The following is a 72,089-nucleotide window of genomic DNA, read 5'->3' as shown; positions in this document are numbered from 1 at the left end:
TTCATAAAGACCAGTGTTTGAGTGTTTACTTTTCATGGATTGGCGAGGCATTCCATTGGCCAGAGGAGGATCCATGGAGGAATTTCTACACTACCTCTAGACTCTATGAGTCGGTCAGTCTAGCATGGACTTCACATGCTGCTAAATAGTAGCAGAAGGCAACAATCCTATCCAAGATGAGGGAAAGAGGAAGATTGTTGACAATCTAGAGGGAGAAAAAATATACAAGATGAAAGCAGATCATATTCTCATGAAAGCATCCTTTACATCAGAAATGAAGAGGAAGCAGAGGATACAGAGAATAGAGTGGAGGAAGAGAGAAAAGTAGAGGATGCAAGAAGCAGAACTGAAGCTACAAGAGACAGAGAAGAAGCTGAAGGAAGAATAATATTTTAAGAGGAGAGAACAAGAAGAGAAGTGGAAGCAGGAGGAAGAAGAAAGGGAAGGCACAATGACAGAACAGTGAAATTGAACTATTTTCCCTGGGACAATGATTAAGACTTTTTCTTTAAGGTGAATAAATAAATTGTAGGTTAAAATATTTCACCCGGTGACTCTACAAGACCAAGCTGGCTCCTCCAAAACATACCCGATGTCACTATGATTATAAAATTATTTCTCCTTTATCTGATCTAGAGTGACTGATGAGAGAAGCCTCATTTAGAAGGAGACTTGAAGCTTCTGCTTCTTCTTCTGTACCATTACAGCCTAAAGATATTTCAGCTTCTGATCCCTTTAGCTCTGTTCCATCCCAATTAGATTTGGCTAATCTAACACCTAGGGTTTTAGAACTATTATCTAAAGGAGTTGATCTGCAGTCATCTCTCTTAGTCCAATATTTGGAATCATACAATCTCCCTGAAATTATTTTAGATTCACCCAAGTCAGAGGAAGAAGAGAAGTACATTTACTGGAGCTAAAACTTACTGATTTTATCTCACCCACTCATTATACATTTCCATCTACTTCTGCCCAACCTGAAGAAACCTTCTCTGTATATTCAAACCCTTTGTTTGAAAATAAAGAACAGGTTGAAACAGAGGTTTAGAAGTTAGTTATTAAAACACCTTTTAAAACTTTTAGGGATCCTCCACTTTCCCATTCTCCTCCTCCTACTTTTACACCTCCATCTTCTCCAACAGGTTCACCATCTTCCTCTTCATCCCCCACTACATCATCTCCTACCTATTCTACTGAATCATATTCATCTTCATTTTCAAATATGTCCTTTCAACCTATTATTCAAGCTAGGTATGTTGTCGTGCATCTTCCCAACCAGATCAACAATTTTCCTGATGGGCATTTGAAACACCTACCCAGGTTTAATGGGGAAACTATTTTTTCGCAGAAGATCATTTAGTTGCCATTTTAGAGTTTGTGGATAATCTGAACATAGAGCATGAGGATGTATATATGCGATTATTTGTTCAATCTTATAGGGGAACGTTAGGATTTGGTTTAGACAACTGAGAGCTAATTCAATTCTTTCTTGGAATGAATTAACTACCATATTCAAGAACCACTGGGGTCTTAAAAAGGATCGACCTTACTATCTTACAGAATTTGAAGAGCTTAAATGAAACCATGGTGAACCAGTGGCATATTTCATTAAACGATTCAACAAAATTTACCATAAGATGCCTCTTGATTATAAACCTCCAGTTACAACAACAAAAGTTAGGTTTTCCAAAGACTTTGATGATGACTTTGCATTCATGCTTAGGGAAAGGACATCCCCTACCTTACAGGACATGCAAAATAACGATATAGAAGTTGAGGCTATATATCGGCTTCATATAAACTCAAATCCAAGGCTGAGAAGGCTGAAATAAAAATGAAAGCTAAGGAAGAAGGATCTTCCTCAAAAACCAAAAACGATGATCAAAAGATAGATGCGATAAAATCATTACTTAGAAACCTTTCAAATATGATTTATAAGATAGAAACTTAGCCTAGAATGATACAAAAACTATTGTAGACCACAAACTCAGTTTAGAAGAGTCCCTCAAACTCAAATTTTGCAGAGACCGAACACTGATCAACAGATCCAACCCCCATTGATGATTGATGACCAACAACCAGATGACATTGGATGTTTAATTTCTAAAAATATAAATAATCTAGATCATTCATCTGTACATAATGTTATTGTTTCTCACCCTTTAAATCCGTCTTCTCAAGATCAATAAGACCATCGAATTTCTAAATATCAGGCCTTTTTTGAATTTTTAATTGCAGAATTGAATAGGAGATACGATATAAGACCTAGGTTAGGGCCTGGTAGACCTCCAAAAAGTCCCACTGTAAATCAACCTCAGATCAAATCTACTAAAACCAAGACAACAATCATTCAACCATTGAATCAAATAGCTAAAACAAGCCAAATTGATAAAATTGTTTTGACAACTTTCAATGTTGAAAGAGAACTTGAAAGAGTTAAGATGCCAATTGCCCTAGCTGAATTGTTAAAAAACCCAGGGTATAAAAACCAAGTTTCTAAATGGATTCAGTCATCCAATGTGGATGTTGAAGGGGATGTGATAAGCCTGTAAGTAGAAAAACCCTCAGTAGTTTTTGGTCCTATCTCTGACATGATAGATGAGAATGTACCACCTTTTTATGTGACTCTGAAAATTCATATTTTCCTGTTATATAAATTTATGTTAGATTCTGGGGCTTCCCAAAATCTAATGCCTAAAGTAATCGTGGACCAATTGCAATTAGAAGTCACTAGAACTTACCATGATCTTTACACTTTTCACTCTAAGAAAGTACCTTGTCTTGGACTTATTAAAGATTTGGTGGTTACCTTAGCTCAGATCCTTGTCAAAAGTGTGGTTTTAGACATTGTAGTCATTGATATCCCTCCCAAATTTGGCATGCAGTTATCAAGATCTTGATGTGCTAACTTAGGAGGAAGCCTACAAATGGATATGTCTTATGCCACTATTGCAGTATATGGGGCCGAGCATCTCAGATTATACAAAGAAGTTATATTTATGAATACTATTTGTGAATCTGATCAAGCTAGGAATCATCCTATTTATGCGTTTGACCAAGACTTTGGTTGTTTTGAATTATAACCTAATAATTCACAAAATACCCAACTTACCATTGAAAACATTGTTGACAAACCTAAAACCATTGAAACTGATATTTTGAAATTGTACTTTGATGGTTCTTGCTCAAAGGAAGGAGCTACAACTGGAATTACATTAATTTCACCAGAAAAAGAAAACATTACCCAATCATATAAACTTGAATTCGATGTAAATAATAATGTAGCAAAGTATGAACCTTTTCTACTAGGATTGGAATTAACAAGAAGTCTTAAGGTGCAAAATTTAAGTGTATACAATGATTCTGAACTTATTGTCAAACAAGTTAGGAATTAGTGTCAAACTGAGCACCCAAAACTAGGATCTTATAGGAATGAGATTTTGGATTCAATTGAAAATTTCTTTTTAGCATTCAATATCATTGCTATTCCTAGAGATAAAAACATGCATGCAGATTCCTTGGCTGTCTTTGCTATCTCTTTTAAAGTTCTTGATAAAATTCTTATCCAGTATCAAATTCAAGTCAAGTATAGACCATCTATTCCTGACCATCTTAAGAATTGACAAATATTTGATGATGACGAGAAGCTAAAATCCTTTTTGCAAGTAATTGATGAATTCTCAAACCTAGAAGTTGAGGAAGAACAACTTGATAATCTTGAAGTTGACAATGAAAATCAAACATCACAATTTGACTCTAAAAATTATGATCATAGCATTATTCAATTATCTAACAATTTTATTCGAAAAGGGCTAATCCCTCTTGAGAAGCTCTTTGATCATAATGATGTCCCCAAAAATCCATTATTAGATGCACATGAGGAAAATATTGAAATTCTTAACATTGGAAGTTCTGAAGAGATCAGAAATGTTAAAAAAAATTTATCCCTGCCAATGGAAGCCAAAGACAAATATTTATCCCTCCTTAAAGCCTACAAAGATGTTTTTTCCTGGTCTTATAATGAATTAAAAACATATGATACATCTCTTATTGAACATAAAATTCCATTAAAACCAGAGGCAAAACCTTTCAAACAAAAATTGAGGAGAATTAATCCTGTCCTTCTTCATGTTATTGAAAAATAACTTAAGAAGCTACTTGATGCTAAAATAATACTTCCATTGAGATATTCTGATTGGGTAGCCAATCTAGTTCCAGTGAGAAAAAAGAATGGTGAAATTAGATTATGTGTGGATTTTAGGAATTTGAATAAATCTTCTCTGAAAGATAATTATCCATTACCAAAATGGACCAATTACTTCAGAAAGTTTTAGGAGCCCATAGAATTTCCATGTTAGATGGTTTTTCTGGATATAATCAGATTATGGTTAGTCCAGAGGATAGAGAAAAAACTGCATTCACAACTCCTTGGGGCACATTCATGTATGCCCGGATGCCTTTTGGGTTAACTAACGCTGGAGCTACATTTCAACGTGCTATGGACCTAGCATTTGTAGGTAAGACCAACAAATTTGTTGTTATTTGTTTAGATGTTTTAACTGTTATTTCCAATTATGATGAAAAGCAGTTAAATCATTTGAGAAAGGTTTTTGACAGGTGCAGAAAATATGGGATTTCTATTAATCCAAAGAAGTCTTTGTTTTCACTCCAAGAAGGAAAACTGCTTGGCCACATCATTTCTAAAGAAGGAGTGGTCATTGATCCTAAAAGAGTCTCAACAATTCATGCACTCATATTACCAAGGAAGAAGAAGGATGTTCAAGCTTTCCTTGGGAAAATCATTTTTTTAAGAAGGTTTATCCCTAATTATGCTGAAATAATTAAGGAAATAACTGATATGCTGAAAAAGAACCATGAATTTAAATGGACTATTCCTTCAAGGTATGCATTTGATCAAATTAAAAAGGCCATTTCAAAAGCCCCATCTTAGCTAGTCTAGATTACTCTGAACCTTTTAGTGTCTTTTCTTTTGCTTCTAAAATTACCTTAGCTGTCGTTCTTTTGCAAAAGAATAAAGATGGAGATGACCAACCCATTGCCTTTTTTAGCAAATTAATGAGAGATGTTGAACTAAAGTATGACATCATTGAAAAACATGCATATTCTTTAGTTCAATCTATGAAATCCTTTAGAATCTATTTCCTCCACTCTTTTATTATTACCTATGTACCCAATAGTGTTATCAAAGCTGTTTTAACTCAACATGGTACTGATGGAAGGAGGGGGAGATGGATAACTAAGATTTTAGAGTATGATATCATCATCAAGACTACCAAGTTGGTAAACGGTCAAGACTTGGCTAAGCTCCGTGCTGAGTCCAATTGTAAGATCTTAGGAATAAATTCTGTTTTTGAAATGCCAACCAAGAAGAATCCACAAGAACCTTCTGGAACCCCCACACGGAGAATCCACAAGAACTTTCTAAGAGCCCTACTGAGAAGAATCCACAAGAACCTTATGAAATCCCAACATAGGAGAATCCACAAGAACCTTCTGCCTCAAGTCAGACAATTCTGATTCACATTGATGAATTTTTTTTATTATCAGATTGGTACTCCGATATTGTGAATTTTCTTAGAGAGTTTGAATGTCCACCTGAATTCAACAAAAATCAATGTAAAACACTAAAGTTGAAGGCTATAAAGTATTTTATTGTTAATGCAAATCTTTATTGGAAGGATCCTCCTAACATCCTTTTACTTTGCTTAATAGAAAATGAGACAGAAGGGATCATTGATCAATTTCATGCAGGAATTTGTGGAGGGCATGTTACACAACATTTTGTCACTGTCCCTATACTCCCAGTTCCTTGATACTGGAGGACCTCTACAGTGAACCCCGCATGCTTTTACTTCACGAAAAAACTCCCATTGTGTCCCTCTTCATGAGCATATAAATTCCCTTTTGCACCATTTCCTCTGAAACTTCTGTTTTGCGAAGTTTACAAAACCGGCACTAATGAACTTTGTCTTGCCCGGGACGATGTGTAGAGATTAGCATTATCCCTCACGCCAACCAGAGAAACTAAGCTGTGTTCTAGTTGTGCTAGTCCTGTTATGTAAAGTTTTTTAAATTAGGAGTCGAAGCTTCCAGCTCTAGAAGCTTCGTAACGAAAGTCTGGTAAATGGTTTGGCCGGATGGGGTCGAGGATGACAGTTTGAGCTCCTTTCCCCTAGAATAATGGAACTACTTCAAGGGATAAGACCTTCTCCCATGAGAAGAAGATGCATCTCCTATCCATTTTTCCTATATAAACCTCCCTTCTTGCCAAGCACAAGCTAGTTTTTGGCTGAGTGTTGATATTGGTGTGCTAATGCTATTTTGGTTTGGAGTAGACAACAAGCTATTAATAGTTGTAGCTATCTAGTTGTGTGAGGGAGAAGTGTGATTTGGTTTAGAGTGAAGCCTAAAGGGAAGATCCTTAAAACTATTGTTGATTGAGGCCATCATTGAATGCTAGCAGAAGTGTGTGGGAACTTGGTCTTATCAAAGGAGGACTGCAACGTTAAGATGAATGCTTGTAATCTCTCTTTGATATTAATATATGCAACTATCGATTGATTTCCTACATGTTTTTTCATCTTACACATTCATGGCTTAACGTTTCTTGACTTGTTAAGTAGGCTGAATCAAATTTTTTCTATTATTGTGTTTGTCGTCTGTTGTTGTTTACTTATTTCAGGTACTTGAAGAAGGAAGCGAGAGATAGCTGGAGAAAACAAGCAAGGACATCATCAAGCAGGATAAGTAGACCAAGAGGTAGGCCCTATTGATTGATTCTAATCTAAGGAAATATTCCATAGAATATATTTGTTGTGGCTAGACCCATCATCGGGCTAGAGGTATTTGTTTGTGTCCACACTTATAATTTTACTTCACCACAAATTGGCGACTCCGCTGGGGATCCCAATCCTCTTGTTTGTCTTAGATTTCATGATTTCGTGAGAACTTTTATAGTTCCACGTTTTCCCTTTGGTTCTGTTTCCCTTCTCCTGCTTACTCGTCTGAGTCTAAAATTCCTAGTAGCAGATCTGGTCCCTGTTTCAACTTTTTTTTTTCCTTAGCTTTCTCGATTAGTGCGCTTAATTCACTGACAGTCCTGTCGATCAGCGCGAGTTGCTGAGGAACAGTCATGCCGACCAGCCTCTGATGCTTGTTGTCAGTTAGGCAGTCGCGTCGATGCTTGTAAGTGAAGATTAGGGCCTGACCCCAATCTTGGCCAGTGTGTTCTGCTCTTGTGGTTTTGACCCCGTAAGCCTCTTAGACCATTTTTTCCTTGATTAGAAAGCTACTTTTCATTTGGTTTTGTTTGCTTGGATTATCATCTTTCTGCTTGATTGATTGAGTCATTGAGTGGCCAGCGTCACTAGGGCATCTAGTTGGTCGTCCATTCAGTAGTTTGTGAACTCAGTAAGTCAAGTTGTCGACGTGATTACTCTTCGCATTTTGTTTTTGATCCTTTTTACGACTTTGACCTCTTTTGCACAAGTTCGAAAAGTTTTCGTTTGCTTGCCTAAACGTTTCTTTGCCGACATGAATTACGTTGCTTGTCTTGTGATTGATAAATTCGATGTTTCATTGAACTTATTTTTTCATGTTTTAATCTGCTTGAAGAGCTTATTGTCCTGAAAACTTTTTTACTGAAAGATTATATGCGAAAAGTTTGTTTCGTTGTTTCATGAAAAAGTATGAAATTCTAGCTTGTTGCATCATTGTGCTATGATAATTTGCATCATTAAAAGACTAGAATTGCATCAGTATTTGAAAAAGGAAGAGATTTTTTTGTTTTTTTTGAAAGGACTAATAGATAAGTGCTTGTCAGGAAATTAGGAATTGGAATTCATTTTTCGTTAGTTTATTTTTTTGAAAAAGTAAGGTAGTGAAAGATCATTTCATTTTCAGTTGCTTGATTATTTGCATTTGATTGAGTAGTTTCTACCCTCTCTAGTGTAGTCATTTCATCGAATTGAAAGGGTCTTGTCTCATCTAGTTGCATTTAAGGTTTTTCAAGTCGCATCGCTAAGACTTGAAAACTAAAACATAACTCAAGATAAACTTTAAAATGAATTCAATTAACCTAAGACACATTTTACATTAACGATCATATCTAGAAGGTCTAGGCTAGAGACGTGTTCTGGCGTCTTTAAACCTATCAGTTGTTGTTAGCTTCAACATTAGACAACGCTAGTATGGATTTATGCTCCCCGTACTATCGAGTATATAATGAGAGACCCCACTAGGCTGCAATCCTTTTATCCTTAGGAAGCCGAGTCAGCCACCTTGCAAACGTGATACACAGAACACAACATTCAGGGAGATTGCTTGCTCATACTTCTTGGTTCGTCAGGAGGTATTCTACAGTTCACGATTGCCTGGTAATCCTGTTTACCTAGATCATTCAAAGTAGTCATTTGATATTTTTGAATCATTAAACTTAAAATATCATTCAAGCACTTGTCCTTTCGAGCTTGTTTCCAATCGAAAGTGATAGATTCATCTTTGTTTCTTTCTTGACTCTTAAAAAATGAAAGAGCACCAGTCTTTTATGCATCTTAATAATTGATTTCCCACGATCCAAAACACCCTGTTAGTATTTTTCTAAGACCAAATCGTGAGTTTCCCTTAAAAGAACATTTTAAAGCCTTGAAGTTAATTGTTCTGTCGACTAAGACAAGGTCATCATGGTTGAACCACTTAGTTCACCCAATTCCTCTTCCTCTCCTTCGTCTAAAAGATTATCTAAGGACCCGTGTCCTGAGTTACCAAAGTCACTCGAGGACCAAGATTTTGAACTCGCAATTGTTTTGAGTATTCAACCGTTGTCATATCGTCCTCCGCCTACTTTCGATACTGGGTCATCTACTGATTTTGGCCTAGAATCTCCGAACAATCCCGTTCAAACTCCAGAGAACTCGTCAACCACCGACGGTTAGCTTGGACTGGTTATCTACCCTCCAAACCCTCTGTTTGACCATGTTGTGATATGATTGCAGCATCCTTACAGTCCGTACGACTAGCGGGGTGTTCCTTTGGAACTATCCCCGTGTACTCATTCGGCCATTCGTCGTCATTTGTTTTCAGACATGGAACCTGAAGGCAATGCTCCAGTCACATCTCTGGATGAGTTCGAAGTTTCTACTCCACTCATTTTTGAGGGGGAAGAATTGCCTTTTCCTCCCGAGGGTTTCCCCTTTTCAGGGGTTATTCCCACCAGTTTTTCGCCCAACTATGTGTCTTTGGTGCAATTGGTTTCAAGTACACCTAACACCTCATCACTTTACCATAGCCCATTTTGGGCATCAAGTGCCATGCCTACTTCAGGTCCATTCATTACGAACGCGACTTCCCAACAGGATGTTACCTCAATTCTGGTGCAACCCACTATTTCGAATATCCTTGTATCGTTAATCCTAGTTACCTGTCAGGCAAAACCGACAGTTTCAAAGAATGTCTTTGTCAGTTCCTCTGTCCCTCTAGTCAGTGGCCAGGTTGTGCCATTGCCTGGGGTGTAGAACCTAAATGTTTCTATGGTGTCAGGTGCCACTAATGTGAGCGGCTCACAAGCTCACATGCTTGGTATAAACCAACGTTCTGGTATTATTCATACCCCTGCTGATCCTACTAGATCAAGCAATGTCCAGTACTGAAAGGTTCCGAATCCTGTTGGTCCGTCTGGATTGAGCAATGTTCAGTATCAGTAGCCCTATGGAGCTTAGGTCCAATACCAAAATCCTTATGTTCCATATGGTTCTCAAGGAATGGTTAATCAACCTTACACCCTCCAATCTGGGTAGCACATCCATCCTGGCTATGGCCAGATTTAGTTCGGAAATTTCCCAGGCACTGTTCAAGTACCCTTGCAGTAGCAAGGATAGCCTCTACAACAACAAAGGAAACCTTTTTTACCGCAAGGGCAACCTTTTTTGCAACAAGGGCTCTCTGCACAACAGCAAGGGAAAATGATCCCACGGCAAGGTCAATTACAACAACCGCATGGTCAACCCTTACAATAGTTGTAGAAAGCCGCACAACAACAAATGAAATATGCTCCACACACAACTCAACCCATGTCCTCATAGGGCCAACTTATGCAACCCCAAGGACAAATTTTGCAACCACAAGGTCAACCCTTGCAATAGCAAAACCAACCAGGGCAGCAACAACCCTTGTATACATATCAACAAGGTCAACCCCTGTAGGGGCAGGGTCAAGGTCAAGTCCTATAGCAGCAGGCTCAAAATCCTCATGTCCTAGGTCAATAGGTCCAGAATCCCTATGTCCAAGGGCAACAAGTGTATCAACCTTGTGCCCAAGGACAACAAGTCCAAAACCCTCTTGTTCAGGGACAACAGGTTCATCACCTGTATGTTCAAGGACAATAGGTCCCATACCCATATGTCCAAGGTCAACAAGCTCAATAGCCTTTTAACCTGTACGTTGCTTATCAGCAACCTATGGCCAAACAATTCCAAGGTATTCAAGGTCAAAATCCTCCCTACGGTCAAGGTAATCCGCAATGGAGGCAACCTCAGATGCCATATGGCCAAAATCCCCCACTATGGGGCCAAAATCCTTACCAGCAGGGCTGGGCTCCTCCCTATGGGCCCGCTTATCGACCTCCCATGCCTTTTAACACCCAATTTCCTTTCTTGGCTACACTCGAGCTACCAGATGTATCTTGTCTTACGAATGATCTGATCCTTCAATTGCCGTATTGGCCTCCGGTGCCATCCAAGATACCAAGTGATTGCCCAAATTTTGATGGGAAGGCTAAAGAAGATCCTCAGGCCCATGTGATGACATATCACCTTTGGTGCTCGTCGAACTCATACGTGGACGATTCCATTCGTCTCCGTCTTTTCCAACGAACCCTCATGGGTGTTGCATCAAGCTACCTCAAAGTACTTACCATGACTTTAACTCTTTAGCCATGGCTTTCCTCATGCATTTTCAGTTGTTGGTTCTCTATGAAACTGATACCTATTTTCTCACATCGCTTAAGCAAGATACCGTGACACACATCTCTGATCACATCCATGAATGGAGACGTAGACTTTGCCTGATCAAATTCGAGATTGGTGATCAGTTGCTCATTGAATGGTTCACCAAATCATTCATGGTCCCAATTGCTTGCGATATAGCTATGGGTGGATACGTCACTGAAGAGCAGGCCATCGCTCGTGCCCATTACTTGGATCTAGTTTACTCTCAGTCTAGAACTTTATACGAGTTATTACCCAATGCTCTGTGGCCATCATTCGATCTGTAGCATCAAAGTCACCAGCTCTACCTCCTGTTGATGGAGTTATTGGTTCAGTATCCCAGACCCATGCTAAAACTTCTTCCAAATAGAAGTTGGTCTCAAATGTTGTCCCTAATAATTCATCCCAGAATCCACCTGGCCTTGGTAAAGCCTCAAAGGTCCACATTGTCTAGTCTACCACAGCAGAAAAATCCTCAAAAGGAAAGAAGAAAGGCAAAGGCAAAGCTAAAGCCGATGCCCCGAAATAGGGTCCTCCTAAATCGTCTGCTAGCGAATCTTCGCAATGGAAACCTAAGTATCCCTACCTCATTTGTGAGGAATACCACTACACTAAGGATTGTCCCTGACGATCTGAAGTTAGTCGCCTACTGAAAGGGACCCCTGCTGTCCTCAAAGAGCCGTTTCAGTATCAGCAGACCCAAATGGTAGACCAACCCAAATCTGATTCCTCTGGATCTCAAGTGTTCATGATGAGTACGCCTATTAATGTGGCTACTAGATCAAAAGACTACCAAACTCCTACTTCAGAAGCTGCGAAAGAGAAAGAAGCCACACCTCCTTCTTCTACCTCAAGTTCTAGCCCTCTTCATATTGAGCGCCCTAACCTTGATTCCGCTATGAGGCCACTCTCTCGAGGTGTGCTGCGGAAATCCTCGTATAATACCAACGCCCAAGCTACTTATCACTATATTATTGTTGATGATCTAGCTCAGCTGCCATCAGCCATGTTGGCTCTCGAGGTGCTCCAAAGCTACCCATCGCAATGGAAATCTTTGCTATCAGCTATTGGGTGCATCGATCCCACCGATTCCAATTTGATATGTTTTGATCTAGAGAACCATGTTCCACGGCTCCCTCATCAGATTGCCTTTCTTATTTAGGTAATCATTAATGAGAAGACCATCCACTAGACTGTCATCGATGAAGGTACTTCCACTTGCATCTGTGGAAGAGAACTGGATCTGTCTATTGTATAATAGAGAAAGCTATTAGGCACGGGAGGATTAATCATTTTTTGCAACTCTATCACGTATGATGGATGCTTTAAATACTTGATGAGTTCAAATTATCTCTTTATATTGATAAAGGTGAAAGAAATAACTTTAAAATATTGAAGAATAGAATACCCAAGAACAAAAAAAGGGATAAGAATCCCATATTTATACCCCCGTGTCGACCGCATTTTGGAAGGCTATTGGTTCTCCTGCACTGAACCAAACTCTAAACACTTTGGAAGCTTTTGATGGGCATGATTTGGGTCCCTTCGGTGTCTTACCTAACCTTGCCATCACCTTGGAAGGCAAGACAGTGCAAGTCGAAGTAGAAATTGTTGACGCCAATCTCAATTATAATCTTCTACTCGAACGAAGTTGGACCCATTCCATGCATGCCGTAGCCTCCTCTTTATTTCGCATGATTCATTTTCCCCATCAAGGGAAGATTATCACTATCGACCAGCTGTCTTTCTTTGCCTCTTCCTCTTCGTTTGGCAATGTTTCGTACGTCAAGTACGCTGGTGCTTTCTATGATAGTGTGGGGGCAGGTCTCTTCAAAGGTTCTTCATTAATGGGAATTTTTCCACTCCCACCTCCTCATGTTTCCTCTGTCAGCATGATCTCAGTTAAATCTAATCCTTGGGTCATACCTGCACCATATCTTGTTGATACTTGGGGAGAGGTTATGCCACTTAGTCTCGCCGAAGTCAATTACGTGGAAATTATTTTGACTTTGAACTCTGCATCCTCTGATTCTCATATGTCGAAGATCTCTCTCGATACGTACTCTCAATCCCCTTGGCTTGGCACTTTGGAATCGCCTGATCCATTAACCGAGACCTTCCTTTCTGATGAAGGTATCATGGAAGTCATGTCTCTCAAGGAACCACCATGGATCAATACTCATCATCGCTCTTTGTTCCTTCCTCACTTGGCCGTCATGTCTACCGCATTCGAAGAGTCCTCTTCTCCGTTTCCCCCACCGATTGTTGCTCATGAAGTATGGTTGGAGGGAAATTTGGGTAATATTACCAAACGATGCCGATTAACATCTCTATCAAACCCGATATCTTTGAACACATTCATATTGGGGTAACTTGTTCTCCGGATGAGATCAAGACATATGATCATCTATTTTAGGAATTATGTGATGTGTTTGCGTGGTCCTACGAAGAAATGACCATCATTGATCCTAGCATTGTAGTGCACGAAATACCAACATATCCGCACGTGAAGCCCGTTCGCCAATGGATTCACCCGGTGCACCCTGGGAAGGTCGCCGCTATTAAGGGTGAAGTTGAAAAGATTCTCAAAGTTGGGTTTGTTAGCCTCCTATACCAATAGGGTTTCATATTTCATGATTGACAGTGGAAATGCCAAAAATGTTCATCTTTGATGATACAAAGGTTCCATTTTTTGTGAATAAAGCAAAAAGTTAAAACATGTAAAGAGGGTATGCCTTAAAAGAATAATCAAAGGGCAAGAAAATGAATTGGTCAGAAAAAATAATTGAAATGAACCCCAAAGAAAGACCAGGAAAGTGGCCAATCCAAATGCCACTGCTATCTTGATGGATGGCTCAACAGTTCAAACTGGGCCATGCCATGTTTTAAATTGCCTGTTTTAGACTAGGGAATGAGTACCTGTTCAAACAGTTCAAGCTTGACAGATGACTAGATGGATAGAGAAGGGAAGGAGCCCAACAGCTTAATCTGGGCCCTTGGAAGATATAAGGGTAGATTTAGATAGGAGGGCAACAAAAAGAAAAGAGCATATGAGGGTTTGCAAGTTTAAGTGCACCCTCCCTGAAGTAACGAAAAATGCTAGGTACTAAGTTGGGTAGGTAGCCAGAGGTTGCAGAAGCCTGATCCTATTCAGTTTTGGCCTTGATCAGGAAGGCACATGTTAGCAGTTGCAGAGGTATCTATGCAACATTTTGAGGACAAAATATAGGAGCATGTCTAACTCCCCCTGTTTTCCCCCAAAGACTCTCTTTCTAACATCCCCTAGAGGACTTTAGGACCTCCCTAAATAGTCCTCCTTGTATTTCTCCTTGGAAAAATTCATGACAAGTTTTCACCTTCTTCTCCAAAAAATAAGCCACATTTCTTGTGTAAAATCATTCCCCATCTACTTCTAAATCTAGGTTTACTCACTAAACTTAGTTTTCTATTCCTCACTTTCAATCTTTCACATCCCCAATTCACACTGACTTCTAACCTTATTATCTAACTCCCTAAGTGCCCTTTTCCCCTTACTACTATAGCACTATTGTGAAAAAAGCCCAAAAAATATGTAAATACCCCCCCTTTGGGCATTATAGCCATATATTCAAAGTTCGGCAAACGTTACAGAATCAAAGGTTTCTTGCATTTGGTTCATTCTATAGTTGGGGATTAAATTAACACTTGGTTAGTTTAATAACCGTTACCTACCCTATAAACCACAATATGGCATTATCCCCGCTCATTGTATAAATTTTGGAAAAAACCCACTTTTATTCGCTTTCCCAAAGTTTGTTTTCTGGCGCGCCCCACCAAAAGACAAAAAAGATTAAAAAGTCCCCGCCGGGTCCCGCCGTATCGCGTTCGCACGTCCGCAGCCCGTCGTCCGTTGGATCCAAGCCCTCCCATCCGACGGCCCACAACGATTTCGGACCACCCCCTCCGTCCGTCCTTTACCGCCTGAAATCTGTCAGAGGGTGACGTAGGGCCAGGGACGCGTGCCCATCTGTTATTGAAGCGGGCGGCCTCTGACCATTACCGGGCCCGTACACTAAGCAGTCCGATAATACCGCTAACCACTTTTCATTACCACTGTCCCGCTCCCGCCCCACGTCATCTCCGCATCAGCATTACTTCACCCCACCCCCCACCATTCCTCCGACCTGTCCGCCACATCGCCCGTCCACGTCACTCCCAATCACCAGTCGCCACGTCACTCCTCCGTACCCGACCGGACCAATGACGTCATGCTGACGTCATCCGCTAAAAAGGCGCCAAATACCAAATTTTCTATATTATTGCGCAAAAGTTGTTTTTTCCCATTTTTTCACCATATACGCCCTGTATTCCTGCATGACCATTTACGTCGCCTATCCGCCAACTCCGAAGTTTGCTCCCCAGCTGCCGGCACCGTGTGTTCACCCGACCTTCAACATCGTCGTCATACTGTTCCCAGGTACTTATCAAATTCCCTCTGCATACCTTGGTCCTTGCAAAATTCACTAAATCAAACGAGAAAAGAGGGAAAACATAAGAATTGCTAGAAATCCTGAGTCGCTAGAGCTTCAGTCCCCCACTGTAATCCCCAAATTCACCTGCAGAGGACCCCCATTGTGCAAAATGATCACAATTTCACAGCTTATTGCGCATTTGCGACTCTAAGCCATTGCTAGACAAATCGACTGAAAAAGCAATTCTCAGTCCCAGCATTTTCTCTTTAAAATCTCTCCCAAGATCATTTCAACTCTGTTTTACCCCAATTTACCTGCTTCCCCTCTGCAAATTGCCCTGCTCATTGAAATTCACTGCTCTGTGTTACATTTTCCAGAAAGTCAAGTTCAAATACAACTCCAAGTAACAGTTGAACAATGGAGACCCCTGTGGCATGAATATTGCACCTTTGAATGCCCCACATAAGGACCTAGAATGGTTGGCCCTTGCTGACAGAGATTATCAGATGAGAGAAACTGTAGAGCTGTGTAACAAATACCACATAGAAGCCGTTTGTGAATTTAAGAAAAAGCATAGAGATGGTACTGATCTCTTGGGAATCTGGAAATCCCACTTTCCAATCTATTACCTCCCTCAGGTCAATGAGTTCCCTGATTTGATTCACCAATGCTGCACAAATTATGACCCCAATCAAAGGGCTGTTCTGAGTCCTTCAGGATCTGTCTTATTCCATATCACTCCTGAAGCCATCAACCAAATGCTACAGTTTCAACCTACAAAGCCACTGGCTCCTCTTACTATGCAACTTTTACTAGAGCAAGGTGCCAAGCTCTCCAACTCACAAATTACAAGAATTGGCCAATTGTTTATGCTTCCGAAATTCCAGCCCCGACAGCCTCCCCCTTATCTACATGTCTGGTTCAATGACATAGGGAGACTGCTAGTAGACATGATATCTTCCATCTTAGGGTTCAAAACCAGTGAGTTTGTGGATGAGACAACTTTGGTAATGCTATCCATGTTCACCCCAGGACAGCCCCCTGCTGCCCAGTATGACTATGCTACATTTATAGCCAATAAGATTCATGAACAATTCATGAACTTGGAGAGAGAGAGGGTATTCAAATACACTTCCTATATATATCATCTCCTATTATACAATCAGCCTGATAGTTTTCCTGTTGTCCTCAAGAAATTAGATGCAAAGGGAAACAGAAGATCTGTAATGTTCTGGACATCAGTCTGCCATCATATTCATTATTCACCATACAACTACTGCGAATTTATTGACCTCTTCATTCACCCAGCATTGTCCCTGCTGCAGAGTTCTCCTCCTCCTAGACTCACTAATGATATGTAGAAAATCCTCCAACTTTCTAAGAACTATAGCATTGGAGATTGGTACTTCTACCAAGACCACACAATGATCAGAATATATCGCTGTGAGCTAGCCCCATACAGGCTACCAAAGTATGTTCCCATGAGACTCTTTGCATTAGAATACTTCAGGCAGTTCGGAAATGCAGATATGATTCACTTTCATAGCAGAAACAAGAAAGCACAGCTGAAAATTAAGCATCAATTGGGTCCATTTATCTTTAACAAGAGGGAAGAAGCTTGGGAAGAGGTAGACAAAATGCTAAAAGGCCTCCTCCTCAAGACCAGCTTCTATTGGGCACCCTATGACCCTAACCATTTCATAAGCCTCAGAAGAATCAAGTATAGGCTTGCCACCTATGATCACTTTAGCATTCCAGAAATTGAAAAACATGCTAACCAACTAGAGTGGAGGGAAGGCACCTTAGTGGAGGATTATTCTGAAGAAGAATTAGCAGAAAGAGCCATTACAACTTTAGAAAAGGCTGTTGACTTGGAATATTTTGGACAGGTTTGGTCTTCGGCCCCTCGGCACCTTGGAGAAGCTGCCTCTTCGTCCACCATTCCCCAGCAGTCTACCAAAACAACTGATCAAGCAGCAAACATGGCTAAAGGCAAAACAGTGCAACAAGGGGAGTCACCTTCTAATGTGGAACAACAAGTAGAACAACAAGAAGGCATAGCTAAGGCACCTGCCTCCACATAACAACAAACAAAAGAGCAAATCCCTCCAAGGCAGGAGGTAACACTTGAATCCTCAGTTTTACAAACACCAGCTAATGAGGAAAGAACAAGGAAAAGGGATAGGCAAGGGGAGACTCCTCCTACTACTTCAACAGACCAGCAAGGCGAGAAAAGACAGAGGCTAAATCCCTTTTCAGAGGAGGAATTGCCAGAGAGACCAACCGATACTATGTTCCCTCCTAGCATTGAAACATCGGCCAGCTCCCTGCAGCAAGGACAAGACATGCCACATGGGGCAGAGGTGAGTTCTTCAAGGCAGCGATCCAAGGCGGACTCTAGCATCAAGCAGCAGTTCATAGATATCAAGAAAAGAAATGAGCCTCTCAAATACCAAATCTACAATCAACTCTTGAAAATGGCACCAACTAATCAGCAGAGGCTAATGTCTGCTTATGATATTCAAGAACAAAAAATGACTCTTAGTCATTTTAGGCCTACTATGCAGCAACCTCAAACAGCTGCTGATTATATCAGAACTAATTTGGAGATTTTCGCCAAAGACATCCACCCCATGGACCAAATCGAGCTACACCGGCAAACAGGGGAGATGCTCTATTCCACATTAGCTGATAAAACCTTACTGGCACACCAATTACAAAATTCCTTACACAATACTACTGCTCAGCTTGAATTAGAAAAGGCATCATCTCAAGCCAAGGACAACAGAATCAAGTCCTTGGAAGAGATCATTATAGAGCTGGGACATGATCCAAAAGACCCTAGGGGTGTACAGGCACTATTGAAGAAAAGAGATGAAGACATAACAGCTATGAGAAAGCATATCAAGCTGCCAGCTACCCTTCACCCTCAGACTGGAGAGGTTGCAGAGCAAAAGAAAGATCAGGATGTGGTCGCTTTACTCCTGAGTTTATACAAGAGATTGATGGAAACAGAGAGTGCATTGGAGGTAGCATTGCAAACAAGACAAGGTGAAGTATCGATGCAGCCAGCACAGACATCTGCAGCAGGTCCTCCCACTGGAGAAACATCAGAGGCAGGCCCTTCTGGCTCAACACCAGCTACAGGAGTATCAGCACCAACAACAACATCAAAACAGGGACCCAGCCTCAGCATGCAGAATATGATGAAGGAGCTTGAAGCTTTAGAAGCACAGATGGCTGAACTAAAAGAGACCAAGGATAAATTGACTGCCATTGAAGAAAAGTATGATAAATCAAAGCAGAGCATAGCTGAAAAAACAAGAGAGGTAAGGGCTCTTGAAAAAAGAATAAAGGAACTGGAAAAAGAGCTTTCTCTTGATAAGGTTATAGTTTAAATTAAGAAAATCCTATGGGCCAACATTGGTCAATCTATTACAGACCAGTAGCAATATATTGAAACTATCCATGAGCATATGGATCTCATAGGCAGGGCCCAATTAGAAAATCAGAGAGCAAGGGCATCTCTAGGCAATATGCCTGAAATAGCCAACAGGATGATCAATGTCCTTAACAATCGCACTGGCCCCCAGCTGGCAGCAATGGGTATCACTAGCAGAACTGATACCATTTTACTGGTAAAGAGGGTGCTTACTTTGAGAAATCATGTACAGACATTGGACAGAAGGTGTCAAGAAATGCAGGCAAATGCGAACAAATTTATTGAAAAAATTACAGCATTACATAACAGAGGTCTTCCCAGCTTGGTAACCAGTGCAGGAAGATTACTATCTCATGAAAACTATGCCAAAAGGTTCAATACATATGCCACAAACCAGATCACTGCATCAGCAAGTGCCCCAGAGGAAACAAGACCTCCATCTGGGCAGAGTCTCTATGACAAACTGAAGAATTTATTCTTTATTGTGAATGAGATTAGACATCTTTTTGAAGTGCCTACAAACTATTACAAATATACTGAGGCAGATGAGACTTTAGGCAAAATCCTAAGACACCAATTGCCTACACAGGAATGGTGGATGGGCATGATACAAACGTTGCTGTAAAGAAACAGGTTTTTTTTTCACCAAATTTTTGGGTATCGATCACAGGTCAGCATTTTCAGAATATTAATATTTTTGCTCTGACTGGGAAAGGAGTGGAAAAGGCCAAGTCAGCAATCAAATTTGGCAACCAAAGCAGGACATACAGATGCAGATGACCGGGCTAAGGTAGCCGCACCATGACAAGGCAGTAAAGGGAAGATTTCTCAAAATCAATGCAAAGCACTCAACCAACCCGGTTGCCTCCAAAAGTCAAAAGATTTCTGACAGAAGTGAACAGTCATTCATTGTTCATTTAAAGTAGCAATAACTATTGCATCTGCTATTTTTGAGAGTTGGTAAAGACAGTTATTGAGAAAATGACTCATCGTTAAGATATTTTTGTAAAACGGTTGTATATATATCCCCACGCATAAACTTGTTGGGGTTGTTGATTTTTCTTCTGAAGAGCTATACTGTAATTTCAGACTTTTAATACAAGAAGCTGATGGAATTTCTAAAGTTCTGAGTTGTTTGAAGTGTTGTGATGAGCTTGCTTGCTGCTGCAGGATTCCTGCGTTATTTCATGTCACAATAAGTTTTCTGAACCGTGTTATTATGTTTTCCTCTCTTTCATAATCCGCTTATGCTGTATGTTTCGTAGGCTTAGCATTAGAGAAAAAGAATAGTTCAGGATTTGTTCATTGAACACCCTAAACTCAATCTCTGTTGTTATTTATGTCTTCTTCAGAATTAGTTATGAATGTGAAATTCTTAATTGCTCACATTTACACTAAAACTTTCACAGTAAATACTGTTCAGGAATTCTAATTTGCTCCTGAGTAATATTTCCTTTCTCCATATCACCAACATAGTGAAAGATTCTTAATTGCCTCTCACTGACTGGTAGCAATCCATATTCCCAAATTTGAAGATTGTTTCATGAGTGCCCATCTGGCTCTGCAGTATCACCATTCTCACTAAACACCTCAAGCTACACATAATTACAGACTCCAATGCCCAATGGACTAAAACCCCTGAACATTGCATTTTAGCTGTTAGAAGATATCATTCAACCAAAACTTTAAACAAAATTCAGTGCATCATAACTAGCCTAAAACATTAAAAAACAAAGCTAAATTCTAAAGAGAGAGCCCTCTCTGATTGCAGGTGGGCTAGAACCTGTGATCCAAAGATTGGTTTGTGGTTACCTCGGCCGTATTCCCTTACGAGGCAAAGGGAACAACCTGACTGTTAACAGGGTTCATCTATCCCATCCCCCTTATAGACTGGGTGTCCAATATTGTCCCGCTGACCAAAAAAACAAGGCACGATCCGCATTTGCGTGGATTATCGAGATCTCAATCTTGCCTGTCCTAAAGACAATGGTCCTACTCCCTTCATTGATCAAATCATTGATGATTGTGCCGAGAGTGAGATCTTTTCCTTTATGGATGGTTTTTCTGGTTACAACCAGATCACCATCGCACTGGACGATCAAGAAAAGACAACCTTTATCTATCCGTGGGGTACGTTCACGTACAAGAAGCCCCCTTTCGGCCTAAAAAATGCTAGAGCCACGTTTCAAAGCGTAATGTCCTACATGTTTCATGATACTCACAACATTGTCTAGCCTTACTTGGGTGACCTTCTTGTCCATTCTCGTAAGCGCCAAGATCACCCAGACCATCTATGGCAAATGTTTCTGCGCTGCAGACACTATAACATTTGGTTAAACCCGCACAAATGTGTTTTCTGCATAGAATCAAGACAACTCCTCGGCTTCATCATTTCCAAGGATGGTATTTGCCTGGATCCACTCAAATTCAAGGCCATTGTAAATTTACCCCCATCATCCTCGCTGCACCAACTCCAGAGCCTGCAAGGAAAGGCCAACTTTCTCCGTCGTTTTATACCCAACTATGTCGGGCTAGCTACAAGATTTACTTGATTGCTCAAACAAGGAACGTCCTTTGTATTTGACGAGGTGGCCCAAAAATATTTTGATGATCTCAAGACCATCCTTGTAAATGCTCCTCTCTTGCATCCGCCAACCTATTATTGAGATTACTTCCTTTACCTAGCCGTGACCCCTGGCACCATTATTATGGTCTTGGTCCAAGACAATGACGAAGGAAACACACATGTGATCTACTACCTTAGTCGGAATCTCCTCGACACTGAAACGAGCTATGCACATGTCGAGAAGTTGGCTTTGGATGTCGTTCAGGCTTTTCAACGCTTTCGACACTATATCCTTTTGCACACGACTACAATGATGTCTAAATGTCACCCCATGACCTATATTCTGACTCGTCCGTTGCGGGGGGGAAATATTCTAAATGGATCGTGATATTGTAAGAGTTTGATTTGGTCTTCACTATAGCCAAATATAAGAAGTCACTTGTTTTCGCCGAATTGATTTGTTCCCTTCCCTCCAAGTCTATCCCTGCTGGTGCAGATGAACTACTTCCAGATTAGACCCTTTTCCTGATTAACACCCTTGATCCGTGGTATGGTGATATCATTGTGTATCTCCAAACGTCCATGTTTTGGTCCACGTTGACCAAGGATGATCGTCATAGGATTCAACATCACTCCCAACCCTACTATATTATTGGCGATACTTTATACCGTGTTGGTGTCGATTCAGTTCTTTACCGATGCCTTACGATCGAGGAAGCTGAAAGAGTTATCAATGATTGCCACTCTAGGGCATGTGGTGGTCATATGTCTAGTTATGCTACAACTCAAAAAACCATTTTGTTGGTTATTTCTGGCTGTCTATCTTCAAAGACTGCATTCTTGCTGTTTGCAAGTGCCACAAATGCCAAATTTACCAATGCAAGATGCATGCCCCACCCGCTAACCTACACCCCGTCATTAACATTGGTCCTTTTGCCAAATGGGGCATTGATTATATGACATGTAACCCTTGTTTGTCCAGGGGACATGGCTATATTATCGTCACTGTGGATTATTTCACCAAATGGACCGAAGCGATGCCTACATACTCTGCAGATGGTAAGATGGTGGCTCAATTCCTTTTCAACCATATTATTTCCAAGTTCGGCATACCCCAATCCATTGTCACAAACCATGGCTCCCATTTCAGAGATTACATGATGGCTGAGTTGACATCTGCATTGGGCTTGCGCCACGATGGCTCAACCCCATATTACCCTCAGGCCAATGGCCAAGTTGAAGCCGTGAACAAAGTCTTGGTTACAATGCTTCAACGTACTATTGGGATGCACAAGTCAAATTGGCATCTCATGTTCTTTTCAGCTTTGTGGGCCTACCAAACCTCAACCAAAGACGCAACTGGTTTCACACCATTCCAACTGGTCTATGGTCTAAAAGCAACATTGCCGATTGAATGCAATATTCCTTCACTCAAGTTAGTTGTTGAACTCCTCCTTGAAATGTCACCTCAAGAGGAAAGCCTCTTATATTTAGGACAACTGGACGAGACTCGTCGTCTCACAACCTTGGTCATCGAAGCACAAAAGAAACAGGTCAAATCCCATTTCGATTAGTTGGTCTCCCCTCGTGCATTCTCTGAGGGTGATTTGGTCTTACTATATGACCAAGCTAACGATAAGATGGGGGCAGGCAAGTTTGAACCTATGTGGCATGGGCCCTACATCGTGAAACACGTTTTGCAGAAAGGAGCCTATGAGCTTATTGATTATGAAGGAAATCCTCTCAATAAGCCCCGAAACGGGCTTTACCTCAAGAAGTAATATGCTTAGGTCATCTTGCATGGTTACTTGTGTACATTAGTGTGTCATTCATTTTTGTACAACATGATTTTGTGTGATAGTTTTCAAATGACTTTCCTATTTACTATGCTTTTCTTGCTTTGCAGATGTCTGCAACTCCCCACATTAGTTTCGCTGATAGTGCTTGCCGTAGTACCTGGAACTATCATTCGCGGCATGGGCTATTTATGACCCTAATGGTGATTTGATTGACCTTCAAGGTATCTGTTTAGTCTGCACAACCAACAACATTGTTGAATATAGTGCAGTCATCAAACTGTTGTCAGAAGCCATCGCTCTGGGCATTAGAGAATTGGTTGTCAACGTGGATTCACAGCTTGTCATCCTTCAACTCAATGGACAATATTCCGTCAGGAACCCTCAAATATTGAGAATGTATCTCCATATCCGTCTATTGGAAAGGCATTTTGATTACATTACATATCATCATATTCCTAGACGCATGACAGATGCATTAGCTAATTATGTGTTGGATAGAAATTTACGAAACATGTAAAAGATAAAACAAACCATTTATACCATAGTAGATATGAAAATAAAACATATACATATATATATGGTGATAATGTTTGATACATCAAAACCCCAAAAAATAATATGCATGTCTAAAATAACATCGGTGGCTCGCAAACCTCATATATTCGTGGCACGCAGGCCTCAAAAAATATGTAAGTGATGGACCTAGGAACTAATCAACATGGTGATCATGGTAGCACGATATGAATCATGCAACATGAGTCAACAATTGACGAATCTGATCCGAGACTCCCACCGTGTGTCTCTAGTACTGACGCGGAATGTCTCCTACCCGAGCATACTCCGGGATACCATGAGTTAACCCCTCAAGGTTCCTTGTGATCTCCTCCTCGTTGTCACTCCCTTCCTGATAAGGGGCAACAAAATTGATAGGGTAGGGGATGTGCCTGGCTATTGGGGACATCCCAGAAGGCTACTCCGGTCCAACGTCTGCATTAACAAGAGAAATGTTATAAGCACATATATACCAAAAACAATTAAAAAATCTCAAAATTAAAATTTGATTGTTTACCTTCATCATCGAAGTCCTCTCCATTTGGTAAGGGAATATTTGGATCTCCACAGAAATCAGTGACACTATATGGCTAGTCCACCAGGACATTTTTTGTCGTCGTAGCCATGAAAATAATGCAGGTCGGTATGACATGTGCTGACCCCTAGTGATCCTGGGCATCAAACGGCTCCAATGGGCCATCCGCGGATTGTGTGGCATAGGAGGATCTACCTCAGTAAGATGATACTGGAACAGTGGTACTCATTCCAGGAAGAAGGTCACAAGTATAGATCCAAAGAAAAATTGCTTTAGATTCCCCGCCTTAGCTTTGGACATCTGGCGCTTGATGTTCATTTTCATGGCCTCTTTCCAGTTGAATATCGTAGGTTCTGTGCAATCAATAGCATAAAGGAACTTCGACTTGTTAGTCTCATGTTCCGCCTATGACCTCGCCACTCTATTGATAGTCAATAGAAGCACCTTCAGTGTCAGATCCCGAACACTGGAAATCTCTATCTTCCCACCCTTGGACTTCAGGGCCTCGGGGCAGTGTTCAGCAAGTAAGGAAGATATACTTGCCACAATTGGTCGTGACACATACAAGTTCATTGGTTCCCTTCTATGGGAAAATCTAGTGATGAAGTATATATCTGAAGTTTCCAACTCTAGCTCCTGGTCGCCAATGACAAAAATATCCTGATTAATGTCCCAAAGACTAATCAGGTACCGAAGCAACTTGGGTTGGGCTCACATCCCTAGCGTAAGAAAGAATTTGAGGAGCTCGTAAGCCCTCAAAGCTTCTAGGAAATTTGGGTCATTCATTACATGGGTATCAACTTCCTCATGTTCCTTTTCTTTCCAGTCCACCATTTTCAGCAATTCCCCCCTGCAAAATCCATTAATTTGAGTCAATAATCATCCTTGGCCCATAAAATTTAAGTTTAAATGATTAGTTTTTGAGAAAATAGCGTTATTCCCTATCCACGGTGCCAACATGCCTGTTTTAAAAATAGTTGTGCCAATCGGCACAGATGGCTATGTTAATCACCCTTGGCCAGTGCGATTCCGTGCCCAGAAACCGCGTCGACCGAGGGCGAAAACATTTTTCAAGAACCTCCTCAAAAAACTAAAAAAATTGGTTAAAAGAAGAAATAAAGAACATGTAAATGGAGATTAGGGCTTTGGCTATTACTTGGAACTAGCAGCTCGTTGATTGACCTCTCGGATCTCCCGCAATATTCTCCAGAAAAATTACGACAAAAGTGAGTAAAAGTCTTCACAGCAAAGGTAAAATGGTAAATGGTAAAAATATATTTACTTTTCCCCTTTTTATTCATTTTTCCATGAAAGTATTAGGTTTTTGTAAATATGTTGACCTATTTTGCCTCAAGGACTCGATAATGCACTTTACCTAACTTGTGCAGCGACAAGTGACGGATGTTCGACAATGACAACGAATCACGTTTTAGCTCTTTTCTTGACTCGTTAAACTCATATGAAAATATTCCCAGGTGTTTTTCCCTTTTGACTCGTAAAAGAAAATAAAAAGGGGGTCTGCTTTTAGCTCTTTTCTGACCCTTTAAAAGTGAAAATATAGTCGAGCCCTTGTCGTTTCGAACTCGTTAACAGATGCGAAACATTGTGTGCCCAATACAAGTTTACCCCTTTTTTCGGACTAGGAGGCACTATTTACGAAAAATGTACTCCTTGACTAAAATGGTCAAGCGGTTCTCTCAAGTATCATTTTCTACCTTTTCGGGCTCGAGAGACACAAATGTACAAAAAGGGACCATGTGGAGTTTTCTTTTACGTTTCTTTTTCAAACTCCCTAAACATGAAAAAGATACTGAGTTACACCTTTGTCGGACTCGTTAAACTATTAAGTGACATCGGATTCGTCACCATGACGAACATGAGCTTCTCCTTCCTAGGGCTCGTTAAACTTACTAGGTCGGATTTGTACGAAGGATGAAATTACAGTGCAAGCATATGTTATCCCCTTCAAGATTGCAATTAAAAAATAATTGGGGTACCTGCCAAAAATGGTGGGGGAAAATTTGGAAATCTATCAGTTGTGTCGGCAGCTTACTCTTGAACATGACACTCTTTGCTTCATGTCTGGTTGGGACATCCTCCTTTGTATCGTTGACCTTCCTAGGTTTGGGATGTTTATTTTTGCCTTCCATTTGATCTCTACCATGTCATCATGATCACCGATCCTATGGATCCAAACTTCCAGTTGTGTCGCTGATATGTTCAAGAGTTGTCCTTCTGCAGTTACACTTACCTCTGATTCTCTGTATCATCCAAAATCATTTTGCATCCTCTCGTCTCGCGTCGATGATGTGGGATTCATTATGGCCCTCCTTTGACACCGTCGTTTTCCGTTGACTTCAACTCATTATACAAGAACTTTACCAAGAGACTCCTTTTTGGTACCTTAGAGCTTGCATGCCCTAATGGCAAGTTCTTCGCACTCGACGACAAGTTCACATCATTGGCTTTCGATCGAGTGATTTCACGGGTGTTCGACTGTAGTTCCTCTATTCACATTCTATGGATTGTGTTGATCGTACCTTGAGGACCATTGTCATTATTGGTGGTTTCTCTCGCGCTTGTTAACAATTTACATCATTGACTGGTAATCAAGAATCTTTCTAGCATGTTCGACTTCAACACATCTATTGACATGATTAGAATTTGTACTTTGTTTGGGTTTTGTTGGAGCGCAAGACCTTGGAATCAGATCACAAAAATTCCAGGTTGCGAAGTAATGTGACATGGTTACGATGATATACATGTCTCTTTCAGATGGCTGGCTGTGACCAGACCATGAGTTATCATATGTGATCCTTCTCATTATTAGATAGATGCGACCATACCTTGGTTTCGTTATGTTCCTCTTTGACGAATAGCTACGCCCATACCTGGATCCATTTACATGATCATTCTCTGGATCGTTGTGTCCATGCCACGATTCATGTATCATTTGACAGAGATCTCAGTCTATGTATATGTATCTGTACTTGCTTGCAGGTTTTCCAACGGCAGACCGGTTCCCCACATTGATTTATAAAGTAGTTCATGCCTCACTCTAGCTCGGCCTTCACGCTTTAGGGGGCATCTATTACATAACATTTTGTCACTATCCCTGTACTCCACGTTCCTTGATCCTGGAGGACCTCTACAGTGAACCCCACATGCTTTGCCTTCATGAAGAAACTCCTATTGTGTCCCTCTTCATGAGCAGATAAATTCTCTTTTGCACCATTTCCCCTGAAACTTCTGTTTTGCCGAGTTTACAAGACCGGTGCTAATGACCTTTGTCTCCCCCGTGCCGATGTGCAGCGATTAACACTATCCCTCGCGCCGATCGGAGCGACTAAGTTGTGTTCCAGTCGCGCCGGTCCTGTTATGGATTTTTTTTAAAATTAGGAGCTGAAGCTTCAACTCTAGAAGCTTCGTAACAAATGGTTTGGCCAGATGGGGTCAAGGATGACAATTTGGGCTCCTTTCCCCTATAATGATGGAACTACTTCAAGGGATAAGACCTTATCCATGAGAAGATGATCCATCTTCCTACAAGCTAGTTTTTGGCTGAGTGTTGATATTGGTGTGCTAATGCTATTTTGGTTTGGAGTAGGCCTCAAGCTATTACTAGTTGCAACTATATAGTTCTGTGAGGGAGAAGTGTGATTTGGTTTGGAGTGAAGCCTAAAGGAAAGAGCCTTAAAACTATTGTTGATTGAGGCCATCATGGAATGCTAGCAGAAGTGTGTGGGAACCTAGTCTTGTTAGAGGAGGACTGCAACGTCAAGATGAATGGTTGTAATCTCTCTTTGATATTAATATATGCAACTATTGATTGATTTCCTACATGTTTTTTCATCTTACATATTCATGGCTTAATGTTACTTGACTTGTTAAGTAGGTTGAATTACAATTTGTCTATTATTGCGTTTGTCATCTGTTGTTGTTTACTTGTTTTAGGTACTTGAAGAAGGAAGCAAGAGATAGTTGGAGCGAGCAAGCAAGGACATCATCAAGTGGGATAAGCAGACCAAGAGGTAGGTCCTCTTGATTGATTCTAACCTAAGGAAATCTTCCATAGAATGTATCTGTTGTGGCTAGACCCATCATTGGGCTAGAGGAATTTGTTTGCGTCCACACTTATAATTTTACTTCACCACAGGGCATTATGATTGGAGGGATACAACATAAAATATCTTAAGGGAAAGATTTTATTGGCTTATTCTATTTTCACATGTGGGAGAAAGGGTTAGGAGTTGTACATAGTGTCAAATGTTTGCTGGAAAGCAGAGATTAGCAGCCCTTCCATTGGTTCTAGTCTTAGACCAAGCACCTTTCTTTCAATGGGGATTGGATTTCATTGGTGAAATTCACCTCCATCAAGTAGTCAGAACATATGGATATTGACTACCACAGATTAATTTACCAAATGGTTAGAGGCCATTCCAGTCAGAAATGCAACTAATACTGTTGTTATCAAATTTATTGAAGAATACATATTGTCTAGATTTGGATGCCCTAGGAAAATAGTGACAGATAATGCAACAACATTCAACAGTACTAAGATGATTGAGTTCTGTCAGAAATATCAGATCTTGTTGCATCATTCTACTCCATACTATCCACATGGAAATGGATTGGCAGAGTCCTCAAATAAAAGTTTGGTTAAAGTTATAAAGAAAACATTGGAGGATCATAAAAGGAGTTGGGACAATCATCTCATTTATGCACTTTGGGCCAACAAGATTTCACCCAAAAGATCGACAGGTAAATCCCCTTTTCAGCTCGTTTATGGTAAATAAGCTATATTTCCCACCCATTTAGCTCTTCATGTCATGAAGTTTTTGCAAGAGTCAAATGAAGAGCTTGGTGTCTTATCTTGAAGAATAAATCAGATCATATAATTAAATGAGGATAGAGATGAAGTTCATTACAAGCTTAAGAAATATCAGAGTAAAATGAATATGTTGTTTGATAAGAAAGTTAGGGAAAGAGACTTTAGGGAAGGTGATTTGGTACTAATATTGGATGCTAGGAGAGAAGATAAAGGAAAACATGGCAAGTTTGAAAACCTCTGGTTGGGACCTTTTAGCATTGTTGAGGTTAAGGGTAATAACACTTTCATCTTACAGAATTTGGAGGGAGAGTATTCCTCATTGTCTCTCAATGGGAAATACTTGAAGCACTACATTTAGTATTGAGAGGTTTCCATTCATTCATCATTGTATAATATCAGAGAGTTTATTTTACATGTAGTGTGTATTTGTTTCAATAGAGACCCCATTAGCCCGAGGAGAAGGCACATGGATCTGCAAGTTCTCTGCAACCTGCAAGAGGAAGCAGTGCCCAGTTGGAGCCAATGTTGTAACATGCTTTATTTTTTATAAGTTAGTTTTTATTTGTAAAAGAGGGTATGAAAAATTAAAGAAAAAACGAAATATGAAAAAAAAAAAGAAAAAAGAAAAAAGAAAAAAAGAAGGAAGGTGATGAAATAAAACCCCATCAAAAGAAAATGAAAATTTGTATAAGTGTGCCTATTTAAATGCCACTTCATAGAAATAATTTGCATTGTAATAAATCAAGGTTTTGTGTGCAGCTTGTTTACGTGCCACAACTTTTTCTACTGATTTGGATCATATAGTTTAATCTTGATCAAATCATTTAAATTTATGTTTTAGATTAGTGAATAAGTTCACCAAACTGCTTAATCTTGGTCGAACACTAGAAGATCAAATACAATAGGATAAATTAATGGCCTAATATGCTCAAAATTTGGCCAAAGTTGTATTAGAATAGGATTACAAGTGAATTAGGTAAATAATCGTTGCTAGTCTAAATGCACCAAAATTAGATTAATTTTTAATTAGGACTTAATTACCTTTAAAACGGTGATTAAATTTTGTAAATAAACATTCATATGATTTTTAGTCAAATTCAATAAACGAAAAAAGTGATTTGACATGAAGCGATAAAGTTTGAGAACAAATCAACAGTGATCCACTTCCCCACCCAGATCAATGGCGGGGAAGCAACTTTGCACCTCCTCGCTATGATATGTGATAACAACTGGGGGGGGTTGCGAGAAGTAGTTTTATCGTGCGGGCCCCTCACTATGTGTCACCTCCTCCATGCTTCACACCCCCGTCACACATTACCACTTACCTCCACCCCCCCTTCTGAAATCCACCTATATGATTTCTCGCACCTCCCAATACCGCGCCAACGGTTATATCTTCTTGCTGCTACATGCCGCGTGTCCCTATCTGTTTCCACTGGTCCATTTCCTCCCGTTATTGTTCTCCCTTTGCATTAAATTCCCATCTTCTCGATAAATAATGGCTTTCCCGTAACGGTAAATTAATCCCGACATAAATAATCCCCTTGCCCCATTACGCTTGCTTTCCTAAACTGCTCTTTTCACTGTTCCTGTTTTACATTCTATGCCACTATTGAGCTTACAACCAACACACGTCACCTTAAGGTATCTATGTTCCTTTTCTCTTATCCTTCATTACAATTCTGTAATGATGGCTCCTAAGAGAAAAGACAAGCCATCTGCCAGTTCTTCTGCATTACAGGAAAACCCAAAAGCCTCTGATGCCTTAGACCTGGATCACATTCCATTGGTTGACCAATATTTCAAAATCACAAATACAAAATGTGAATTTGACATGTTTGAATTACACAATTGGCTTAAACAAACCTATATTGACTCTGAAGATGACATAAATCTATAGTAACCCTTTGCAGCGAACTGTGGTAGCTCAGAATGGAGACATTCTGATATCTATCACCCTAGAAATTATCAACAAAATGCTTATGATCCGTGAAAATGATTCCCTTAGATTTTTCTCCACTACAATATTAATCAACCTATACCACAAGTTCACCTTCCCTCAATGTTGAAATGTGGCAACAAGAATATTCCAATTTTAATTGTCTTTGAATTAAAATTGTGAATTAAATTCGAATTTAGTCTCACTAGCTGCTTGAAAAACAATTAATTAATTCATCTTGAGTTAATTAGTTGGAGAAATTCAAGTTAGAAGTCTTTGTGAAGTCATGCAACAGTCATCCCTTAAATTAAGGAGATTATCCCTTAATTAAGTAGATAAGATTGAGTTATATTTGAGTTGTAATTAGTTATCTCAGTTTACTGAGTTAAGTCGAGTTAAATTAGTTCCAAACTGTTTGAGGAACTAATTGTGAATTATCAATCAATTGATGCATGCATGCACTCAACAAGTGTACTCCAGATAACTGAAGATTCCTCATCAGAAACTCATGCATGTCTGTTCTGAGAAAGACCTAATTGAGCTAAATGTCAAGGACAATGTACTATCAGTTGCATGTTTTCATAAAGGAAACTCATGCATGCAGAAGGATTAATGCACAGGAGGATTGCGTAGTTTTACAGGGTGTGAGATCAGTGTTCCACTTGGTTACAAGAGGATCACCCAGGAGAAACTGCACAAGGAAATAGAAGGCTTGGAGGGTAGAGAGGAAGGCTTGTGCGAAGCCAGGTTTGCCTGTGAGCATCCAGGAGGATTGTACTAAGAGTTGGTTCGCTGTGAGAGCTAAGTCTTTGTATTATTCTGATATATTTCCACCTCGTATGATAATACAGATAGTGGGGTTTCTAGCTGAGGCTTTCCCCTGAGTATTTTCTGTGTTTAATGTGTATTGATTCTTCTTCTCATGGTTATATGTGTTCAAATTTTATTCAACTCGATCTTTAAGCTTCTGCAAGTTTGATAGTAGAAGTAGATTATAGTATTTTTCTTTGATATATTGCATTATCGAGTTAATCTATAGTCAAAATTTTTACATAGATCTCAGAGGTAGATTTTTAGAGAATTTGGAGGAAATTCTACATGGTATCGGAGCAAATATTATCGGAGCAGCGAACAATATACAGAGAAGAGAATTCGAAGTTTGAAGTTCGGGGTTGCAGGAGAAAATCAAATTCATATCATACTTCAAATTGAGATGGGACATTATTCGACTAATTAACCATCGGAGAAGTCCAAGAAGGGATCCTCGGTATGATTGGAAGGTGAGGCATTAGCCTCTCAGTTCAAAATGGACTTTACCCTCATCGCATGCATGGTGTCATCGATGATGGGTTGTGTCTGGTATATTGACAGTGGAACCTCATTCCACATGATCAATGATAAAAGTTTATTCAGTTCCTTGGAGGAGAAAGACTTGAAGATGCACATAGAGATGGGTGACAACGGAAATTATAGTGTTTCAGGAGTGGGCACGATTGATTTTTAGAGGGAGCATGGAGCTCCTCTCACCTTGACAAATGTGATGTATGTGCCTGGACTGAAGAAGAACTTGGTATCTGTCGCGATGTTGGAGAACAAAGGCTATGATGTTGTCTTCAGTAAAGGAAAGGCATTCCTAAGACACATAGACACGGGTCAGACCAAGAGGATAGGGATTTGGGTGAAGAATCTCTATAAAATAGAGGTAGATGATTGTGCAACATTGAGTATGAAAGCAAAATTGGTGCAAAGCCAAGACATTAGCAAGTTGTAGCACACGCAGTTGGGCCATTTGCATCATGGGGCTTTGAAGATAATGCAACAGATATCTACAGGACTTCCCAAAGGTAAACTTGAGCAAGTTGACACATGCAAAGGTTGTACCTTGGGAAAGTACACTAAGTCTTCCTTTCATTATTGAGACAGTCAAGAAAAGGCTATCTTAGAGCGAGTTCATATAGATGTGTGTGGACCATTCTTAACGGCATCCAAAACGAAGCAAAGGTATTATGTGATTTTCATTGATGATTTTTCTCGTAAATGCTAGATTTATTTCATGCAAAAGAAGGACCAAACCTTCTCAAAGTTTTGTGAGTTCAAAGCTTTGGTCGAGAAAGAGTCAGGGAAGAAGATCAAGGCCTTGAGAAGTGAAAACGATGGAGAATATGTCTCTCGAGAGTTTAAATACTTCTGTGCAGTGGAAGGAATTAAATGAGAGTTGACAACACCTCATAACCCACCGCAGAATGGGGTGTCCGAGAGCAAGAACAGAACTAATGTAGGGGCAACACGGGCAATGCTGCATAACCAAGGCCTACCATTTCACTTGTGGGCTGAGGCATGCAACACAATAGTCTATTTGCAGAATATAAGCCTGCATTGCATACATGGGATGAAAACACCAAAGGAAGCTTTCTCCCGTAAGAGACCAAATGTGGGTCACTTCAGGATCTTTGGCTCATCGGTATATTTCCATGTGACAAAGGATGCACGGAAGAAGCTTGAGCCAATAGCAGAGTTGGGGATACTAGTGGGGTACACTGATACACCTCACAACTATCAGGTGTACTTGCCTACTAGTCGGAGGACAGTGGTTCGCAGAGATCTCAAGTTTGATGAGTAGAAGGCCATGCGAGTTTCCCTTGAGAGGGAGCTCCAACTACAGTATGTGGAGGAACGATTGGTTCCTAAGGAGGAGGAACCTCATACTGATGTGGAGTGGCCGCATGAAGAGGTTCCAGGAGTGGAGACATCCACTCAAGCAGAGTCTTCCAGAGATGGACGAAAGTACACAAAAGAAGCTGACAGATTATTGTAGGATGAGAGAGAGAATGTGGGAGTACCATCTTCTCAACGTAGACAGAGGAGGTCACCTAAGAGGTACATTGGATACATGACCCTTGCTGGGGAATGTGTTGAAACCGAGCCATCTTCCTTTGAGGAAGCAGTGCAACAACCGATTTGGGTTGATGCTATGGTGGAGGAGTATGACTCCATAGTTTGTAACAGTGTTTGGGACATGGTTCCAAGACCGGAGAACAAGTCAGTTGTGAGTTCCCGTTGGCTTTACAAGGTAAAGCAAGCTGCTAATGGTAGTGTGGAGAAGCATAAGGCAAGATTTGTTGTCCGTGGCTTTTCACAAGTTGAGGGGATTGATTATGATGAGACTTTTGCACCTGTCATAAGGTACTCATATATCAGATCAATGTTGGCACTATCATCATAGATGGGTTGGAAGATCCATCAGATGGATGTGAAGACTGCATTCCTCAATGGCGATGTTGAAGAAGAGGTGTACATAGAGTAGCTGGAAGGTTTTGAGACCTTCGATCGTGAGTCACATGTGTGCCGACTCAAGAGAGCGTTGTATGGGCTGAAGCAAGCACCTCATGCTTGGTACACCAGGATAGACAACTACTTCATCGGGTTGGGCTTCACAAAGAGTGAAGCTGATGTTAACCTGCACAACATTGTGGTGAAAGGTAGGTTGTTGATCATCGTTCTTTATGTTGATGATCTCATATTGACTGGTGATGATCAATTGATCGTGTCTTGCAAGGAGGATTTTGCAAGAGAATTCGATATGAAAGACATGGGTCTCATGTATTACTTCCTTGGTATGGAGGTGTGGCAGAAGGATGGGGAGTTGTTTGTGTCTCATGGCAAGTATGCCAGCGGGATACTCAGGAGATTCCACATGGAGAAGTGCAAGCCCATGCAGACTCCTCTAGCAGGTAATTAGAGGAAGGAGGATGCTACTTTAGGAGAAGTAGTGGAGGCTACTGATTATAGGCAGCTTGTGGGTTCATTGATGTACTTAGTGAACACACGACCAGATTTGTGCTATGCAGTGAACCAACTGAGTCTAGTGATGGTTCAGCCTACAAAGATGTTTTGGAAGGTGGCAAAGCATGTGTTGAGATACCTCACAGGCACATCTGAGTATGGATTATGGTACAGACAGACAAAGGGAGTGGAGCTACAAGGCTTCACTGATGCAGATTGTGCAGGGATTCCATCAGATCAGAAGAGCACATCGGGAGGGATTTTCAACCTTGGGTCAGCGGTAGTTTCTTGGTACAACAGGAAATAGAGGTCAGTTGCACTCAGCTTGGCAGAGGCAGAATACATGGCTATAAGTGAGGCAGCATGTGAGGCCATCTGGATGCGGGAAATCCTAGTTGATTTGTTTGATTAGAGGATGGATCCAACTGTGATCTATTGTGATAATCACAATTGTATCAAACTCTCTGAGAATCTAGTATTTCATGATAGGTCCAAGCACATCGACATTCGGTATCATCATCTCAGAGACTGTGTAGTGAGGAGGATCATGTTGCCGCAGTATATTTCGACAGAGGGGCAAGATGCTGACATTTTGACAAAGGCATTGTCAAACTGTAAATTTGAGTTCCATAGAGACAGGATCGGGGTGGCAGATAATCCCTTTCTTGTTGAGAGGGAGTGTTGAAATGTGGCAACAAGAATATTCAAATTTTAATTTGTTCTTGAATTAAAATTGTGAATTAAATTCAAATTTAGTCTCACCAGCTACTTGAAAAATAATTAATTAATTCATCTTGAGTTAATTAGTTGGAGAAATTCAAGTTAGAAGTCTTTGTGAAGTCATGCAACAGTTATCCCTTAAATTAAGGACATTATCCCTTAATTAAGGAAATAAGATTGAGTTATATTTGAGTTGTAATTAGTTAGCTCAATTTACTGAGTTAAGTCCAGTTAAATTAGTTCCAAACTGTTTGAGGAACTAATTGTGAGTTATCAGTTAGTTGATGCATGCATGCACTCAACAAGTGTACTCTGGATAACTAAAGATTCCCTCATCAGAAACTCATGCATGTCTGTTCTGAGAAATACCCAGTTGAGCTAAATGTCAAGGACAATGTACTATCAGTTGCATGTTTTCTCCTATAAAGGAAACTTATGCATGCAGAAGGATTAATGCATAGGAGGATTGCACAATTTTACAGGGTGTGAGATCAGTGTGTGAGATCAATGTTCCACTTGGTTGAGAGTCTTCCACTTGGTTACAAGAGGATCACCCAAGAGAAACTGCGCAAGGAAATAGGAGGCTTGGAGGGTAGAGAGGAAGGCTTGTGAGAAGCCAGGTTTGCCTGTGAGCATCCAGGAGGATTGTACTAAGAGCTGGTTAGATGTGAGAGCTAAGGCTTTGTATTATTTTGATATATTTCCACCTTGTATGATAATACAGATAGTGGGGTTTTTAGCTGAGGCTTTCCACTGAGTATTTTCTATGTTTCATGTGTATTGATTCTTCTTCTCATGGTTATATGTGTTTAACTCTGATTCAACTCGATCTTTAAGCTTCTGTAAGTTTGATAGTAGAAGTAGATTATAGTATTTTTCTTTGGTATATTGCATTATCGAGTTAATCTACAGTCAGATTTTCTACATAGATCTCAGAGGTAGATTTGTAGATAATTTGCAGGAAATTATACACCCAAAGAGCTCAGATTTTTGAGATCTTTCTCCCTGAAGATGCTGAACTCCCTAAAAATAATCCTCCTTATCCAGCATCCATGTTCCCTAAGAGAGCTAAACACATCATTTCCCTATTTTCTTGCTTGTTAGGCTACCAAACAGATCAATGGGTAGATGAAGCTATCCTAGGTTATCTATCCATTTTCTCTAAAGAAAACAAACATGCCTTCATGTATAATTACAATCAATTCTTGGCTGAAACTATGCATGAGAAATTGATGAATATTACTACTGAAGGAGTGTTTAAATACTCCTCTGTGCTAGTACATATGATTATTTTTTAGCAGGGAGACAAGTTACCTATTGTTCTACACAAGCAGGATGATCAACAAGTGAATCAAGCAGTCACACAGTGGACCTCATTGATTAGGAAGAACTCAACTGAGTTCAGATTTTCAGACTTCATTGATTGTTTCATTCACCCAATTGCACAGCTTCTCAGCAACCAGAGTGAACCCAGGATCAGTACAAAAATCAAAAGGATCCTGCATATTAGTGATCAAGCTAGAACAAGAGACTGCTATATTTACCAACACTATACAAAGATTAGAGTATATGGGTGCGAATTGGCTCCATATAAATTGCCCAAATATGTTCTAATGAGAATTTTCTCTCTGGAATATATTAAGGCAAATGATTAAAATGGATGAGCTTCATTTTATTTCAAGGAAGATGAAATCTTAGTTTAAGATAAATTCACAGGTAGGATCATTCATTTGTAATACTAGTTCAGTAAGTTTAGAAGTAGATATAATACTTAAACAGATGGGGTTTCAACCAAACTTCACTTGGTCTTATGACCCATTCAGTATTATTTCAAACCTAAGGGTGGAACTCAAAACCATTCCTTACAATCATACACCAAGACCAGAGATTGAGAAGTACAGAAATCAAGAACAATGGGAGGAGAATACACTTCAAGAAGCAGAAGAACAGGTTTTACCTCCTTCTACTCTCCAGACTCCTACTTCTCAAACCAAGCAGGACAAGAGGCCCAAAGAAGGATCTTCATCATCAGCAGTTTATGAAAAGGAATTCATACATTATCAGAAGAAACCAAGGATTGAATCCAAAGGTGCTACTACTACTCAGGATCAGAAGGAGCCTACCATCATTAATTTGGATGATTCACAGGTTTCCATAGGGATAGAATAACCTGTAATCACTACTCCATCTTCTTCTTCAGATTCACAAAATTTGTTAGAAATCACCCAATCTGCAAGAGAAAGTGAAACAAAGGAGCCAAACATCTTCACAAATTTCCTTAAAATTAAGTAGAATAATGAAGCTTTAAAGGCAAATGTTTATGCACAGTTTTGGAAGCAGACTTCTACTTCATAGCATAGGTTGTTGACAACTTTTGACGTCGAAAAGGGTAAAATGCAAATGGCATTTCTACAGGCTCAAGTGCCTTTTCCCAAGGCTTCTTCTTATTACAAGAAGGCTGTGTTTTCTTTTGATGCTAATCAGATACACCCAATTGGTCAAATGGACATGCATAGGCAGTCTAGTGGGATGATTTTCTCTATCATGACCAATACTACTATGGCATTGTCAAAATGTAGAACTTCTCTGTCAAATGTGCAGTCACAATTGAATATTAAAAATATATCATCTTTAGCAAACGATAAGAGGGTCAGGTCATTAGAAGACTTAGTGATTAAAATTGGATATGCCCCTACTGATGTTAAAGCTGCAGAAGATATTATCAAAAAGAAAATTGCAGATATTACAACATTGAGGAAGCAACTCAAATTGCCTTCTATAGAGGACCCTCAGACCAAGGAGATAGCAGAAAGTGAACAACACAAGGAAGAAATGCTCAAGTTGATCATTGAGAAGAATGTACAGATAAAGACCATGGAGGAGCAAATTGAGAATTTTCTTAAGGAAAAAGAGCAATTTACTTAGTTAGCTATAACTCTCATCACAAATATTCCTATTACAGTGTCTAGAATAGCAGGGGAATCGACATCAGCCACAACAGAATCTACATCAACAACAAGATATTTGAACAAACTCTTATAGGAGATTACTCACCAGAAACAAGAAAATGAAACGCTTCACAAGAAATTTAAGAATCTGGAGGTTTAGAAGATAAAAAATGACACTCTGTATGTTGAAGAAATGCAGAAGACCCACATGTTGACTAAAAGGATAGAAGAGTTGCAGAGTGAGTCATTAATGGCTCAAACCTTGGCCCAAGCCAAGGAAAGCATTTGGGCAGATATTAGTCAGGCCATAACTGAAGTATGGCCCTCCATTCAGATCATTTTTGAGCAAGAGGAACTTATAAACAGATGTTAGATATCTATTGATGAAGTGAAGCAACTTCTTAAAGACAAACCAAGTGAAGCTACAAACATGATCAAAGTTCTTAATTCAAAAACCAGGGCCGAGTTGGAGCAGATTGAGATTCTGGACAAAACAAAAACCATTTTGGAGATCAAGAAGGTTTTGCAGAAAAAGAACCTTATGACTCAGTTAGAGACTAAGTGTCAAACCTTGAAGATTTTTGTTCAAAGGTTTCATTTTAAATTTAATTTACTCAATCAAAGAGGATTGCCAGGATTAGTGGCCCAAAATGACAGGTTGATCAATTTGGAGGAATACTGCCAAAATCTTTATACTATAGCAACTGATAAAGCAAGTTTTGTAGGCATAAAGGGTCATATTACAGGAAAACAAATGTTAGAAGCTTTAGATTTTGACTTGACAATTAAGCATGAGATTAAACACATTTTTGTAAGTAATCCCACTTTTGAGAAGTATACCAAGGTTGATGAAGTTTACAAGAAATTGGTAAATATTTCTATACCAAGTGAAGACAGATGGGATCACTTGTGTGAAGTTATCGAGTAACTTTCATCAACAACTAATAGACAGCTGGGCAACACTTTTTGGGGACCACATCATCAACAGATTCCTAAAGGATAGTGCCAACACTTAGCAGTTTTAAAATTCCTATAGTTTTGTACTATTTTTGTATTTTTGTTTGAAAAATATCTAGAAGAAATTTTATTTTGTATAAATAACTCCTCCTTCGAGTTATTAAGGGTTGAACCCTTGGATGAGCTTTGAGAACATAATTGTAACCGAGCTGGAGATTTGCTTCAAGTTAATGGAAGGATTCTGAATTTGCCTACTATAGTTTGTCTCCTAGTAAGTTTTTCTTATGTGCTTATTTCATTATGTCTTTCTTCATGTATTTAAGTCTTTATGCAGATATCTGGGTAAGATCATACTAAGCATTAGTCTGTATTAAATCCCCTCTGAAGTTATAAACAATAATTAGGGACTAGTTTACAAGACTATCTGTTATTATAAACTCCTATATATCAATTAATTGTCACACCCATCTGCATTCATTTAAATATATTTTGTTCTATAGAAAACGTTGTTTGCATGTATTCTTTTCTTATAACCAATCAAATATTCTGTCTGAATATTTAGCAAGTTATATTTCATCAAGACTCTGCTATTCACCCATTTTAAATCAATTAACTATAAGCAGACAAATATCAAGCCTTTTATCCAACTTAGTAACTCTTAAGGCTTAAACACACGTTTTCAAATTATTCATAACACTAGCCATCCAAAAACTTTAAAAGCAAACAAAACATTTTAGATGCTCTGGCATGACTAATTGACCTAGATTCATCTCAGAGAACAACCGATCTCATCCCTTAGGAAGAGGATCCCAAACCTCCTTCTCTTGCCCTGTAAATCAAACATAGGCCAGAGGATTGGGGAGGAATATTGAAGGTGGGCTTATGCTGCATAAATAAGGCTAAACGGATTTTCATCAAAGGAGAGGTTTGGAGATTGTGAGAAGAGGCTTATTACATCAAGGCTTTGAGGTCGTAAGTTTGTTCTCCCTTTTATTTAATAAAAAACACTTGTTATTTCCTAATCATATCTTCTCTGATATCATTTGTGGGATTCCTTGATCACCCACATAGGTTATGGTTGGTTATTGATTCAATTTATGATATATGTTGAGTTAAGTGTTTCATTTATCTTTCATTCTATATACTAGATGCTTTGATCCTTTATGTGTTTCTATCTATGTGGATCTCCTTTGAAACATCATGGTAAAGTTGTGGAAAGCGTTGCAACGGTCTCTAAATCATCAAGGAGAAGCTAATTATCGAAGGTATGGAAAGGGGCTTCAATAGGCATTTCATTAAGTTGGTATGTGATCTCTCGAATATTACTTGTTTCAATCAATCATAAGCTAAGGAAAGGTAGCAGTTCTTTTCTTGTTTGTTGCTAGATTTCGTTTGAGATTTAGGGAGATTCAACTTGTCTGCAAGAGGGATTAGTCTACCTAATAGTAATAAGAGAAAAAATGCATAGTTATGAAGACATGCATCGCTGGCATAAACTATGCAATAAATCCTAGTTGAAAACCAAGACTCTTGGCAACTTGGATTTCCCATTTCCCTTTCCCTTTTGCAAATCATTTTTTAGTTCAAACTAATCAATTTGAAGAATTTGTTTCTTTTAATGATATCTCATCAACATCATCAGCAACATTGACACCGACAACAATATATATCCTTGAAGAATTTGAAACAAATCTTAAAGGTTGGTAACATTTCATAGTTGATTCACTCTAAGGAGTAGAAAGGCATTACCTTTGGACCTACAAGAAAATCAATTTCAAAGGCACAAAAGAGAGGTAATTTGAAAGGTAATATCTTGCATAATTGGTCAATTTATTAAAGTTTAGCTATAGGATTTGAAATGTATACATGGACAACTTTCCCATTATTTTTCAATAAAACTTAAATAGGCTTATAAGAAGCCTCAAATATTAATGGCGTCTTAAATAAATCCATATTCCACCTATCACTCTTAACTATTTTGTTGCATAATTAAAAGGTACAAATGTCATCTATGCATATAGTGCTAGCCAAATTAATTTCTCTTGCAAAATCATCCCTTAGCATATCGATAAGCTCATTCTCAATAGATTTTTGAATCCATTCCTCAATTTGGATTTTTAGGGGCAAATATTTTGCACGAAATTGGAAATCATATTATTCTCATCAAAATTTTTGAATGTTAAAGTTTAATCAATAATGGTGATAGGTTAAGTAGAAGCTCCAAAGAGTGCATTTTCTTCCACTGGATTAACCCAAAGTGGCTCCTCAACTTCTAGAAATGGTTTATTTGAAGGGTATAGAATGATTTTCTTAAGAGGTCATCAATGATAAATAGTCACATCACCTAGATCTGTAGCCATGTCAATTATTGCCAACCGAGGCCTACCAAGTATCAAAGGGTAGCCACCTAATATATATTTTGCTTCTAACATCATGAAGTCTACAAGGTACTCCCAAGAGTTGATTGAGACATATCATTCATTTGAAAACAATAAGGGTAATTATCTCAAAAGCTCTCGAAGATTCAACTTTTCCATGGTATATTTAGTCATGGGTGAAACTAGTCGCTCTATTAGGCAGCAAGTTTAAGAACTCATGGCGTACATAAGGCATAGTCGAACCCATTCTTATGCCCTAGCAGAGCACTCTGAGAAGACGCAGCACCACATTTGCATTGAAGAATCCAAGGTTCTCACCAAGATTGGTCATTATCATCATAGAAAGTTCAAAAAAGCTATTGAGATTGAGAAACGATAAGAAAACATAAACAAAAATGATAACTGAAAATCAGTAAAAACTAGCTTCCCACCCTTACCTAAACATTTACTCCCTGAAATTTCTCTCATTTTTTTAAACTAATTTTTTGAGTATATATTTATTTATTATCAAGAATAAATAAATATATTATTAGGATTAGCATTATTAAGGTTTGAATGTGTTTGATTATGATTACTATAAATAATTAGTTTTTATGTATGATTACTATATAGCTTGAGTGGACCTAATGGTTAAGAGCATGCATTTCCTCCTAAGAAGTCACAGGTTCAAAACCAGAGGTGTATGCCTTCGTAGACTTAGGGGTAGAGTATGTATGCCTTTGTAGACTTAGCAATCAAATCGCTTGTATTTGGAGGACACTTTGATTGTGCAGGAATTACCCATCAATTTTAGAGAAATTTGACCAAAAAAACCCCTAGGACACTTTGATTGGGTAATTATGTATGCCTTTGTAGACTTAGGGGTAGAGTATGTATGCCTTTGTAGACTTAGCAATCAAATCGCTTGTATTTGGAGGACACTTTGATTGTGCAGGAATTACCCATCAAGCTTGTAATTTCGATCAATTGCTACTGGATTTTAGAGAAATTTGACCAGAAAAACCCCTAGGACGCGACACTTTGATTGGGTAATTATGTATGCCTTTGTAGACTTAGGGGTAGAGTATGTATGCCTTTGTAGACTTAGCAATCAAATCGCTTGTATTTGGAGGACACTTTGATTGTGCATGAATTACCCATCAAGCTTGTAATTTCGATCAATTGCTACTGGATTTTAGAGAAATTTGACCAGAAAAACCCCTAGGACGCGACACTTTGATTGGGTAATTATGTATGCCTTTGTAGACTTAGGGGTAGAGTATGTATGCCTTTGTAGACTTAGCAATCAAATCGCTTGTATTTGGAGGACACTTTGATTGTGTAGGAATTACCCATCAAGCTTGTAATTTTGATCAATTGCTACTGGATTTTAGAGAAATTTGACCAGAAAAACCCTTAGGACGCGACACTTTGATTGGGTAATTATGTATGCCTTCATAGACTTAGGGGTAGAGTATGTATACCTTTGTAGACTTAGCAATCAAATCACTTGTATTTGGAGGACACTTTGATTGTGCATGAATTACCCATCAAGCTTGTAATTTCGATCAATTGCTACTGGATTTTAGAGAAATTTGACCAGAAAAACCCCTAGGACGCTTTGATTGTGCAGGAATTACCCATCAAGCGTGTAATTTCGATCAATTGCTACTAGATTTTAGAAAAATTTGACCAGAAAAACGGACCCTAAAAATAATATTAGGTCCCTAATTAATTTATCTTTATTTTGATTTTCACCTAATTTTCATCTTTTATATATATATATATATATTAATCAATTAATTAATTAATATTTTATTTAATTATATATCGGAAAAAATTGAGGTGAAATCTTGATTTGTGTTATTTAAATTGGTTTTTTCACTGCATATTTGGATTCAACACGCTGAAAACCCCTACAACACTTTGATTGTGTAGGGATTACCCATCAAGCTTGTGATTTCGATAAATTGCTACTAGATTTTAGAGAAATTTGACCAAAAAAAAAGACCATAAAAACTTTCAAAAAATCACACTAAAGATATTATATATATATATATATATATATATAACTTTTAATTTTCTTATTAATTAAAATTAACGAGTAGTATAACTCTGGGCTTCTTTTCATATTATTCTTTTTTATTCTTTCACATTTTATTAGTTCTCCCTTCTAATTATTTTTGGTTTATGTTTTCCCACTTTTTCCTATTAATTTATTATGAAGCTAATTCTTTTATGAATATTATTATTAAATAATCAGTCATTACTTTATTTTATTTTATTTTTTCTCTTTAGTCCTAGGGTTTTTGACTTATCATTTTTAATTTTGTTTGACTCTTGAAGTTTCTACATTTATTTATTTTATTATTATTATTATTATTAAATTTCTCATATTTTATCTTCAAGATAAGCTATACTAATTAGCTTGAAATGTCTACCCAAATAAAATAGTACAATGAATCTAAAAGTCTCAAATATGAACAATTCACATCACAGAAGCCTTAACTCTCAAAGATTAGATAACTTATAAATTTTCTTAATTTTATTTAATTTTTTAAAATTATACTTTATTTTTTAATTAAAAAAACTTTATTTCATTTAATATATATATATATATATATAAATAATAAAATTAATAAAATATATTACTTACATATTCCTTTCCAAAAAAATGCCAATTTTTTTAGGATAACTGGTATATATCTCAAACCAAAAATATATTATGGTAACTCATATCAACCTCAAAACAAATCATACTTTTACTAGAATATGTTTGGAAAATTCAAAATGCTTGCAACCTATTAACAGAAATATAAAATTTCATAATAAAATTTGTGGAAAGTAAAAGATATAATTATTAAAAAAATTACAATTCTTTTTATTATCAGCACCTGAAATTAACAAAATTAAAAAAAAAAAAATATTTTAAAATATGATTTTGAAAATAATATAGTAAAATCTTAAAAAAAAAAAACAAAAATCAAATATACAAGATAAGTAAAAATTATTATTATTATTTAAAAAAAGTATTTTATATTTTTTAATATCTGATATTTATTAAAGTAGAGAATTACAACATTAAAGTATAGAATTACAAAATATCTCTGTTTAATGCTAATTGTTAGATTGACAATTATGATAAATTTTCACTCTTTTAAAAAAAATTACAAATTCAAAAATATAAATGTTAAGAAATGATGTTTAAGACTGTATTCAAATATCAATTAAAAAAAAAACATTGATTACCTCAAAACAAGAAGTATAACACCTTGGTTTAGGGAACCCATCATTGAGTCCTCTCCAGTAGATTGATGCTTCTAATCTAAACTCCAAGGCATTCAAGTCTTTTATGAAAACTTTGTATCCTTGAATAGTCAAAACTTTGTCATAACATTATTTCACTGTCCAAGCAGCGGGATATCATGTAATTGTGCGTTTGTGCATGATATGATGTTTGCTTTTCCCAAACGTGTCATTCGAGTTGTTCAGACCATTTACAGGAACCATTTCTATTTTCATTGGAGAAATGTACGTTGTGCTTCAAAAGATTTTATTTCCACGGAAAAGACCGACAACATTACATTGTGCTTCAAAATGTTTCTGTTTCCATTGGAAATCTCAGAGCATTATTTGTAAAGACTCTGAATAACCAGGGTATATATAGGAACGCGCGAGGAGAGAATGAAAGAGTTTTTCTCATCTGTAACCCACAAAAGGCATTTGTACTCCTGTTTGCAATGGTGCCAATCTCCAACCATTCTCTGCATTTCACAAATTGATTTTGCATTTATGCACCATGATGTTTTTGACAGAGGATTCATAGAAAACAGCAGAAGGAAACGTTCCATATAATATCTGGTTGACTAAAACACTCACAAATGCCTTTTCGCTAGAAGATGTGGAGCAGGTGAGGGACATTTTAGCGTATATGAAGGTAGCCAAAAATTACCTTGTATGTCTCGGGAGTTTGAAAATGGACTCCAACCATGCAGGCCGATAACTTACTGCTCATCCTGCTTGATTGAACACATTTGTCACAGCACAAGATGTTAAATATTACATATTTTGATGCATTCAGTTCTTAGATTCATATAGTCCAATTTATTGTAGCATTCACTTCTGCTCTCCTATTACAGATACCCATAAAAGAAAAAATGATAAGGAGAGAAAACCGTATGCGTGAAATTCTCCTATTGGACATCTCTAAGACCTTGACAGAAACTAGAATGCTAAAACAATATATTTAGTGTATATATAGTTGTAACGTTAAATCTTCCTTAAGATTTACAGGGACAGATTTTTATGTTAGATTGTTTTAAATGTTGCTAAGAATTTTACAAAAAAAAAAAATTGTGCAGAAAGTTTAATTTATCCAATTTTTTTGGTGGACACTCATCCATTATCGTGAAGCTTTATAGTCGGTAATGACGAGTGGAATGTTCACCCAAAAAGTTGAACAGGTCAAACCTTTTACACTGTTTTTTTTTAAACTTCGAGCAACTGTGTGAAAATCTGCATTCACGTGGTTTGTGTTTCTCCTTATGCTCTGAATATATGTCCATTCTTAATCTATATAATACTATATTAGGGAAAATGATGCTTTTCAAATGCTCAAAATTGCTAGTCACATACCTTCATTATATTACTTGTAACCGTCGGCAATGCTGATGTATAAACTCTTTCTCTTGCCTTTTTAGCCTGATCATAAGAAAATCGAGTCTCAAGCATTCATTCTCACAAGCCAGATCAATTAAATATATAGAATTTTTATATTCGTTTTTAGGGCTCTGCCTTTAATCGTGTATGTCAATAGTCCTGTAAGCCATAATGAATTCCGGTGACTTATGTAGGCTTTTATCAAATACAATTTACATTGTTTGTTTAGTTCATATTTCTTCTGTTCCTGGAGGGGAAAAGACATTGAAGTAATTTACCTGCTCTTCCCAATTCGTACAAAACGTTATTATCGACAGTAAAACCGTTTGTGCAAATAGACCACAAATAAGTCCAAGCCAAAGTCCCTGAGACATCCAACAAAAGCAGGGATCAGATCTAACGCAGACAGAGAAACACGAAATTTCCTGTATTTTCGTTCTAGCTACAACCTACTGAGAGCAGTGTTTTTGCTACTTTAACGCGGAAGCGCTGAAATTGTTAAACCAGCCCGTCATTTTCAGAGGCCCTATCTTGTGTATTTCAAGTTTAGAAATTCCAGTAACGAAAAAGTAGAAACTGTTCTAAATTAGGGATTTTGAAATTCAGCAGCCTCAAATATAAGCTAGTATTGACAATATTGAGTGATTTGGTAGCAAATACTAAAAAACTCAAAATATGGTAAGAGTGAGTATTGACAAGTAAGAACAAGTCTTGGCCAAGTATAATATGAGTCTTAGCTAGTATGGGTCTTGGTGAGTTCATGGCCGAGTATGAAGCGAGTGCCCAGCCCAACTTAGACCTGGAAAGACTCAGAAGTCTTGGTAAAGTCAAATTTCACTGCTTCAAACACATGCCGTTAGCAGTTAATCTTAGAGTGTAAGCAAGATTATTCAAGCTAGTCATGTGTATTATAATTTTCATAGGTTTCCTTCATCAACATTTTTTTAGCAAACTAGATAAACTATCAGGGTAATATTTATGGCAAGGGCCCTTGGAATCAGTTGATGATTTGTAGGATCATTAATAACACACAAGTAAGATAAAAGCCCCATTTAGCTTGTGAGATATCATTTGTTCCCCACAATGGTTTCGTAATTTAAAGGTCCCTAGTTTTGAAAAGAATATAGGAAGCATGGAAAGAAATCCCTACTTTGGTGGACCAGAACTTGTGAGGGTTGGGCATGGATGGGACCTTCCATACAGGCCAATTTCGTCTTGAAAATATTTAAGCATGACAATTACTGACCAGCCCAAATACCTAGCCAAGAGATTAAGCAGAAAAGAGAGCTTTGAACAATGGACATGGAAGGATTGGTATACTCTAGAAGAGGTAGAGCTTGCTAAATTTAGATAAAGCAGCAATATATGATCCTCAAAAACTTATACTTAAAGAGGATTTGTTTATAATGAGTGGTTTAATTAAGGGACCAATCTGAAGGCATTGGAGAAGGAAATTTGACACGACTATATTTGTGTTTTGTTATCAAGCCCTTCACTTTAGACCCATGTTCTCATCAATGTTGAAAATGAGGTGAGGATTTAAAGATGCTAAAAATAATTCGATGTTTTGGCTTCAAAAGACATGGTTCCTGACAAATTAAGAATTCTTCCCTGGTTGTCAATCTATCAATATCCACTTGAAGAAAGGAAGCCTTGCAAAATCTAGTTTCACGGAGTCACTTGTCCTCACAATGGAAAGTAAGTAATTGATTAAACTTCTATTTTGGATTTGATTAGATGCCAAAAGTATTTAGAACTAGCTACTTGTCAGGTTCCATATTATAATCCTTGGTTAGATCGAGAGCGAGGGGAGAGGATAGTTTTCCATGGGAATGCGTCCCCCAGAGTCGATCCCCTCCCTCCCTAGTTTTGAAGAGAATTTAGAACTGTTACTCGAAATAGCGACTAGCTTTGCAATCTATTTTTTGACATCCTTCAAATGCCAGATCTGTGTATTGGTAGCTCTTAATTTTGATCCTATTTTAGTACTGTTATTACTCATAGCTCTGAAAGACATACTAGTGGAGTCAGAAGTTAATATTTTTATCTGTTAATAGAGGGTCAGCAGATGATTTATAGTCATCCCAACTCCCATCTTTGTGCTTATTTCCCTTTTCAAATGAGAAAAAGCAAAGCATCCAGACATATTAGCCCTCAATATTATGTGGGATCTTAGTCATTTATTTCAGAGATCACTGTGACTGATGAAGAGAAACTGTTTTCAACGAGGTGGGGAGAGGTGAAATATCAACAAACGTATAAGATATTTATATCTATGGGATATGGGAAATGGAACTTTGATCAATATTACAAGAATCACAGTATAGAACTAATGTTCCATTCATTCTACTATTCTTTTAAAGCATGGTTTTTCTCATCCGAAAGGAGTTGAAAATTTGATTAAATTTGCTATCCATACCCTACTCTACATTCAAAAGACATACAGTATTTTAAAATCAAGGAGAGAAGGATAACTGACCCTGCCGCCAACATGCAGTACAAAGGCCAAAATGACAGCTATAGGCATGCCAACCACATAGTATGCCCCAAGATTTGCATAGGCACCCAACTTTTGCCATCCACATCCTCTAGCAATACCTGGGGATGTACTGAAGTTTCTCAAAAAAGTTGAAAACAGTAACATCTGAAAGTCTGCTTTTGTTTTTAGAGAGATATTATATCCATCTATCTAAGTGATTCAAAGATCATTTTCAGATCTGATGAAATCTATGAGAAAAGTCATCTACCTGATAGAACACCTTGGATGGCATCCATAAATGTTGAGGGTGCAAGCAGCGGCATCATGCTTGAAATGTATTCAACTACCTCTACTTCATTGCTATAAACATAACCCCATACATTTCTGATAGAGAAAAAAATAGATCCTATAATGAGAGCCTCAATGACTGCCATACAAACCCCGACACACACTGATAACTGTGCAGTGCGTGAGCGTCCAGCTCCTAGTTCATTGGAAACTCGTGTACTGCACTACAAAATGTTAGTATGAAAAATATGACCAAATGACAATCCTGCCAATTTTAATATCCTTGAAAAAAAACTCTTAGACAGAATTTTGAATCATTTGTACGAACCTTACAGCAGCACCCAGGCCAAAGGGGATCATATATGCAAGTGCACCAGTGCTAAGACTGCAAAGAATCAAAAGCTAGCTGAGAGAAAAATAAAGAAACTACTGGCAGTAGAAAAGCAGATGTCATTTGTAGTTTTATGTGTAATAAAATTTTCAAATATGACATACTTACCAGATGGAGAGAACTGACATCTCAAGTTCAGGCTTAGGCAACAAACCGGAGAAGAGAACAAGCAGTTCAAAAGACCAGTATTCCAAGCTATTGTCAAACATAGAAGTATTAACTTAGGGACAAAATATAATAGCATAATTAACATGTCGAGTAGATTATAAAACATAACATGATTCCTAATGGAGATCAAGTAAAAATTTGAACACCCTGAAGTAGAATAAGAAAAACGGTATATGGGACTGAAGCAATGCCTAGTTTTTTTAGCAATCAACTACATACACTCTGCAACCAAAGGGAAAGGACTCATTTACCAAAGCATTACTGCAGATGGAATAGCAAGCTTAAGAAAGCTTGTAATGTCATATAAAGCTTCCCTTGAGAAGGATGTCCATGTCTTCTTGCATGCAGGGGAAAATTTAACATAAATTGATAGAAGTGCCACATTTAGCCAGTTGGAAATGTTGTTTGCAAGCGCAGCCCCTTTATTACCTAATCCAACTTTGAACACCAATATCCAACAAACGGGAACATGGAAACAAAGAGTTATTGAACTGCTTAACATCATCGGAAAGACAACACCTTGTGATTGAAGAAATTTCACTAGGGGTTGCAGAGCCGCAGTAGCAAACAAGCTAGGAATCATCCATCTTGCAAAGTTCCCTGCTTCAAAAGATATTAAAGGGTCTTGGCCAAGGGCTACAAGAATGTGTCCCATATATGCCCATATCACAGCAATTGGTATGCTCACACAATAAAGAGCAACAATTGCTCTCTGCAGTTGAATCCCAAGCAAATGATATTGCTTTGCTCCATATGCTTGTCCGCAAAGTGTCTCTAATGCACCTGCCATCCCCATCTATTCATAGACACACGAATAATTAAAAGATATCTGATCAGTCTAATGTTGAGGACTTTCGAAGATTGAACGATCCATTTCTCACTTCCAGCTTAACTTTAAGTGTATTTACTTACATATCATTCTATAAACAAAATATCAAACCTGATAAGTTTGTACTTCAAGCAACTACAAGTTAAAAACTGTATTAAGGATCACTTTTCACTTACAAGTTAAAACTGTATTAAGGATCACTTTTCACTTACAAGATAAAACTGTATTAATGATCACTTTTCACTGGCAAGTAATTGAGATGGATTCATGTACACTTTTTAAGTTTTCTGCAGGTATTCAAGGAGGCTGTTAAGCATGCTGCTATGCGCTAAGCATACGGTAAAGAAAAGCTCCTTATTTATGTCACTTTAAATGATTGTTCCATAATGCAGGAGCATCTAATTTGGAAAAAAAAGAGAGTATTAATGTTATTATTAGTTGAGCATGTAGAATATAAAAGTAGTGGTACCCTATCCTCATAGGTAAGAGAATCTTGGATAGTTTTAGTGATAATACGAATTTCAAATTTCTCTAAGCTCTTATGTGTTGTTGGGGAAGAAAGGGAATTGTTCTTTCTTTGTTCTTGTTTGTGGATGATATTGCCGTGCACTCTGAAGGCTGTACATTCAGTTGTTGCTTTGGCAACCCCTGGCTGTGCCACCATCATGGTATCAGAGCAGTGGACAAGATGGCCGATAGAAGAATTTCAGTATGGCAGTGGAAAGAAGCAAGGGCTGGAAATCAATGAGTGGACACCTGCAAGTTACTCCATAGATTGGAAGTCCTTGAGCTTATGTGGAGAGGTGATGAGTCTGAGGTTGAACATGAAAATGTAGGTGCACAAGTTCAGGTAGTAAATCCACTGGAGAGATTGATTGAGGCAATCTCCAAACATGGAACTTGGAAGTAGGAGGGAAGGTAGTTTGGAGTTCAAAAGAGAGTTGAACCTGGAATTGCATATAGATTGAATACAAGATCTGGAGAGAGAATTTGATATGGCGAACGCTAAGTCAATCCCCATAGAATCAAATCTATTGTAGCAGAAATGAAGTCCGATGCTGCATTTTGGTTGGATAATATACAACAGTCAAGAAGGCAGGGAAAAGAGAACTTTAAATTTTGGCCTAAGATGTTGAAACATCTCAAGGGAAAAAAAATCCCTCTAATTTCCAGCAGAAGTTGTTCAAGAAATTTCAGAACTTGAGGCAAATGGAGAGGCTTGTGCAAGAGTACAATGGACGATTTCTGAAATTGCAAACTTGGACAGGCATGCAAGAAAAGATGAAGAGAAAGCAGCAGTTCGGTATGTAAATGGGCTAAGGTTCCAAATCCAAGATGATCTGGCCCTTGTGAAGATGCATTCCATGGATGAAGCATATGAGTATGCTTTAAAGGCAGTAACGAAATTAAATCTGTAACAGATTAAAGGAAATAAACTACGCAGTGACATCTCTTCAAGGAGAAGAGTGAGCCCTCTTCAAAAACTATCAAGAGCGGGCATAATGAGAAAGAAAAAAGAGCAAAAGTTGACTTCAGAGCAAGGGAAGGTTTCAAAGGTAGAGGTCGTGGTGGTGGAGACTGTTTAATGAGATGAAACTGTTACATTGTGGAAAACTCCAACATTGGGATTTTGAATGTCGAAATACAATTTAGGATGGAGGTAGATTAGAATAGAGATAAGACATGGCACATGGCAAAAATATTGATCAAGTTCCAACAATAAGCCCTCTCGAGCCAAAGGAAGGGGAGAATCTTATTCATTCCGAAAGAGAAAGAAGGATACTGGCTGAGAAAATAATTTTAGGACAAGTGCAAGGCAGACAAAAGGTGTTGCAAGTTGATCATTGATGGGAAACACTCTTAACATAGTCTCCACTAAGATGGTGAAACATTCTAGGTGTCTTGGCTTCAAAAGGGTCACAATGTTATAATGAATGAGTAATGCAATATTCATTTCAGTACTTTAGACTATGCAGATGAGACGACATGCAACAGCATATCCATGGATGTGTGCCATTTACTTCCAGGCAGGCCATGGCAGTATGATAGAGAACCATTTCATAATGGGAAGGAGAATACCTATACCTTTGTTATAGGAAGGCAGATCCAATTCTTCTTAATGGAGGAGAAAGTCGAAAGTAGTCAGTTTTCCTCTTTGCTAATTTTTTTGTTTTTTTTTTTTGCATATTGTTAAGAATTCAAGGGAGATTATGTATTGAGTTGTAGGGAGCAAGCAAAAGCATCAATTAAGGAAGTGGCACCAGAAGTGAAGACCTTGATAGAGGAGAAAAATGATATAATTTTGATGGCTTGCCTATTGAATTGCCTCCATTGAAAAAGATCACCCATCACATGGATCTTATTCCAATATCCACTTTTCCAAATCTAGTTCCTTGTAGATCGAGTCTAGTATAAATTGGTTGTAGCTATAATGTTTGGGAGAAAAGTTGTTAACCTTACCACCTGGGTTTCAAATCCCACTTTTTGACATGTTTTCTCTTAGCAAGTTGATTATTGGTGTACTCACCGTTATATATGATATATTCCTTTTAGTTGTTCTTTGTTCCTTGAAAAATTTGGGTTTTACCTTGGGTACCATCCTTAGAATGAGCAGAAGTGCCCAGGATGTTTCCAAGGGTCAAGTGCTAGCTCTTCCAAATTTTAATGAACTGTTCTAAGTAGATTGTGATGCAAGTGGAGTTGCAATTGATGTCATGTTTAGTCAAGAAAGTAAACCCATAGCCTTATTTGTGAAAAATTGAATGAAGAAAAGAGGAAATAATATGTTTAAGATCAAGAATTTTATGCTATTGTGCAAGCTATGGAGAAACAGAAACATTACTTACGACCAAATTAATCTGTTTTGTTCATTAATCATCAAGTTTTGAAATTTATTAAAAACCGAGAAAATTAAAGGGTAGACATTTGAAGTGGGTAGAAATTTTACAAACATTTCATTTACAATGAAGCACAAGTCAAGCCAAGAAAATAAGAGGTTGCATAGGCAGTATGCAAAAGAGTGGCTTTGTTTTCAACTATGTTAGTGGAGGTGGTTGGATTTGAAGTAATTGAATACTTGTATGAATTTGATAAGAATGTGGAGAGGTATAGCAGGTTTATAAGGAGTCAATAATGATGGATAGGGTGGCCTATCTAGACAAATTCTTACAAGATGGATTTTCATTCAAAGGAAAACAACTATGAAGTCCTAGAGTGTCCATGAGGAATAGTTTGATTAAGGAGTTGCATAGTGGAGGATTGAGTGGACACTTTGGAAGAGAAAAAAGTGCCAGATTTAATGGAAGAAAGATATTATTGGCTGATTTTGACATAGGATACTAGAAAATATGTTAAGAGGTAAAGAATATTCCAATTCACAAAGAAGAAGCCACCAAAATACTAGTTTGTATATGCCTTTGCCTATCCCAAAGGCACATCGGGAGGAATTGTTCACGAATTTTGTGATATCCCAATTTTGACCCTTAGAATATAATACATTAAATCATGTATTATTTGTATGATGAGTTGTATGTGACAAAAGTAAAACCATGTAAGCAAAGTTAAATGACCCTTCCATAAACAATGTGGAATGCATTGTAAATAATTATTCTACAAAGCCCAAGGCCAAGGCCTGACTAGTGAATGCTTGTGAGTCCTCTTTTGGTAAGGTATCTGTCTAGAACCACAGTTGTTAGGTTTGCAAATGGCAAGATAATTCCTTAGATTCATGGTTGGTAAAATACTGTGGAAGTTTTTGGGGATTTTTATTAAAAACATGAGAGAAAATGGGATAGATTTCAAGGAAAAACCATGGTTGAAATGTCTACAATAACTTAAAAAAGCACCAGTAAACATGCAACCTTGTTATTACCACTCATTGATCGTTGTAAGGCCAACTATGTTCACCTCTAGGTTATTCACAAAGGAAACCAACTGTTGGACTCTTTTTCCCTACACTAAAAGACGCTATAATGAAAGAAAATCCCTACGGTACTATCTAGTAAAGAGAAAATATTTCTTGTGTTGTGTAGGGTAGTAAAAGACAATGCCATGGTTGATTGAAGGTTAGATGAATACTTGGGGTGCTTATGGTGAACATATAAACTTTGTCAGGAGAACAATGGGTTAGGTTGACTAAGATTAGAGCCCCTTAGGAGTTTCCTTCTCCTTGGTGGTATCATGGTCTAACTTGGGGTGGAATGCATTCACTAAGTCTTATGGTTGGGCACTAAATTTCTCCTAATTAGTTTGGTGTGAAACAATCAAATACAAAAGAGTGTTGTTATTTATTCATGTGGGATGTTTTTTTTGCATATAATTTGTAGTGTTATTCCTTGGATTCAATGGTTAATGAGTGACTCATGCTTATAAATGATATGAGTCATGCATGTGGAGGATTTTTTGTTGAGAAATTGCTAAGAGTTGTTGTATGTGAATGCTTATTTTTGTTTTGTTTGCTTAAAAATGCAAATGATGCAAATATATTGTATGATAAGATTGTTATGTAGCTACAGGTAATCTATTTGGGTTACTAGTTATAAAATTTGAATTGTAAAGGATGTAAAGAATTTCATGGGTGTTGCCCCTATGGCCAAGGAAGGCATCCATGGATGTTAATTGGAAGCTCAATTTATAGCATTGGACAATCATGGGTAGAAGAGTTTGTATTATAAGATGGAAACTATAGTTCCATACCATCAATTGACAAGAAAGGCCTTAATGGAAACTAGGAAATAATGCCATAAGCATCCTTGATGATGAGATAATGGATTGAATTCCCAAGCTAGAGTAATGCTAAACACCATGGACAAGTTTAATAAAATTCACTTTTTTCAAGTTTCAACTCTTAAGGTGTCTGCAAACCTAGAGCATGCTAATGGTGGTTTGGACTGTTAAATTTGTTGAATATGGTACAACATGCTTGTTACCCACCAAAAAGTGGGTCACCAATAGGAGAAACATATCTCCTCCTTGGAAAGTCGGCTAACCAACATCTCTATTGATAAACACATGACATGATGCCATGGACCCTACACATATTTCTTTCTCCCATCCATCATTTCTTCTTGAAGGAAGGTGGGTCATCCATCAACGAGAAGTTTAACCAATTTTGTAATCATGTGATTTTACTTAATCTTTTGGGGTATACTAACATGAATCAAGGGGTGATCCAGATGATTAACTGATCTAGATAATATTCATGTTCCCTCCACAGTGGCTTCCATGGGGTCTTCACTCAATGAACCTCTGACATATCACATGCGTTCATGGCATATTAAGCAATACCCTTAATTTGAATACGTATTGGAAAATACCTATACAAATCACTTTATTTAACACCCTACCAATACAAACTTGTTGACGGTGCTAGACCCGCCAACATGTCAGGGGATCTACCTAATAAGAAGTCCCAACTAGACCTCATACCGTTTGGAGTAGGAGTCCCAGCAGTGGGTAGTACAGTAGTGCCTTGACTGCGGTAGCGCGTAGAGGTGAGTATGATAACTTTGTCGGAAGCAGGTGTGTGACCTTTGTAGCGAGTCAAGTGAGATGCATGGGGGTTCTAACACACAGAGGAGAAAAGGAACTGTGTCCCTTAGAAACCTGTAATAGTACGCAACCTGAAAGGAACACACGAGTTGAATGACATCATAGGATGGAAGCAGAATAGTCCACAATCCAATATGACGAGTTAATACAATAGCATGTCTTCAATAAGATTCATACAATCACATACAAAATAGTTCATACACAAATGTGTAAGTTAAATAGCATACTTTGTTAAAGTAACAAGAATAGTCGAACTACAATAACAACATATGCATGAGAATGTGTTGGCTTAGTTATATTATTAAGTGAAAGTTCCATCCATACATATACCATTGACAACCACTAGCCCCAATAGTGGAACATTATAGTCAACACCACCTGCTCCTCCAAAGAGATGTACTCTCTCTACGCTATGGAGAAGCCAAGGCTCGTCACAATACTCTCCAAGCCTTCTCTAAGCAATGCCTAACCAAAAGCTTGGCTCCCAAAAACCTGTTCTATGAGTTATGAGGTTCTATTTATAGCAAAGGGTGGGGTGACCCTTGACATTCCCCTTTGTGACTCTTCGTCTACCCTCATGACTCTTCAACTTCTTTACAAAACTCATTACATTACATAGTGATTGTTCACATTCCACTAATGACACTTGGAATTTCACTTACAACATATTTACTAATAATATACATTTTGCACATGTGCCCATGTGCCCATGTGAAACAAATAGGCTTGAGACAGCCCAACAAGACAAAACACTATGACTCTGGAGTTTGGGAAAGACCAACTCGGCAACCTCCACTTGATGCTACTCGGTCATGTACTGATGCCAAGATTGGTACTACGCAATGATGTCCCCTAACTCCCTAATGTTGTCTTGCTGAAAGTGGACTCTTGCCTCCATGGCATCTGGGCATGTGGTCTTGGAACTTGTGTCTGTCTCATCTTGAAACCTGCAATATTGTCCTGAGTGCGGTTGGACCACCAACGTACTTATGCATGTTGTTTGTGCTCATGTGCAAGTCATCACTGGTGGCCTCATGCATCACCTGCTCCATGTATCTGTTGACCTCCAGCCAAACTTAGTTCTTGTGCTTAGCTTTGGTGAGGGAACCTGCATTTGTTCACTCTCTTCCTTGGTTGCTGGTTGTTCAAGCTCATCAACCTGTATTAGCGTTGTTTTCTCTGTCATTTTGCCTTGGCTTTGTTCTTCTTCCTATTTCTGCTTCTTAGATCTTGTTCTTCCTTCAACTCTCGTTCTGCTTGCTACTATCTCAATTTTGCTACGTGTAAGCTTTGCTCTTTTCTCTTCCTCTGCTCTGTTGTTTGTGTCCTACTTCCTTTTTCTTCTGCTGTCAAAGCTGCCTGCATGAAAACTGAATGCACTTTCGCCCTGCAGCTTTGTCCTCCCTCTATTATGTCAGCAGTTTCCTCTTTCCCTTATCCTATACTGGCTTGCTTCCTTCTGCCACTGCTGCTGGTTTTGCTGCCATGTTAGTGTTGATTCCTTTTCTATAAATAGTTGGGCATCTTCATATATTGGTAAGTAAATTGGTGCTTTCTCAATTTCTTCCCCAGCACTGCTTTCAGTGGTCGCTCTTGAAACAACTCTATTTGGTTCCATGGTACAATGACTGTTGGAGAGAAGCGCTTCATGCATGTGGTACTTGTGGGACAAAAAGGATACTCATGGCAAGCAAACATTAGCTCTTACAAATATAACTTTACAACATGATCGAGCAGAAGTCAAGGCATCTGATGAGAGGAAATGTGAATTTTTGACTAACAAGGGGTGACTGACTGACTGTGGGAACTATGCACTATGCAGTCTCGGTAGTCGGTGCAGAAACTTGGTGACTGGAACTCGCAGTTCAATTTGGGATAGGGCCTGGGAGAGACTACGCATTGCGCAGTCTCAGTGACCAAGTTGGGAGATTGACTCCTGGAAATGCGCAATGTGTAGTTGGATCCAGTCCAGGACATGCTCTGTGCAATTCCAGAAACCAAGGCAAAGGCCTTGAGCTCCTAGATTGTGTAGTGCATGCAGTGAGATGTGAGATCCGGGCAAGGGAGGCCCATACCTGTTCATGGGGAGCATGCAAACAAGCAGATCTGAAGGATGGTGTGATGTTGAGTGCAGATCTGACCAAGTGTAGATGTATGCATGTAAGACAAGTGCAGTAATTGATCAAACTGAAGGAATACGAAGCATGCAAAGGGAGTTTGCGCATCGACGACCGTTGGTGCGAAAACAGGAAAGCTCATGTGACACTTAGGGAAGGCGATGTATAACTTGAAACAACACTTCTAAAAGCTAAAACAAGTTAAAACGCCAACAGTCATTCAACAAAATGAGCGAAACAACACTCTCACAAGATAAACAAACAAAATCCAGAAAAATAGTAGCAGAAGAAAATAAAAGCAAAACTCACACCGAAAAGCAATGACAATGCTCAAAAGGCTCCTTGATCTCCTAGGGAAGCTAGAGATTGATGATCGAATGCATAAGTGAGCTCTAGAGGCATTCATTAAATAGATTTGAGAAAATGGAGTTCATGACACATATGCTTGAGATCAAGGACAACATCAACACTTAGCAGAAACTTATAAACATGGAAATGTGTCACCTTCGGGAAGCTGATAATAGATTCCCTATATCCCAGGGATGATTTTCCTCTTAGATTCTTGCTTTTTGGGAACCCTCCCATGCACTGTTTGGAAATATTGCGCAGTCTTAGGGAGGACCGAGCAACTCTCTGGTTCATGCATTTATAGTTTCTGAGCACAATAGGGTTCTATGCAATTTCTGGGCTAAGTGGCTTTGGGTTGCCTCTCAGGCTCTGCTCAATTTATCAACTGAAGGTAGGCTATCAGCTGGCTCTGTGCAATTCTGGACTGAAGTGCTCACTATGGGTTTGGACTGTGCAATTCCTGGATTGGAGGCTAGCTATTAGTTGGGTCTGTGCAATTCTAGAGCCGAAACTTATTGTTGAGCTACACTGCGCATTTCCTAAAAGTAAGGTTGGTTTCCCTCAAGGATTGCGCAGATCATCAAGGCAGTGTTAGAACCAGTTTGCAACCAAGTGAAGAGGTCAGCTTGTGGTTAGACAACAAGCAAGTAAGCAAGCACAAGTTGTACACTGAAAAATAAAATTAATTGAAGTCACAAGTACTTGGGCAGTGCAAGACAAGTTGCTGAGATTTTAGTAGGGAGGCTCCAAAACGAAGCTCTAGAAAAAATTGGAGGGCGGTTGTAGCTGCTACAACAGAACCCAATACACTTTCCCAATTTAAAAAACCCCTACTTTCACTATATTTTGTAGGTATCCACTTTTTCATTAAATTTTTTTATACCCCTTTATATTTTTTCATTAATTTTGAGCTCCAATTTTGTACTTGCTAATATAAAAACCCTTTACCCCCTATATATCCCCCAATACATTATGCCATTTTTTCCTCAATATATATCCTCCAATATGAACACACATGGTACGATATTGTTCCCCCAGTGAAGACCCCGTGGGGGCTTCACTCAATGAATATCACGTGCATTCGTGGCCTACTAAACAATTACCTTAATTTGACTACATATTGGAAAATGCCACTAAAATTCACATTATTTAATCCCCTACCAATACGAACCCAATACAACTTCCCAAATTAAAAACCCCTACTTTCACTAGATATTGTAGGTATCCATTTTTTCATTAACATTTTTTTATACCCCTTTATATTTTTTCATTAACTTTGAGCTCCATTTCTTATGCGTATTCTAACGAGGCGGAGGTGTTGCCCGGAAAGTTATGGAAATTCCGGTTATATTTAGAGAAAATCCAGCATGAATTTTTGTAAATCTAAGTTATAGTTGTTAAACTTAAAAATTTTAGGTGTCCTAGACATTTTTGATGGTGCTAAATCCATTTCCACCATCAAAAACACGATTCAAACATTGCCTCTACAAGATTTTTTGAAATCTTTTTACCCGGATTCTGGCCACTTTTGGCCGTCCGCGAAATTCCTCTGCCTCGTTATACGACTCCCATTTTTTATACCTGGTAATATAAAAACCATTTACCCCTTATTATATGCTCAATATATTATGTCATTTTTTCCTCAATATATATCCCCCAATATGAATGCACATGGTATGGTATTGCTCCCCCAATGAAGCCCCTGTGGTTCCCTCACTTTGTCGGGAGATTAGTCTTTGATCTTAATCTAGTGGAACCTCATATGAGGCCTTAGGGTTATAGGAAGGACACTAATATGGATATTTTGATTTTAGTAACATGCCCATGATATTTCATACTTACCACTTTCCATCATTCCCTCTATTCCCTATCCATTCTTCAAGCTTATGGTCATTGGTTATGAAATTGGTACCTTCTCAACTTCATCCTTGGGTTTGGGCTGAAATACTCTTCCCTCGAGGTTGATGCACCTAAAGGAAAGATCAAAGCAAAGAAAGCCACGGATAAAGAAAGAAAAAAATTTAAAATACTGTTGGGACAAAAATTAGTGCATGGGGGAAAACCTAACATGAGCTCTAACCCCCTTATTAGCCATCACCTAGTTCCTAAAGCACTTGATGCTCCATCCATAAAAATAACCCTAGTATTGTCTCAACCCTAATGAGTGATAAACTACCTCATCATTAAGAGGTAATAATTGTTAACTTTCTCAAATGCAAGCTTGGGCTCCTAAGCTATGCACTCATATCAAAGCATTATCATAAAGAAGTAAAAGACACACCAAAGGGGTGCAAAGCAAGATGAGGAAATGGGTAACTCATGTCTCTATGATTTCTCCCTTATTACATCTATACACTTAGGATGTTGGACCACCGTTAGCTATCCTACCAATACTAGTTATAAAATATTTCCAACATGTACTATTATCATAATTCTCTCTTTTTACTACAATAAACTAATTGTTTCTCAAGTTTTACAACATTCACAACTTGAACCAAAATAATAATAAAATATCACAAGTGGATGGGGCATAGAACAGTTAGTGAATGGGTGCATTGTTAAGGAATTCCTTGTGTAATAGTCACTAGTTCAAAACCTTGTAGGTGTCCCACCTACCTAACCCTCGACTAGAGGTTATAGTGGTGGCGGTGGGAATCGACCTCGTGTCACACTATGAGACCCACCTAGTTTTTTATTCTTCTAGTAACAAAAATAATAATAAAATATCACAAATAGTATGAACAAACCATCTTCATATGCTTTAGAATAGTGTTGAAAATGTACCATATTTTGGATTCGTCATCTTCCTCATAGCGAAGATGTTAGTAGTCCCACAATAACCAAAACACACTCACTCAATGTAGTACCTCCTATGATATTCATTTGATGGTTTGATTATTGTGTACTACATGCATCATCAAGACACCTTTTATGGGTTTTCAAGTTGGTCCCTCACTAGATTTCCATTTTTAGTTTTTCGAGAAGAAAATCGAATTATCCATTAGCAATCCTGTTGATCACAAAATTTGGATAGTAAGGAATATGGATAGGCATGAGAAAACCCCCCCAAAAAAATTAGACATCCCAAATCCACTAGTCTGGAACACTTTATTATTTTTGGAACTTTTATATTAAGAAAACTTGACCCAAGCTAGAAATCCTATTCAAGAATTCATATTCTCAATAAACTGGATAACTTTTTCATAGTGATTTTTTTTCAATAGTGCACCATTTGGGAAAAATATTTTACATTCATTTCACCCCAACGAAAAATTAAGTGCAAAAAAGTGATAAGTTAGCATCTTTAGAGGGATGAAGAAAATGATTAGCATAATAGATCACAAAGATAAAGGTCATTGAGTGTTGATAGTCACAATCACTATCAAAGCCCAATACAAAATTTTTGCTAGTTTTTCCTAGATTTTATTATAAAAATGGAAGAAGTTGGTGTTTATACTTGCTTGCATAAAAAAAAATGTAAAATGTGGGTAAATCGTGAACTTCTTGGGGTTGTAGCTTTCAACTACAAATGCAAATTTGAGAGAATATATTGGCATTAGAAATATAATCATATGATAATAAATTTGGAAAATCATTTTTTTTAAATGTACTTCTAATTGTTCTAGTAAATGAGAAGAATGGAACCCTTAGGTTTGAAATGAAAAAAAATATTTGCTTATGTGCATAATCTCCAATTTGTCCTAAACTTGGAAGATGGCCTATGTGATGAAAGTTAAGAGTATAAAGGGGTATAAATCATCCAAGACAATGGCATACCTATAATAATGGAACATTCATGGAGATATGTAAGCTCTTTTTAATGAGCAAGGATACTTAAGAGTTCAATAGGAATGCATGTTAACAAGAAAGCTAAATGGCACAATCAAGATGGTTGGAATGCCTTGCAGATTTGACTAAAGAGTCAAGCACATGAGAAAAGTGAAGGGACCGAGATTATTGGTGCCTTGAGCACAAGAATGCATACAATACAATGAATACTACTAATTTGAACTTAACAAAGTGTTGTGGGTTTGTTTATCATTGTAATTGGTTGTTTTATACAATAAGATATTGTTTATCAAAGATATTGAAGAGAACATCTTAAAGATAATGATAGCCCCAAAGACAAAAAGCATAGTATTATGCTCCTAAATCCTTAAAATTAAGAAAGATAGAAACATCCACATGGTTTTTATCCTTGGCAGCTTTGAGATGGAAATGGAAGGAGTGATGTTTTTGGTTGTGATTACAATCAATGATGCACTTCAATTTTCTTGGAGGAAATAAGAGAGGAAATGAAAAACTTCAATATGTAGGTAAGACGGTAATGAAGTTGGATTGGTTGATAAGTTCCAAGGAAATGAAGAGAAATTTCCAAAATTGGATAAATCTCAAGGCAACTCAAGATAAGGGAAATGATGCAATATTTTGGAGAATTGTAAAGCATAAATATTGGGCATTGCCAATGATGCAATATTTTGGAGAATTGTAAAGCATAAATATTGGGCATTGCCATGATGCATTTAAGATAACAAGGGAAACTTTCTCACCCTAAAGTGTATTTTTTGTAGAAGAATTGAATGCTTTTAGAAATAGAAAACACAATTTTATGTAGTGAGTTATGAACTTCTATCTAGATGGGAATATTATAGTTGATGATCTATTGTGTGAATGGCTATAATTTCATTAAGTAGATTAGTTGAGAACCTTTATAAACCAATTCTATGCAAAGGAATTGGAAGGGAGAATTCCTCAACTCACTTCTTACTATTTTGTTTATATTTCTCTAGTTTGTGGAATATGGTCATGTGCAAATACTTAAAGCATATGAGTGCTGATATGAAAGAGATAAGATTTGTTGGAATGTATATGCACAAATGGACATATTAAAGAATAAATATGTGGTAGTGTGCATATATATGCATCGGCATATACACTGTTACATATTGTTAATATTTCTTAGGGTTGTATTGTTCTTTGCTTGAGATAATTGCATTTTTTCGTTTGCATATTAAATTCACCACATGACATCATATCATTATTTAGTTTTAGAACATTATTAAGCAATAAATGCAACTATATAGAAAGAACAATATCATCATCAATGCAACAGAACATAAAGGAATAATAGAAGAAAATCATTCACAGAGACACCAGGATTGTTCGGAGACCAGGGAAAAACCCACTATAGGTAAAACCCTTTCAAATTCTTATTCTTATTAGATTGTCATTAAATGATTTAGCAAAGAGTACAATGATCCATATCTTCAACCATAAACCTATCCAATAAAATCAACTAAACAACATCCAAGAGATGAACCCAACAATCCTAATAATCAAAACCATAATTCAGAAGTCAACGATCAACTGCCACTATCTATGGTCAACTATAAAACCCAAATTGTGGTTCCCAACCACATACAGAGAGTGATGTGCATGTGGCCGAAACACCCCAACCACATGCATGAGCCTGCATGTCTGCAATTTCTACCGAAAGTTTCCTGAAGCATGCCTACGGCTAGAAACCAAAACCCTAAACACACATGTGAGCTTTGGACCCTGCAATCTTGGACCTGTACAAACCAATCTCTGTGACCCAATCTCAGACCTGTGTGAGCCAAACCCAAAGAAAGAATAATGATCATGATGATTATAATATTCAAATGAGGGTCATTTGACTTGTATCTATAACCATCAATGGGTGTCCAATTTCTCTTTTGGGTCGACCTGTCCTTCTGTGCACATGTGGGCTTAAATTCAAAAACACACTTTCTCTTGTCCAAATTGAGTGCTTCAATAGTAAAAATTGGTCCTTTCGAAAAGAGGAATCTATCCCCATGATTGGAATTTGCCACTAAGCTACCAAAAATTAACAGATATTGGTTGAATATGGTATGTTGTTGACTATATAACAGGGAATGGTTGAGGAAATGATTGAATATGTTGATGATATTGACATCTGCGTTGGATAAAAAAAGTATGTTATTGACTATATAACTAGTAATAATTGAGCACATTGCGTTGGATAAAAAAGGTATTTTATTGAAGATGATAATACTATATCATATTATAGTCAACTTCATGAGTATTGTTAGAGAACAAGAAGACATTTGTGAATAGTTTGGTGAAGGTATGTTGTAACCTCCCATGAGGCACCACCAAATATGTAATATTAGGGATGTTATTGACACCATACAAGTATGATGAACCATATCAAAATTACATGTGTGATGAAGGAGAATATAAGTAAGATTTCCTTCGAGCATGTTTTATATTACATATGATTTGTTGATGATATTTAAATTCATAAATGTGGTTGACACCCAAGTGGGGGTATGATAAATACAAAATGCCTAACACATGCGAAATTGTTGAAGTCATTTGATGCATTCATGAGATAGCATGTGTGTTAATTTGTTTATGATACTAAACCAAGGAAAGTAAATACTTATGCCCGTGATTTCAAAAAGAATGTCAGGGGTGAGACAAGCATGCATAATATCATGCCATTGATGGAATCAAGAAAGCCTATATCATTACACAAATTCTCCAGGGTTTCTCCACTTGTATCAGTGTGTTCAATTGTAACCTTCTTTCCTACACTAAAGAACATTGATGGTGAAGGGCTCTTGATGGACTATTGAGCAAGAAAGGAAAGGGTTTCCCATGTGTTACATTTGGCTTAAAAGGAAGGTGTCTATATGGTTAAATAAACATTGGGCAGTTGGTTGGGTTATGTGTTGAGGCATTGATTAAGTCTTCCATTTTTCCTTGGTGGATTGCATGACATGAAAATATGGTATTTCCTTCAATGCTCATGTGCATCAAGTGGATCTTGTGATCATACTCGTAATTCCACATTTTTTATTGCATTAGAGAATGCATGCTTGTGCTAATGATGCATATTCAATGAACAATATTCTATTTCAAATTAATATTAACAAGTAGAAGTGATTGAATTATTGTTGTATCATAATTTTGTGACCATGTCATGCACTATTGTGAATATATCAAGAATAATGCATATATGAATACCCATGTTTTGTTTGTTGGAATGAAATCTCTATTAAGAATGATGGATTGCAAGTGGAGTTATCTTGGATATGGCCATGAGAGTAAGCCCATAATGAATATTGGCTACTACCTCATACAAAGACCAAGTAGTATGATAAAACTCTTATAGTCCTTGGATATAGTTTTTGTAATGCATGGATTTAGTACCTTGAAAAGAATGGAAACTAAGCTGTAATACAATTTTTCCTATCAACCCAGGCTAATAAGCAAATTGAGATTGTGAATAAGAGTTTGGGAAATTTATTAAAATGCCTTGCAAGAAAGAAGTCATGACAATGGGATTTGATGTTTCCGTAAGATTAGTTTGCATTCAATATCTCAATCAAATAATATACATGACTTTCCCCATGCATGTTGTATATTGGAAGAGTCCCAAAGGATTAATGAATTTAGTGGATCTACCTTTTGAGGAGAGAAAAAATGATTATGCAAATGCATTCACTAAAGACATGCAAAGATACATTAATATGATAGAAAGAAACTATAAGCAACCAACCAAATCTAAAAAGATAAAGAACATGAATCCATAGGAAGAATCATGTGAAGTAGATGATCAAGTAACAATTGATGTGAAGGAATGAAGGTTTCCTACTAAAACATATAACAAATTAACACATAGGAAGTTTGGTCCCTACAAAATCACAAGAAAATTATGTGATAATGTCTAAGAAGTTCAATTGTGAGTTGATCTAAGTATCTCTAATATTTTTAAAATTGCAAATTTATATGAATTGAATGTAGGAAAAGAAGAAAGGGAGAAGGATGAAGACTAAGTGTACATCTTCGAGTGAAAAATATAGAGAAAATATTTGAAGTGTTTGATGAGCATATTATACCACCATAAGAAGAAGTTGCAATAAGTTTTTGGTAGGATGCAAATACAAAGGACCAAAAAAATCCACTTGGATCTTGGAAGCTTAATATCATCGATTGTGTCAATTATGACTCAAAGGATGGCATATATGGGGTTATTTGCATATACAATGTGGTAAATCTATATGTAATAGAGATCAACCTAATAAACAATCTAAATGGGTAATGAATGAGTACATCTATAAATACAGGTCAATATAATTATTATTGATGACCATATTATTTGGATATATGAAATGTATTGGAATTATGGGAGAAGGTTCTCCTATTCTATAAGGAGTTATTATGTAAAAATCCTTTATTTTATATTTGAAATTTATGCCACATATTCACATTTTGTGTAGATTGTGTGTAGTTTGATTTATGATGCTATTTTAATAATTTGGTACACAACATTTGATATCATTGTAGATGGCACATGGTTTGGCTATTTCAAACAAGCCATTTTATCATTTTTCACTTTAAAATTTTCAAAGTCATTTTTTAGTGAGCTAATTTTTTAAGCTAAATAAAGGACATAATGAAGTACATTGGGTAAACATTTCAAATTCTAGTTCACTTTACTTTAAGAGTTGTATGCTATGGAAGTCAAGGTTTTTATCTAGTTTTGAAACTAGTCTCAAATGTGTTTTTGGTAAAACAATGATATATGAAGTTTTAGAGGTAAAAATTGAGTGCAATTCATGGCATAGAAAGAAGATGGACCAAAGCATTTAAGGCCAAAATTTCAAAATTAGATTTGCAAAAATTGATGCATGATATATTGTACAAGTTCACTCTTTTAAAATGTGTAGAATCAAAATTAGTGAGACCTTTGGCAATCAAAGGAAGATATATTAGGCTATTAAAGGAAAAAATTAGACTTAGAGCTGCACATAAAAATTAGTGAGACCTTTGGCAATCAAAGGAAGATATATTAGGCTATTAAAGGAAAACATTAGACTTAGATTTGCATAAATTTCAAAGTTACACCATGTGCAAGATTGGCCTCTAAGGAAATGCCCAAATCAAGATTTAAAATATACATTGATTTAAAATTAGCATAACTTTTGATTGGACAATCCCATTGAGGTAACTCAACATCTTGGGAAGAGGGAACAAAGGAGAAGATATTAGTAAAACCTGTTAATGACTAATTATTGAAATATTGAATGTTTTGGAAAGTTTTAAATTGAGGATTTTGGTTAAACCTAAAGTAAGAACCAAACTCAATGCCAAAACAAATTGAATGAATACAAAGAAGAAATTTCCAAATTGTAGAAGGATGATGAAGAACTAAAAAAGGGATTAGGGAGTATCGTTCCATCAATCATGAATCAATGAAGTTGATTGATAAATTAAAGGATAAAAATATTTAAAAAGGAAGTGGTTAAATGATGACTCAAGTGAAGAAATGGAAAAGAAAGATAAAATCTAATATTGCATAAGCATATGCATTTACAAAAGGCAACATCAAATATCATTAATTTAGAATGAAAAACAATTATTGAAGAATTCCTAGATAATGTTGATATCAAAGAATAAATCCAAACTAGAATTTTAGAAGGAAGAAAAAATTGATGCACATCACTATTTAGTTTCAAAAGGAGAAATAAGAGGATAATACCAAGGTTGGAATTTCAAAACCAACCATCCCATCAAATTTAATAGTTTCTATCATTGAAATCATGTTTAATGGCTTGAATGAAGAAATTTGATGGGTATGAGATGTATTCAATCATAAAATATCACTAAATTGCCTCATGACAAGCAATTTTCTCATCAAATTTTATTCCTAGATAATAGTATCGTATGACCCTAAGGAGGGTATATATGGGGGATAAATGTATATGTAGGAGGACTTAGCCTAATAAAAAGCCTACATGTGCAATGAGTGAAAATAACCATATACATAGGTCAGTATAGTCATCCTCAAGGGTTAGCTCAATTAGTTATGCTAGACATGAGTACACTCCTTTGATGTAAGAGAAGTCCTGGGTTCCAACCTATCTCTCTTTGAGAATAAGACACTCTTGGAAGGCCCAATAATTTACATGTTAATCAATTTTCAAGTTGGCACAAACTTAAATATAATTTATTTATTAAAAAAAATAATAATACAAAATTAATTAATTCCAAAAAAAAAATACTAATATTATAATTAATTTACCATAAAAAAAATCTAAAAAGTTGAGATTAAGACACTGTTGGAAAGCCCAATAGTTTACCTTCTAGTCAATTTTCATGTAAAATTAATGATAATTTATCAGATAAATAAAAAAGAATAAATTAAATAATCTAATTATAAGTGCTTGTTTGCAGCACTTAAAAAACCCTTGGAAATTGGTTGCAGAGCACTTAAGAAAAAACCTTGGAAATTACTAGTGGGATTCATGGGAATACTAGTGCGTATGAAAATACTTTCAATTTACTTTTTGAAACTAGAAAAGATGTCAGAGAATCTTTTAGGCTTTTTGCATATTTATTTTCATAATTAAAACAAATTCAGATTTCTTGTACAACGTTCGGAAAACGATTTAAGAAAAAAAAAAAAAAAAAAATCCTACCTGTTTGTGATCATACTGCCACTATTCCACCTATTCAAGCACCTAGTAAGGTCTTTACATAAAAACAATCTAATTAAGTGGAATATCATCCTTTGCCTAGAAAACCTAACTGAAATGAAACCTGAAATAGAGTTCTAAAACAGGCCGTTAGGGACATACATAGGCCTGTAGAGTTTACAGCATTTTAGTCCAGCTTTGGTGCATTTCACATAAATATTAAAACAGGTATAGGAAGGTTAATTAAATGCCTAGTTGTGTCTACAGTTAAATTCATGAAAGAGCAAAAATAACAAAAATAAGATAATGGTTTATTTTATTTTTCATTTCAATTTAGTAGATTCTGAAATATTTTGGAAATCTTATAAACATGATCAAATGTTTCTTTATTTAAATTAGATTTCTAAAATATTCCAAAATCTACAATAATTTTTTACTGCAAAATAAAAACCTTATAAAACGCAAAATCTACCCTTATAATAATTTTTCCAACAAATGACTACCCTGTAAAACACCAAATGCTAGCAAATTGGACAAAGAAGCAGAAGTTTGGAATCATACCAACACATGTAATCCAGTAACATTTGCAAAAGAAGTGGCAATAGAAGCACTGGAAAGTGCAAGTTCTCCCAAGTGGCCCACCATCATTACAGATATCATCCGCAAGCTATACTGAAACAGACTCACTGCAATCATAGGTCCTGCTAGCCAGCACAGCTTTTTGACTTCTTCCCATACAACCCTTGCAGTGACCTTCACATCATCCGAAGGCTCTACTTCATAAATACCAGGCTTGTGTTCGTCTCCAAATGGAGAAAGCAACTGAGTTTCAATAAGTGGTTCCTTCAACGAATCTGCAGTGTCATCGCCATGAACCGGAGTTAAACCAGGTCTCCCCATGACTCTTTCCATGAACTGTGTTCTACCAACTCAGGAATATAAACTTCCGAATAATCTATCGCCACTGTACCAAAATTTTATGTATGAGCCTCTGCAAATGATGCAAATTTTCCCCCTGCTTTCATGACAATAGTTGTGGTCCTGAGCATTATCCCACATTGATTGATCCTCCAATGAGATTTTGTGTCAATTGATATATTGTAAACAAAGGTAGAGACTAGTGCTTATCATGATAGTTTGTCCACATGCATAAAAGCATGATCTGAGATGATGGCGGCCCGAAAAATCCAAAGCATCCAAAGCTCAACAGAGAATAAAGTACGATGCACTGACAGCTTTGAAAAATTTAAGTCACTCGGTGCAGCTTTAGTGATGCGTGCAGTTTTGGCACGTTGTTGTTTCAAATGCAGTCCATCTCAGGCAGAAAGAGAGTCTTACGAATCTCTCGTCCACTGAAAAACGAATGAATGTTTTGCCGACTCAGGCTCATTTGTCTTTTATGGTCACTAAACTAATTAATTGTGAATCGACTTAGTTTAACTGTTATTATTATTTTTTTATCAGATTTCGATAGCATTGGTTAGAATCATAAAAAATCATAAAATAAATTTATTTTTTTTATCAGATTTCGATAGCATTGGTTAGAATCATAAAAAATCATAAAATAAATTTGAGTTGCGAATTTTTTTTGGGGTGTTATTTAGGCTATAATCAAATTCATAAAAGTTTTGAGTTGTGTTTTGAGTTTTGATTTTTTTTTGTGTTATTTAAGTTTTTGAGATAGTTGAATTTATATATGTAATAAAAATATAATTTAAATAACAAAATATTATTATTTGATAAAAAATGTTTTACTTGATTTTTATTTAAAATTTTAAAACAAATATATATTCAAAATTTCAAAACAAACATATAATAGTTAGGCAAAACCATTATGAATTTTCATGCAAAATAAAGGCGAATATTTGTATTCTTTTATTTATATAAAAAAATAGACTAGATATTTGTAATTTTGATATGTGGCCTTAACATTTATTATAATTTAATGGTTAATTTATATTGATTGAGTATGCGGTTATTATGAAAAGACAATTTCATGTTGCTTTACAATTTTAGCATTTGTGTTTTTAAGGGATGAATGAGGTTGTTACCTATTTCTTTGATGTTAGGGGGGAGTTATTTTGTCTTATTGATTCAAATTTCAAAGATATTGGGTTCTACTCCCTTATTTGTTCTTCAAGAAAATGTGTTTAAAAATATTGCCAAATACTTTTATCAACATCTAGAGGTCAAACTTCACTTGCTCCTCCCCATCATATGGCTTTCACTCTTGTTGAATGGGTATTTATTGGGTAATTTATGGGTATATGGCCCTCTCCCAAATTAATGGGTAGGGTTGAAAAGAATTAAGTGATGTTGACCGAGGGTAATTTAATTTATTGCACGGAGAGATGCATTCTACAACCTAGTATGGTGATGTGTAATTATGTCCATGCTCAATGTGGAGATCAAACTTGTCTCTCTTAAAATAAAGATAAAATATTATCTAAATAGAAAAACAATGTTGGTTATAATAAAAAAACAAAAATGAATATGCATGCTTATTTTTAATCAAAATCATTATGAAACACCAATAATTAATCTGGACTTCACTATAGTCAGATGTATACGTGTGTGTATGTAAATATTCTTACATGTCGATTCAATATGTTGAATTTATATTAAAACTTTCAATGTACAAAATGGAAAGATTTATAAAAAATTACAAGTCAACTCAATTAAATAACAATAAAAGGTTGAAAGTTATATAGAACCTAGTATGTGGAGATGTTGTAGTGTCCATAAAAAAGTTAAAAGTAATAAAAATAATAAAATTTAATTTGTTGTATTGTAATTTTCTTTTTATTAATAAAATTATTTAGATAAAATAAAATATATATATATATATATATATATATATATATATATATATCACATTAAAACATAT

At 37.4% G+C, this 72,089-nt stretch overlaps 1 protein-coding gene across 1 annotated transcript; it reads right to left on the bottom strand.

The window, feature by feature from the left end:
• Positions 1 to 45,071: 45,071 nt before the first annotated feature.
• LOC149179327 (protein DETOXIFICATION 16-like) lies at positions 45,072 to 70,488 on the bottom strand. The gene is made up of 10 exons (XM_089420602.1): positions 69,764 to 70,488; positions 50,120 to 50,664; positions 49,809 to 49,895; positions 49,638 to 49,694; positions 49,290 to 49,528; positions 49,022 to 49,140; positions 46,821 to 46,907; positions 46,519 to 46,584; positions 45,836 to 45,899; positions 45,072 to 45,647 (listed from the first exon to the last, which is right to left on the bottom strand). The coding sequence occupies exons 1-9, from the start codon at positions 70,112 to 70,114 to the stop codon at positions 45,888 to 45,890; spliced, it is 1,563 nt and encodes a 520-aa protein (XP_089276728.1). The 5' UTR covers positions 70,115 to 70,488; the 3' UTR covers positions 45,072 to 45,647; positions 45,836 to 45,887.
• Between the last annotated feature and the right edge of the window lie 1,601 nt (positions 70,489 to 72,089).

Source organism: Pinus tabuliformis, chromosome 4_1, assembly GCF_031772625.1.
Source record: "Pinus tabuliformis cultivar Carrire ecotype Pingquan chromosome 4_1, CPIR1, whole genome shotgun sequence".
NCBI lineage: Eukaryota > Viridiplantae > Streptophyta > Pinopsida > Pinales > Pinaceae > Pinus > Pinus tabuliformis.
The sequence above is the reverse complement of the archived record's forward strand: the minus strand, read 5'-3'. Positions and strand labels throughout refer to the sequence as shown.

What these genes read in the sequence shown, in the direction of transcription:
- LOC149179327 (XM_089420602.1), bottom strand. Translation starts at nt 70,114, where the DNA reads ATGGAAAGAGTCATGGGGAGACCTGGTTTAACTCCGGTTCATGGCGAT. An exon ending in CATCCAAGGTGTTCTATCAG is followed by an intron (nt 49,141 to 49,289) that starts GTAGATGACTTT and finishes GTACATCCCCAG; the next exon opens with GTATTGCTAGAGGATGTGGA. An exon ending in GTACGAATTGGGAAGAGCAG is followed by an intron (nt 46,585 to 46,820) that starts GTAAATTACTTC and finishes TCTTATGATCAG; the next exon opens with GCTAAAAAGGCAAGAGAAAG.